This window comes from Ochotona curzoniae, unplaced genomic scaffold, assembly GCF_017591425.1.
Source record: "Ochotona curzoniae isolate NIBS_2020 unplaced genomic scaffold, NIBS_Ocur_1.0 contig_4105, whole genome shotgun sequence".
NCBI classification, from domain to species: Eukaryota; Metazoa; Chordata; class Mammalia; order Lagomorpha; family Ochotonidae; genus Ochotona; species Ochotona curzoniae.
The window spans coordinates 2,787,784-2,859,309 of NW_024466129.1; the positions used below are offsets into that span (position 1 = coordinate 2,787,784).

Here is a 71,526-nt window from a genome sequence, read left to right on the forward strand (position 1 = left end):
ACCTCAGCCCTGTTGGGAGACGCTCTACATGACTCGCTGTGTCTTGTTGGCAGCTCTGCATAGAGCTCGGGGTGCACGTGCCAACCACCCCTCACTTCCGCATGTCCTGTCCTGCTGGGCCTGACACCGGACAGTGGATGGATGGCAAGGGAAGGTCACTTGGGGAGTCACTGAGGTATTGAGGGCAGACCCTTCACACATCGCACACTCACCGGCAACCGCACTCATGAGTACCGACCGTGCTGAAGGCACTTGCCTGAGCTTTTGAATAAATAAATACTCTTGCTTCTGGTTCCGTCCTACCTTCCACTGCATTCCTTCTGTCTCCCACCCGCACACACCCTGCACTCATGGCAAATCCTTTCCAGTAGCTTCTGTGTGACTGTCCCAGCTTCCTCCCTGTGGAAACATCTGCCTACACAGGCGCTGCTCTGCTCAAATGCAGCAGTGCCTGCCCCCTCCCCTCCGTGATGCACTGCACAGGGTCACGACTACAAGTGTGCATGGGCGGCTTCCTAGCAGTCACTGCTAAGAATGCTTGGTTTGCACTTGGAAAAGGCACCTTGTGGGGTGACGGGGAGCAGGGCGAGAACACGGGCCACAGGAAGTGCCTCTCCGTGGGAACGAGAACCTTGTCACGAGTTGCAAGAAAAGAACTTTCTGAGAAGTTTGAGCCCTCCCTCTGCACTTTGCAGGCTACTCTGCAGGGGGAAGGGGAGGAGGGGTGTTGCATGAGGACACAGCACAGCGGGGACTGTACCAGGTTGCAGTGTCCACGTGTGAGCATTTCTAGCCACGGGCTTTGGAGGTACAGCACCACCAGCACAGCACATCCCTCCAACCCGAGTGGGATGCGTGGCGCGGAGGGGTTTCACCTGGTAACAGGATTGCCAGCATGTGCCTTAATCCGGCTAGGCCCTCCCACAAGACGTTTTTGCAGCAGTGCACAATGCGCGGTTTTGTAAGAAGGACACAGTCAGTGGGCATCTGAGGAACGGAGTGCACCTTCCCACGTACCTCTCACCTGGATAAGCGTGTGTGTGTGTGTGTGTACCCAGGCGCTGTATCAGGCTGGATGGATAAGTTTTCCTGTGTGTTTGTGCCCAGGGTAAGTCAGTAAAGGATGGAAAACATGCCCGGGTGTGCAGTAAAGTGCACTGCAATGGGCTGGCAGCTGCCAACAGTGGCCTGAGAGTCGCCCGCATGCTTCAGGAGAAGGTGCAGCTGGAGGCTCGCTCCTCGGGTCAGCAGTTCACTGTGGATGGGACTGTGTCCCTACAGGAACTCGGCTTCCCAGCCTCTGAGTGGTCCGAAAGAGGTTCAGCCCTGGAGGGAGGACTCAGAGGCTTCCTGCACACCTAGACAGGCAGGGACGGCCTCTTCTCCATCTGCAGGAGCTTGGGCTGTGCGGAGATCCAGAGGTCTTCTTCATCCTTCTTCTTTTTCTTCTTTTTCTTCTTGTTTGCCTCTGGCTGCCGGCTGCCCTGGCCCGGCCGGCTCCAGCAGCAATGGCAGCAGATGAAGATGAGCGTGAGGACCACCAACAGTGGCAGCCCCAGGAGGATGCCCAGGCAGATGGTGTTGAAGAGCCCCTCCTGGTGCTTGACTAAGATGGTGTTCCAGATGGAATTGAAGAAGGCGCTGATCTTCTCCATGCTGCTGGCTGTGCAGGGCCGGCTCGCTGGCGAGGTCTGGGCTCGACGGGGTGTGGCTTGGATCCCTTGTAATTTATTCCTCTTTCAGCTGGTGGTTTAGGCATGCCATGGATAGCACCTCAAGAGATGAAAACAGACAATTAAAAAAATGTGGTGGAGACGCCTATGATTTTCATAACATAAAATTTAGGCTTAGGGGAAGGGGGAAGAGGTTGGGGGATTAACAGAGTTCCTTGAAACTATACCGAGACTCGATATTGAGAATGCATGCATGCGCTAAGTCAACAAGCAATAATTAATGCTTGCCTTCTCCCCCACGACCTGGAGTTCAGCACACAGAAGTGAACAGCATATCAGTGTGGCCCACACCTGTGGTCAGAGCACCAAGGCAGCCAGTGTTCTAGGCACGGGCAGACTCAGGGAAGCCTCTACAGCTGCAGCTGCCCAGAACACACAGGTCATGTAGGCCAGGAACCTGGCTTACCATTTCCAGTGGCTGTGAGAGCTGAAGGGCCCGAGGCAGGGGGCTTAGAGCTCCCCAGGCGAGGTTGTCCCTGGTCCTTACCCAGCCGCTCCCAGCTTCCACATTGTCCGGCATGCCCCTTCCCCTGCTGCCCTCCCCTCCTGTGCCTCAGGCGCGCTCTCTCCCAAGGCTGGAGAACAGGGCATCATTCGTTGGTTCCTTCTGCTTTCCACCTTCCTGTCCCCATTGCTCATCTCTATTTCCTGTTGCTTCAGCAAATATTGTGTTCCATCTTGGCCTGGTCCTTTTCTTCTCAGTGGCAAAGATGCCATGACCGTCGGTCGTTGGCTGGGGTCCCTGGATGCTCCCCTGTGCCCATCCTGAGCTTGCTGGACAGCAAGGGCTATTCTCTTTCTTTGGCAGAGCAGCCCCCTTCTCACATCACCCTTTGCCTCTCCACACACATCTTCAGGATTAGCTGGGAGGAAGAAGTCTTGCAAAGTATCTTTGGTCTGGAATCCACAGGAGCTTGTGTCACAACAAAACCTTGAGGGTGCAACATGACCGAAGATTTAAGACACCTCTGATGCCAGACACTGCCATGGCCCTAACTGTGAACAAGCCACTGAGTTTTAGGCATTCCGCTGAAGGTAAAGAATCTGTGGGCCAGGGTAATAAAGTGATGCAGGCGAGGCTGCACAGAGATGCAGTGGACGCCTAGGCTCTTCCAGGATGCTGGGTGACAGGAGGCATTGGGGCTGACAACAATGGTACTAGGTTCTTGGGTTTCACTTGATACTTTTCTCATTGCTTATACATGTATTTTAACTTGAAAACAAGCTGCTGTCATGTCTACAGATCCAGGCCCCATGGAAGCCGAGTCCAGAGTTCAAGGTCAGCTCAGGTTTCCTTCTGTAGCTTTGCTCTAGAGCCATGCGTGGCCTTCCCGAGTAGTGGTAATTCCTGGGGTTGGAAGGATGGTTCAATTGGCTAATTCTTCACCTGCAAGTGTCATCCTGAATGGGCTCAGGTTCATGTTCCAGCTAGTCCACTTTCCATCCAGCTCCCTGCCTGTGGCCTAGGAAAGCAGTGAAGGATGGCCCAGAGCCTTGGGAACCTGCACTTATGTGAGAGACTCAGAAGAGGCTTCTGGATCCTCGCTTTGGATCAGCTCATTTCTGGCTGCTGTAGCCACTGGGGTGTGAACCAGTGGATAGAACATCTTTCTGTCTCTCTGTAAATCTGCCTCTCCAATAAAAATAAATCAATCTTAGGGGAAAAAAAGGACTAATTCCTGGAATACCATAATAAATGCCCCATAGACTCAGGGCCCACTGCCCATCAAAGCCCTACCTAATCTCAGTCCCAGTCTTGCAGCATCTGGTCCCTCCCCATGAAATTACATATAAAATGTGTGCAGTTGTATAAATTGGCACCTAGCACTGTGCCACTTGGCTCACACAGCCTGAAGTTTTGCTGTAGGATGACAATAATGATTCTGGATATCTTTTATGAAGCCGTTACCACATAGGCACTTGACACTGTTAGTTCATATATTCTTCATTACCATGGGCATTGATAATCTTGCAGCCTACAGCTGGAGAGATGGAGGCAGAGGTCACACGGGGATGAGTGATGGAGGCAGAGGTCACACGGGGATGAGTGAGTGATTCCTTGTTCATTCTGGGGAGCTTGGCTCCAGACAGGTGTCAGCTGTTCACAGGCACTGCCTTGTGGCTTCTTATTCCTTTGCAAGGAATTAACCCACTTTGGAAAGCAGCCCAGGATTTACAGAATCTTAGAATACTTGGCTACTTCCCAGGCTGACCTCAATGTTTATCCCAGTCTATTGTGGAAAAGACTGCAAGGGGATTTTCTTCCCATTGTCTGTTACTTCCTAAATACACAAACATTAAAAATCAATAACTGGCCAAGTGCAAGTTTATGGAAAGCGTATGGCTGCCCCAACAGAAATTTGACACGCCACAAAGGGAAGCATCATGAGAAGTCATGCCCTTCACAGAGGACTCTGGCTGAGCCTTCTGCAGGTCTGGCAAGACCCCATGACGTGAGTCTGCCCACACACCGCCAACACGCCAGGCTCCTGGCACACCTGAGACCCCTTTAGCATTCTCACTAGTTCCCTCTGTTTTAGACTCTCCCTTTCCTGTTTCAAGGGCCTTTGTATGGCCTGATCCAAAGGGATATCTCTGCTCTACTGCAGGAGCCCTTTGGATGCCTTCCTTTAACTGGATCCTGGCTTTCCTAAGGCCACGTGTTCTGTGAACAGTATTCTGGGATTCACATTGGAGGAAAACACAACCATGTTGTTGACAAATTATTTCATGCCAAGAGACCTGCCCATCCCTGTGGGGAACAGGGGGCATTGTGGGCCAGCTTTTGAATTCAGCCAGGAAGAGAGCAAGGATGTTGACAAGGCTTCCATGAAGGTGGAGCCACTCAGGAAGGACTTTGGAAGATGAACAGGATTTTGGCAGAGAAACATGGATGAAAAGAATGTTCAAACATTCCAGGCAGAGAGAGTTGTAGAAGGTGAGCAGGAGAACAGAGAGTCTTGTGAGCCTGGGACTCAGTGGGAAGGGGAAGGATTAGAAGAGAAGCTAGAACAGCTATGTTGTGGCTGGGTGTGGTTGTAGTTATTAGGGGAGGTAACGACTCTGAATGCTTAGGAAAAAGGAAAGATCTGAAAAAAAAAACCTTCAGGAAAAAGTCAGATCTGAAAAGCTGGAGAGGAGTGCTCACAAGATCTCTTCATCCATTGAGCACCTAATATGTACTATGCTGTTAGATCTTGGTGTTTTTATTTTATTTTCTTTTTAATATTTTAATATTATTTACATAGCTTAGAGGGGTGCACACCCATTTGGGGGAGGAAGGTGCATGGGACACGTTTCAGTTTTTTTCTGTGTCTACAGGGTCTGAGAGGAGGAGAGAGAGCTGTTCCTTGCTGTGAAACTACATCAGCACATGGGGATGGCGTCTTTTTCATTTGTTTTTTTAAAAAGGTATTTTTTAAATTGGAAAGTCAGATTTACAGAGATCAGAAGAGGCAGAGAAAGATCTTCCTTCTGCTGGTACACTCCTCAAGTGGCTGCAATGGGCAGAGCTGAGCTGATCCGAAGCCAGGAGCCAGGAGCTTCTTCCGGGTTCCCCATGTGGGTGCAGGGTCCCAGGGCTTTGGGCCGTCCTCTGCTGCATTCCCAGGCCACAAGCAGGGAGCTGGAAGGGAAGTAGAGCATCCAGGAGGTACCCATACAGGACCACAGTGGCATACAAGGAGAGGATTTATGCATTGAACCATAGTGCCAGGACCAGGGATGGTCCTTTGATGACGCCTTACAGACCCTGACATGGGGAAGAATGTTCTGAGGATGTTACTGGAGTGGTTTTGATAATTGTGAGAAGTTGTTGGTTTCATTGTTCCAGGGTTGAGAAAATCTCTCCAAAGTCTATTGGTTGACAAAGTGCATCCACAGACTCAGGAACATGCTGCAAAGCTTGGCTAGGAGAATTCTCCAACCTGTTCTGCTTTCCATCCTCTGATGAGGCAGTTGATAGCCCCTGCTGGCCTAGATCATCTGGCTGTCAGGGCCCCATGTGCATCTGGGTGTGCTGTCCATTGCACAGGCATCAGCAACTGAGGAGGCCCAGTCTTGATTCATGCTTTCCAAGGTCAGACTACACATCCTGTGATTTTCCCAGTGGCCAAAGTCTGAGTCCTGTGATGCAGTTGGGCAAACTTCACCTGGGCTGATTTCAAACTTGACTTGTGTGTACCAGCCAGTGCAGGGTCAGGTTTGGTCTGTCACCTGAACCAGCCAATGCACATTGATGCATCTGCCTGGTCAGTTCCTTCCAGCCCCATATCTCACACAAACCAACATGCTGCTGAGGCCCTGCCCAGCCAGCCCACCGCAGATCCGGTCCTCAAGCATACCAGTGTGTGCTGCTGCCTAGCTGGGGAGACTGTGCTGGGGTTTGTAAAGAATCACAGTGATAGGGTTTCTGGCATTGGGGAGCCTCACTTGTTCCTGAGCAGTTACTATCACCGAAGCATCACACCATAAAAGACAAAGCCAGAGAGTGAGTCCCGACTCAGGCTGCTCGAGGCTGGAACTGAAGCATGCTTTGAATCAAGCGCTTATCTCCATGTCCTGGGCCCTCTCACCCTTCCCAACCTTTGTTGTAAACTGGTCCATCCCTGGGCCCCTAAAATAGCCTTTGAATAAACAGATTTCTTTTCAAGCTTAAAGCTAAGTAAAAAATTCTCTTGTGCACTGGAGGTACTTATTGGAGTCTGCTCTCCTTACAGCCAGAGAGTATTCATTAACATTTGGGAACCTAGTTGGGGCAAAATTTGTTTAAAAGGTATTCTTTATATGAGCCAAAATTCTCTTCTAGGCCCTTAGGTTACTTGCTGAGCCCTGCTAATCTATAGTATTTCATTAGTATTTATGAGCCTCGTATTATTAGCAATTCTAGGAAACAATCACGTATCTCCTTGGTGGTATGAATTAAGAGTTAGTGCTTGTGCAGATTGTTGTGCAAAAGCGGCCACACTTTGGGTCCTAGAAATGCACTCTGGGAAACCTTTTCCTTGGGTTGGCATTCTGCAAGAACTGCTGACAGTGTCAAAAAGAAAGTACCCAGTCTTGGAAACCAGCAATAGGTGGCAACTAACCTCATTTGATTGTGGTTGAGATGATATGAGGAGAGAGACAAGGAGAATAGTTATTTTCCATTATTCTCTGTAGTGTCCAGCTAGGGAGAGCCATCCTTTATTCTCCCTTCCCTAGCTTCCACCCACCCATGTACAAGCACCTGCCTGTGTCTGAGGTGCTGATGTACAACAGTGATATGGGAGCCATCAGACCTGGGGTTTGAGCCGTGGGCTCACCGGCACAATCCTAGTAGATGACCAAATCTCAGCTATAAAGTGAAGCTTCCCTTGTGAAGAGATTTGAGGATTAAAAGAACTCAGTATCTTTCATGTATCTTGTAAACTGTAAAATGATATAGAAATGTAATCCATGAACTAGGGGTCATCCCCAAGCAACAATGGATGAACTCTGCTCTTGAACTCTTCTTCCACAGTGCTCACCTGTAAACCTCATCCTCATTGCCACAGGACCCAATCCAATTTGAATGGAAAGTGCATCCCAAAGAACCTTCTAGCTCATGGCTGGTGCACAGGTCCCTGGATATAACTGCAGACTCGGGCATCCAGCAACAGGATAAAGAGTCACTTGGGAATATGGCGGTGTCTGGAGGATTGCTGAACTCACACATGGGTAAGCCTCAAGAGGACAGGCTGTCTGCAGATCCCTGGCCTCTCTCCCAGGCTTTGGGAACCTGGCAGTGCACTTAGCCTGAGTCATTCCCTATGGAGGCCTGGCCCGGTTGCTGAGAGCCCGAAGCTGTGGCAGTGTGGCACCTGCTTTGCATTCTGCTTTGCTTATCACTGCCCCAGTTTATCGCATGAAATACGAATCCATGTAAAGTTCCACAGCAGTGTTGTCAGTCATTGCTCTCTAAAAATGTCAGTGGTAACAGGATGAGACCCGACTCTGCAGTGGAGGGTGGGCTGAGCTGGAAGCTCCAGTCTCCACCAGAACCTCAAGCGAGTCCTTGGCTGTGGCTGTGGATCCTGGGCACGTGTGTGAGACCACATTATCACTGAAAGTTATGGGTCTTTCCTCACATCCTGCACTATGCTTCCTGCCTCGTGCTGGGATCTGCATGGGTTTAGCTCTATCCCTTCTACTCAAGGATGCACAGTGGCAGCGGGATCGATTGTAGACCAGGGTGGAGTGAGTTAGAGAGAGAGAGATTTCTGACACATCCCAGGAGACCCTGACTCAGTAACTCAGGGGTGGGCCCAGGGATTTGTGTTTGCAGCAAACAGCCCAAATACTGGTGGATACTTGTCAGGCTCAAGAACCCCGGGATAAGGAAGCTAAGCAGATGACCCTCGTGTCTGAGCATGGAGCATCGTGATGAATGAGGGAATGTATGAATTATGGGCAGGAGGAGGCATGCCCAGTAGCACTTTGTCCAGCCTCCAGGAGCTTCCTGAGGTGGCACTTGTTGCTCTGTGTAGTCAGGGTCTCCAGGCCAGAACTGCTTTCCTGGAGGCCATATTTTATCAGGGTAATTAAAATCCACTGTGCTTTCATTACGGATCTGGCCCTGTGCATGATTCACAGCGCCTCTGTGTCTAGGAAGCAGGAAAAATACAAAAAGTAGAAATACAGGGAAGGCAAGAGTCATGTGGTTGAATTTTGTGCAGAGGATATGGGAGCAGCACAGCAGAGGGGTCAGCCCTGGAAAGCGATGGAGGGCAAACAGCGGCCAGGGCAGGGTCTACACAGGCACTGGACACTGATTCAGAAGTGCTGCTACACAGAGGGCCCAACACACCAGACCCCAGCCTCATAGCGCTCAGTCTAACGCAGCAGCCAAGTCATCAGAGAACTATACAGACACATGCACGTGCTATGAACAGATGCAGGAACATGGCTAACAGGCCACCATGACCCATTAGGGAGGCCAGGGAGGCTGCGGGCAGAGCTGAACACTGAACAACAAAACCAGCAAACACTTGTCTGGTAAATCTTGCAACACAGGATAAATTCATTTTAAAGCATTTCCAAACAAGGTGCTTGGCATATTTTCCCTCGACCTTTAGATGATTTCTCAAGTGAAGTGTCTCTAAAATTTAGAGTTGAGTTCAACTGTGAATGCACCACACATTGTCCCTCCTGGCCCTCTGAGAACCTGGGAACACAGGGGGATAGCACATGTCATGTGCTTTTTTATCAAACAGATAATCAGACTCCGAGCTTCTCCTGAAAAGAATCTGAGAGGACAGAGCAGTAGGAGGGCAGAGGCGGGTCTTGTGGTGTCCATGAGGCAGGTAGCCCGCCACCACTGCGCCTCGTTAAGACATGTTACAGGCTGGCATGTGGTGTGAGAAACCCCAGCATTTCAAGGCAAGACGGGAGAGATTCATAAAGAAACCTTCACTGGGTTTTGAGAAGCCAGAAGGGAGGAGATGACTTCCGTTGTTCAGGATGAGGGGGATGTGACGGTGGAGGGGATGTGTGGTGTGGCTCAGAGGTTCTCCAGTGGATAAGGGTGGGGAGGTCTCAGGCAGGACAGGAGGAGGGTCCCGAGCTGTGCGCTAGCCCCAGACCTCCTCTGATGTCGCTATGTCTGAAACAAACATGCACACAGACACACAAACACACATATCCATGCATGTATTTTTTTTCCTGCTTTCCTCTGATATGAATCCTATCTAATAGTTTGCCTGACTTCCTGCCACCTTTGCTAGGGGTTCAAGCATTGCTCTCAGGTCTCTCCACCTTGCCTGTCTAAACCTTACCCTGGCTCATAAATTGCCTTGCCTTGCAAAAATCCCTCTGGTTATGAAAATACTACAGCTACAACTGGGACCCCCAGGTCCTCTGGCAGGTAGGACAGGCAGTGGACCCTCAGTGAGTGTTTACTAACTCTACTGTCCCAGGCATACGTTTTCTTGGTGGTTTTCACCTTCTAACCTGGCCTGCTCAGGTGCCCTCTAAGACAGCTCAGCACCACATCTCTTAGAGTGAGCAAGTCACGGCAAATCCTTTGCTTGTAACCCATTACGTTATTTACTTACATCTGGCTCTAGGCATTCTATTTTCCCCAATTTAATTGCTTCAAATAACTATTCCTAATAAAGAGTTGGAGGTTCCCATGTCTCCTTAGAGTGTGCATTATATGGTGCGGAACTAGATAGTGAGCAGCAAAGGAAAATAGATAGCATTTTCCTTCTGAATCAATATTATAATTGCAGTTGCAATTTTGAACAAAAGCACACATAGATCAATTTAAAATGATTAGGGCACTGTAGGTTGTTACAAATAATAAATGATGCTTTATAATATAGATGGTCTGGATTAGAAGGCTTCTAAGATGGGCCATCTGGTTGGACTTTTCACTTTATTGATGAGGGGAAACATGGGGTCTCTTGTTCAGGGTCACCTGCTGATGGCTGGTAAGATCAAGACGAGATTCAAATTGGGCTGCTGACAGCTAGCTCACCCTTGGTCCAGGTAACCCCCACAACAGGCCTTAAAACAAACCCTGAGGCAGTGCTGTGGAAGATGTTCACCACCATGCTACCTTCCTGACCCTCCCAGAGCTCTGTGAGTCATGTGACCCAGTGTGGCAGAGGGTTCATGGCTCCTGAAGTCTCCCCCAGGCTCTCATGCACTCTCTCTCCTTGCTCCTCAGCCAGCCAGGTGCAGTAGGATTACCAATGGACTCCACAAGGCCTGGGGGCAGCAAGATGCAAGGCATCTCTGAGTGACTGTGTGAGCAGGGCTTCTGTGCTGACCTAGGGAACACTGCAACTTGTGAGCAATCGGTTTCTGTTGGGAGGAGGCCTTGGTTTAGTCTGTCATGACTGACACAAGTGGCCAAAAACTAAGGTGGTGATGCTCCTAACGGCAGGAGGAGGAGCCCCACCACCGCCCTGCAGTGCAGCTTCGCCAAGAAGGCCTGGGTGTCCTGCTCTGGGTCCTGACCTGCTGGGTTGGAATTCTGGCCCTGCCACTCCTGAGCCACACCCCATAGCAGGTTTCCCTCTCCAGGGCTCTGTTTTCTCATTTGTAAAATGGTGTTGCTAAGAACTGGGGGTTGTGAGGATTAAATGAACCGGCAGGAACTGAGAGCCTCAGAGCCTGGCGGGGCAATAAATGTGAATCTTGATTATTTGACCCTAAGCAGATTGGCTGGCCAAAATAAACATTTCTTGACTCCTTAGCTAATGATGATTTTGTTTGCCTTGCTGGCAGTTGGGGCAGTTTTGCAGTCATGACTTTTATTACCTAGGACTCCATTCAAAGACATCCCCCCTTCCCTGCTTTTCCTGTTATAAGGGTATTCTAACTCATTACAGTTATTGTTCTTTTTCAAAGTGACTTTCAGAATTAGAAGATGTACAGGCATCACAATTATTAAGGATTTCCTTACCCTTTTTCCATGGATCTCATATTACTGGGTAGAATGGGGTGCAAGCCTCATTTCTCATCCTGTCTTCTCTCCCTTCCTTCTTCCCGCCAGAGTATTTGATGAGCTCCCAGGAGCTGTCAGTTCCTGTTCTAGGCACTGTAGACACACCCAGCAAGATCCATGTGGTCTATAGGAAAAAACAACTGGGAAACAAGTGCACACAGAGCCCTGGCTCCTTCACCAGTGCTCCAGAGGAAGCTACTGCGGTGGCCTCTGCAGAGTGTAACTTGAAACTGAGATGGGAGCGATGATATGGATTCTGTTGTGCACACTGCTAAGGGCAGGGCCTCCCAGGATAAGAAACAGCCAACTGAAGGCTCTGAAATGAGAATGGGCCTGGCACATGCAGGAGAGAGGGTGGCAGAGCTGCTGACCACAGCAAACATCAATGGCAAGCCAGACCTAAGCGAGGGAACTCCGTGGGAATGGAGGGAGAAGGGTGGAAGGGTCCTGGGTTGCAGAGGTACCCTCCTCTTTCAAGCTGTTCTTGGGCTGGGTCTTGTGGCATGGTGGTTAAGCTGTGCCTTGGAACTCATGCAACTCACATGAAGTGCCAGTTCAGGTCCCAGCTGCTTCACTTCTCATCCAGTTTCCCACTGACAGGCAGCTGGTGATGCTGCGAGAACTTGAGTCCCTGTCGTACAGTTGCTAAAGTTGATGTCCGCAGTGCTGGCATCCCAAACGGGCACCAATTCATATCCAGCTGCTCAATCCAGCTCCTTGCTAATGGCCTGGGAAAAACAGTACAAGATGGTCCAGGTGCTTGGGCCTCTGCCGCCTTTGTGACAGACCTGGATGAAGCCTGGTTGATGGCTTCAGATTAGTCCTGGACATTGGGGTCATCTGGGGAGTGAACAAGCAATGGAAAATCTCTCTCTTTGTAACTCTTTCAAAATAAACAAATCTCTAAAAAAAATTTACTGCTACCATACTTGTCCATGCCTGCTAACGGTTTTTTGGCTTCCTTCCTTTAATTCATCTTTCTTTCTCTCTCTTTTTTTAAAGATTTATTTATTTATTTATTTTTTTACTGGAAAGGCAGATTTAAAAAGAGGAGAGAGACAGAGAAAGATTTTCCACCCACTGGTTCACTTCGCAAATGGCCATAATAATTAGAGATGAGCTGATTTGAAGCCAGGGGCTTAGAGCCTCTTCCAGGTCTCCCATGCAGGTTCAGGGTCCCAAGGCTTTGGGCCGTCCTCCACTGCTTTTCCAGGTGATAAGCAGGGAGCTGGATGGGAAGTAGAGCAGCTGGGGCATGAACCCGTGCCCATATGGGATGCTGGAGCTTGCTGGCGGAAGATCAACCAAATTAGCCATTGTGCCACCTCTTCAATTAATCTTTCTAAAATCCCAGTATGATCACACACTGCCTGCTTCTCCCCCAACTTGCTGTTTGTCATGATAATTGCGACTCCTTGGCAAGGACAGGTTTGCCCTTCAGCTCACCCACATGGGGCATTCCCCTCATGTTCTTGAGCTCTGGCCCATAGTCCACTTGCTGCGACAGTTGTCACCTCCCTCCTCGTGGGCTCCTGTGTTCCCCAAGCCTCCTCCTCTGTGAGGTCTTCTGTGACTCCTGACTCCCTACTACACACTCTGACTCGATTTCTTCCTCTTTCGAGCTACTACAGAGCCGATTACCTACCTTAGGGCTGATCTCATGTAAGAATTCACTGTCTGCTGCTCTGGAAAGTTACAAGAACACAGACACGCACAGCAGGTGATGGATCATTCAAACATTCCGTCCTTGCACACTGAGTTTTCACACTCCCCTCCAGCTCTTGAACAGCTGTGGTCCTCACTGCTCTGTATATAACTGAAGACCAGGGCTCTGTGCTGGTCACACAATAAGTGCTGTCATTATGACATCAGGCCGGTGCAAGACCGACTGGGCATCCCCAGCCCTCATACCCACCCCGGAAGTTGGCCTGCTGGCTCCACCACTAACATGCACCCAGAATCCACCTGCTTTTTTCTATGTCTGTGGCTCAGTCATCACTGTCTCTTACCTGAGGCTCTGCCCTGGCTTCCTATCCAGTCCTTCTGGTTTCACCCTTCCCTGAATGTAGCTTGTCTTCCTCACATGAGCTAGCTCATGTCACCTCCACTCACTTTATACTCATGGAGGAGAGGGGAGGGGAGGAGAGGGGAGTAGAGGGGAGGGGAGGGGAGGGGAGGGGAGGGGAGGGGATCCTTGGGAAAGAGCCACAGCAGGGGATGGTGCTGGCCCTGGCCAGGTAGTGTCCTGTGCAGGCAGTCCCTGCAGCCTGAAACTCTGCTGAAGAGGAAATAAGAACCAACCAAGTCCCCTATCCCTGAGAGCAGCAGCTAGTAGGGTGTGTGTCTTATCAGCTCTGAAATAATCTCTTCCCTTGCTTTTGCTGGGTTACAAAGAGCCCATTGTGCCTGGGACTTCCAGATAACCAAGGATCCCTTCTTAATTACTATATGCTCTATTTCAGGGTCAACAAAAAAGAAAATTAAAAAGCCTCATTTTACTCAAGGTTCAAATGAGTCAATCTTTCAATCAATCAGGTATTAATTAAGCCATGCTAGGAAATACAGATGAGGTAAAAAAAAATTCTCTCCCCTTTCAAAGGTGATACTAGGGAAATAATTAGAGAATACTTTAAGAACAATGCTCTGTTAGACCTATCTTCAGACCATAGAAGGTCTCCCCAAGAGGCCACTGAACTTATCTGGACAATAAGACGCTGAACTTTATGCTAGGCATGTGTTTGCAAGCAATGAATCTCAACTGAACTTGAACTATGGTTATGCAACAAGGTGGAGGAATCCACCATGGGGGGAGGGGTATGGGAGGGATGGGGGGAATCCCCAGCGCCTATAAAACTGTACTACATAATACAATGTAAGCAACAAAAAAAAAAAAAAAAAAAAGAACAATGCAAAGAAACTTAAGAGGTTTTTAGTTGGATTTTCTTTATTTTTATGATTATGGAAGGTCCAGAACTGTTCATCCTTTGCTTTCCCTGTCTCTCCTCTTTTCTCATCCCTGATACACTGCAAAGCAGTCCATGCCACAGACTCTATGCACAACTGGCCCATCTTATTAACATCCCTGGGTCTGGTCACTTGTGGCCATGTCTCTCTGCCTCCCTGAAGCTTCCAGCTGTGCTAAATGTGATCGTCAGTGACATCATAGGCCATCAGCAAATCGCTAGGCTCCCTCTGTTTCCCCCCAAGAGCATCAAGGAACACTCTTCCTCATACACCACAAAATCAGTAGTCAAGAATGTTGTCTGCACCACTAAGGCAGTGTGGAGTCTGGGGTTACTCACTGAAGCCTCTGGAGCTTGTCTTTCATAAGCAGAGACATCAGTGTTCCTGGAGGGTGAGGTACTCAGCCCGCCTGCCTCCCTCCTGCCTCCCCCCACCTTCTTGCTGTTGCCATCCATTCCCAGTTGCTTCTCCCCTCTGCAGCCCTCCCGTCCTCCAGGCTCTTATTTCTGCAGGAAGCCTTTCAACGTTCCTCTCATCCTTTGGGCTATAAGGCTCACTCGCTTCCCTCAGCCTTGAGGAAGCCTCAACAGAGGGGCTTGGCCACCAAACATCATACGGGCACAGGGAGGGACTGAGTCGAAAGTCTAAAGGGGTGACTGTGTGTGTGTGAGCAGTTTTCCAGATAGGGTCTCACTCAACAATTCAAGAGGTAGTCCTGCCACCTTTCTGTCCCCATGACTCAGATGAGAAACCAGAGGCTGTCAGCGATGAATGACTTGCCCAAGACTACGGAGCTCCCACAGTGCAGAGTGAGGCTTGGACCGAGCCTGCTCTAGATCCTCAGACCCTGTGGCTTTGTAGGTGACAGAGTCTTTGTAGGTGACAGGTCTTCTAGAATGGTGGGGAGTTCAATCATCATCCATCAGTATTAGAAAGCCTGCCTCTGCTCCACACCCTGGAGATGTCCCCTGGGTTAAAGTGTCTTCTGTGACCGAGGGAGCTCACACCTTTCTGGGGCCAATGCAGCATCACACAGGAGGGCACACCAGAGTTTGTGGGAAATGTGTGTGATGAAAAACCATGCATCCGTTTAATATTTTCGCACCAAAATCATCTCATTTTTCAATTCAATCTTCCACAAACTTCTTGGAAGAACCCCTCTGGGCCAGCACAGGGCTCGCCAGCAATGCAGCAGCCATGCCCAACTCAGAGGCACTTATGTTTTTACACTTCTCCTGCCTCCTCCAATTTCACATAAAATCCCAGTCTGTAGCTGGACCTAAGAGCTGACCATGCTGACTTCCCATGTGGCTGCAGGTTCTGGAGCTCTGCAGAAGCCTCTGCTCTCGCTCCATCACCCTACCCGACATCTGCTTCATCCAATTCTGCTCCTCCACCTGCTCCCTGCAGGCCTTTCAGGCTCGCAGCCTCTGGAGTATGCACAGTTCTTCAGGAGTAGGGGCTACCCAACCTAGTTTCTGTGCTGCAGGAGACAGCCATTGCAGAGGGCTTGGAAAACACACACGAGGACAAAAGGCAAGCTTACTTAGTGACTGCAAGCTCAGTTTGATTTAACTTGGTCTGTGGTTAATTGGGTAAATGATGAGGGATGGTCACAGGACAAATTTTGGTCATATCAAAACATCCCTAGAAAGAAGACCACAGGCAGAGAAGCAGGTGTGCTGTGGAGGAACACTAACTGAACATGGAGTTGGGAGATGCACTCTGGCTCTCTCTTTCATCCTGGAAAACATCAGTGAAGCTTTTTAAAATTTGGGTTTTTAAAAAAAGATTTATTTATTACTTGAAAGACCAAATTATAGGAGAGAGAGAAAGAGAGAGGATTTTCATCCATTGATTCATTCCCCAAATGGCCACAGTGGCCAGAACTGAGCTGGTCTAAAGCAGGGAGCCTGGAACTGTTTTCTCAGGCCACAAGCAGGGAGCTGGATTGGAAGTGCAGCATCCAGGACTAGAACTGGCACCTACGTGGGATGTGGCCCTGCAAGCGGAGGATTGGCTTGTTGTGCCAGCCCCAGGTTGGCTTTTGGAACTCTTTCCTCACCTCAACAGGGAGGTTTTGCCCTGTCCTGGATCTCTCTCATGATTGCTGCGAAGAGTGGAGGGCATGTAGCCTAGTGGTTAGGATGCCCACATTCCACACTGCAATACCTGGGTTCTAGTCCTGGCTCTGGCTCCAGGCTCTGGCTCCAGGCTCTGGCTCTCTGCTAATGCAGACAGTTTGTGAGCGTAGTAACTGTATCCCTGAAACTCATGTGAGTGACCCACGCTGCATTCTTGGCTCGTGGCTCTCAACTTTGGCTAGCCCCATCCAAGTCCTGACTGCTACAGGCATTTAGGGAGTAAACCAGCAACTGGGAGCTCTCTCTGGTTCTCCAATACAATTTGCATATGTTTTGTATATTTGTATATATATATATATATATATATAGGTAAATATGGGTATGTATTTATATATGTGCATGAGTATGTAAAGAAGAAATGTGAAGACATGTGAAATAACATAGAGAAGGAAAAAACATAACATACATGCAAAGCAGTGATATTTGTAGGGATTTACAGCAAAAAGTTGCATTGAAGCTAAACAGAAAGCATCGAGCTTCTGTTGCTGACTTGATGCTCCACCTTCCCACCCCTCCCTTCCCTTTCTCCTTGGTCTTTAATGGACCGTCGTTATTAGGAGCCACATTTCTAACATGCAGAATTCGTGGGTGCTCACGCTGACGCCTTGCACACTTGCATTTGTCCATATGTATTCATCTGACCACATCCTGGTTTTAGTGCTAATAAAACCCGTAGCCATGGTGACCGTGAACCACCTTGGTTACAATGCTCTCCTTTTCATGCCTCAAGACTGTGTGGTGGAAGATTCTGGAGCCAGCCATGGAGGGTGTGGTGCCCATCGAGGTGCAGGTTTATTTCTGGAAAGCCGGGGCCTCTGAGGTCACCCATGTGTGAGGAGTGCTGGGATAGGGTGGTGCCTGTACTGGTCAGCTACTGGCCGACTGCAGTGACCCACACTTAGGTTTGCAAATGTCACAGCCTCTCAGAGGCCAAGAGTGTGTTTTCAAAAAGCAAGAAGACAAGCGAGCCCTTGTGCAATGCAGGTTCTCCCACACAGGCAGTGATTAAAACATAGACCTGAAATTAAAAGCTGCACAATTTTCTTTAATGCTAGAGAAGGGAACTCGAGTTGTGTAAGCTCTGCAGCATGCAAAGAAGGACTGACTGATTATTTTCCTTGGTGGTGGGGGAGAGATTTACTGGAAGAAATAACTGAAAACTAATGGGGTGACAAAGATACACAATTATGGAACTCAAATGCAGTACAGATACAGTTCTATTTTCCTTTCCATTTCCTCCCCTCATTTAATGTTAACAAAAAGTTCAAGGCAATTAAAATCCAAAGCTACCTAGCTGCAATGGTAAGGCTTAAAATGCAAAGGCCAAGTCACAGAGGCAGTGAACTGCAACATTCTCGCTCCAACAGCAGCTCATCTCTGCGGAATGTCCAGTGTGGCATATTCCCTAGTCGCCAGGTTAAGGGCTGTCCTTTGTCTCAGCGGCTGGATTGCACAGCAGAGCTCATGTTTCCTGGAGATGAGCCTTTATGTCCTCTCTGCTTGGCTTTGTGTCTGCATTCCTAGCATTGTATGTGACTTATTACAATTTCAATGAGTAAGAATTGATGAACGCAGAGGAGCTAGCATATTTATTGGTCATCATCTGGTTCCAGCTGCTCCTCCTCCGCCCGCCCCCTTCAGCCCTCTTTTGGACTTGGATAATGATCACACGTTCTCAGACTCACTGATGCAGTTTCTGCTGCCTCTGCCCACAAGATTGCTGAAGGGACAGGTTGTGGGGTGGGATGCCTTTGCAGAGCAGTCATCTGAACGCGAAGCCTTGATGCTTGCCTTGTCTCTCCCCTGAATCCTTCAGTGCACCCCAACAGCCACCCCTGCATCCCTGGAGTGTCCCTCCCACAGGGGCCTGCAGGCTCAGTTGTCCTTTCTGATCCTCAGGTTCACCTTCTGAGATTTCAGTTATCCACCACCAACTGTGGTAGAAAAATACTGAATGGAAAATTCTACAAGTAAACAGTTAGGCTTTAAATTGCATGCTCTTATGAGCTGATGAAATCTTGCATGGCCTGTTCCATCCTGCCCTGGACGTGACTCATGCCGCTGCCCAGTACATTTGCACTGGACACTACCGGCTGGTTAGTCGCTTAGTAACTGTCTTGGTTACCAATCAACTGTTTGGGGTCTCAGTGCTTGTGTTTAAGGAACCCCTATTTTACTTAACAATAGCCTCAAAGAGTAGTGATGTTGGCAATTCTATTACAGTGTATTACTTTTCATTGTTTTACTTTATTACTTTTAGTATATTGTTATAAACTATTACATTGTATTGTTAGTTATTGTTGTTGATTTCTTCCCATGTGCATACTTTATATGTTAAATTTTATCATATGTATGCATATAGAGTCCGTATTGTCTACAGGTTCAGACACTTGCTGGGGGATCCCAGGACATAGTCCCCGGCGGAAGGAGAGATGTGTGCTGCAAATGCATGATTTGGAAGGATGGATGAAAGAAACTGATTAAACTCGGAATTTCAAGGGAGTGTTGCACAGACACTACACACATACTACACACAAATACACACACTACACAAATACACATACACACATTATACATACTACACACTACACACATACACACTACATACATTACACACACTACACACTACGCACATATATACATCACACACGTATACACTACACACACACATCCTTCCCTTGCTTTTACCCCTTGCTTCCTCCTGACCCGTGACCTCTGCTCCATCCACACCTGGACACCTGAAGACTTTCTGGAAAGCACTGTGCCCATTGGGGTAAGGTGAGATGGGAGCAGAAGCCAGAGCTCAGTCTAGTCCCTGGGCTCTCCCCAGCACGGTCACAGGGCTGTCCCCAGACTGAGGCTGCCTTCAGAGTTTATCTCTCCTTAGCAGCCCAGAAGGCACGCTTTCTCCCTCAGATCACCTCAAAGGTATCAGGGTCTTGAAGGAGTAGGTGACTGGGTGGGATGCTCTGATAAAACAATCTCAATGTGGGGGCCCTGACCCAGCCAGTTAGAAGGCAGGAGAGGGTTCTGGGGATGGGAGTGGCCAGAGCAGCCAGAAAAAGAGCAGACAGCCCTATGTGACCTAACAGGGCAAGCGGTTATGATCCCAGTGGGGACTGCATGGGGCTCTGCTCCTCACTTCCCTGCTTTGGCTTTTTTCTGCTTTTGTCAGTTTTATGAGTCAATTAGCAGAAGGGCAATTGGAGCCCTGAGTGGAGGAGACACCCAGATTGTATGTGTTTGGGGCACAGGGGCGTCTAACAGTGTGTGTCCCTGGGGAAACCACTCAGCTGCCGTTGGCTTCAGCTTTCCTTCATCTCCAAAGCGTGGACACGTCTCGGATATACAAGAAGACTTCGGCACGTGCTGCCTCTGCGCACAGGAACAGGGGACAGTGCTAGAAGGCAGGGCGGCTTCTCTCTCAGTGCTTTGGTACAGTTCTTCCCACAGTAAACAAGTAACAACCACAAGTGAATGCCTCCCTCACAGATAAGGCATGAGAATGTGTACCAGGGCTGCCTGTATACCAAACCGAGTGTACAACTGGTGTTATTCCACAAGGAGGTCAGGGCTATGGCAAAAAAAAAAAAAAAAAAAAAAAGACTCCTCAGTGCTGTCAAGGACTCAGAGGTCCACAAGTCTTAAGAAACTTGACTGCAATGCGAGGGAGTCTTCCTGCTTCCTGCCCAGGATGGATCGCTGGATACCGCACCATCCCCACAGCCAGCCGATAGCCCTTGCACCTGACAGCTTCAGGCTCAGCACTGGGTGGCCTGGGTCTTCCCAAGGGCCAGTGGAGTCCTCCCTGCTGAGCAAGTCCTTGCAAGCACATTCCATCCTACACCACAAAGCAGTGGGACTCGGCTCACTTGTGTGAGCAGAAGCGTTACCTGGCTCTGAGGCTGCCCTTGACTGACCCCTTGACTGGAATGTGTGTGTGCCCTCTGGGTTGTTTATTGAGTTACTCTAATAAAAAGAATGCTGCAAGCATGTAGTTCCTTTATAGAAAAGAGGCTAAGAGCACTGGTAATGATTATTTACATTAATCAAACACGCCATTTGTGTTATTCCCCCATCTCAAAGAAGGGTTTTAGCTAAGCAGCTACTATGCGATCAGTGTGCTGCTGAAGGGGAGAACAAGAAGAGCCTGACCTAGTTCCCATCTCAAGGGTTTCTTCCTGGCATCGGCTTCACTGGGGGTACACAGCAAGGCTCACAGATCACAGACTCCACTCTCACACAGGAAGGTGGTAACAGCACCGACATCGTTCCCCAGCCAGTGTTGTGACGTCAATGAGACACACGCGGGTTCTCCATAAGCAGAGAATGCCTGCTGTGAAGTGTAGAAGCCACAATAGCAATTAAACGCTAAGTGTCGCCAAGTCAGAGAGGAGACAGATCAATGCTGGCTTTGGTTTTGAGCAGGCAGGGGCCAGCACAGAAGTGGTGGATGTTTTGTGGGCCCCTGTGCTATGTATCCTCTCAGGGAGGGCTGGACATGGGGGGACAGCACAGCCAGAGCCGGGACGCGCAGCTGCTGTGTGCAGGGGTGGGCCTGGGATGGCAGGCAACAGACCCTCTGAGGAAGAGCAGGAGAGGAGGCAAGGAATGGCAGATAATCTGGTGAGATAACAGAGGGCCAGCCCAGTGGGCCCCAGGGAAGCTCCCAAATTGTGAGCAAGGACACCTATCAGCTCCACATGTCCGTGCTGCCTTCTGGCACCGCATCTCATCCATAAAGTCGCACCTCAGGCCCCTGCAGGATGAAGCCCTACCCCAGCCTCAACAGCAGGCTGCCCTCACCAGCCTGGCAGTCATTGCACATTAGTGCAATAAGAACACTTTCTCCGTTGGACAAAATCAGATTACAAACCAAAAATGAAATATTGCCAAGCTCATCAGAAAGAAACAACCGTTTACCTCCCAGTCCTTAAGGATGGCGAATGGAGACAGTCACATCTCCGATCTTCCCACTGATGCCTGAACGGATGTGTGCTTATTTGTAATTGCAGAAAACCCTATCAAGAGCTGAAATTTCTAATTCATTGTAATTATTTCAAACCTCCTGCAAACATTCATTTCTTCAGTGCCCTGTTACATTGGGGAGGGACAGAGGTAAAAACAAACAAACAAACAAAAAAAACCCCACCTAAACAAAAGAGTTTGTCCAGCATCACGGGCTGGCTGGTGCTCTAGTGTCCCAGTTCCCAGTATGAGGCTCTCTGTACGACATTTTTGCCCAAAGAACATCAAAAGTAGGAGCAAGCAATTACAACCAGCCTCTTTCAGAGCTCACAAAGGGCTCCTCCTTCTAAACTGAGTTTCGTGGTTCCTCTCTTGATTTCAGACTTCCCACAACTTCTCTGTCTAGAACTCACAACTGCACCCCAAGCTCACCCCAATCACCACCACCAGGGCTTCAGTCTGACTTGACCTCATGAAAGCTCAGAACCCTGCTTGCAGCTACGCTGTGCCTACAGGCTCACCACCTACACTGGGACAACGGCTTATTTGATCAACTCCCTTCTTGCCCAGTTGGAATCTGTCCCCATCGTAGCATCTCTGACATCTGGGACATATTTCACCCTTGGGAAATATGTGCTGGAGGAATGAATGAACATTTTTATAGTTAAGGAAACCTTGAGGTTCACTGACATTAAATGACTTGTCCAAGGTCTCAAAGCCAATGAAAGATGATGTGGCAATTCTTTTATCTTTAAGTATCTGAGCCTGGACCAACACTAACTTAGTGGAAGAAGCCACTGGCTGCCACACTGGCATATCATATGGTCACTGGCTCATGTCCTGGCTGCTCCACTTCCATTCTAAATTCCTGCTCATGGCTTGGGAAAGAGCAGTGATGCAGGCATAATTGCTTGGGCTTCTGCCACCCACTCATGTGGAAGATCTAGAAGAAGCTCCTGGCTCAGTCCTGACTTTGGCCTAGCTCAGTCCTGGCTGTAGCAGTTATTCATGGAAGGAAGTAAGTTCAAGTAAGGAAAGTTTTTCTCCCTCTTTCTTGCTCTGTAATTCTTTAAAATAAATGAAGCTTAAAGACCATTCAGGGCTTCTTGCACTGTTTCCCACTAGTTTCTAGGTTCAGACATAACGGTGTGGTCAGATACAAGAGCATGCTCAGGCAAAACCACCTGTTGATGGGAATCCCAGTATCCCAGGATTCTTAGCCAGATAACGGTGGGGCGTTTTGGCTTAAGCACACTCCGCACATTCTTTTGGTGACTGGTTTCTTTGGAATCTCTGACGAGACTGTCAGGTCCGGGACATGGAGAAGAAAGCAGTTAAGGGAGCAGAGATGAAAGCTGACTTCCCAAAGATCACTGGTCCCCAGGGAGGTCAGCCTTATTCTCATGGGATGCTACTTTGATATCACTCAGAACTGACACGGTCCCTGTGGTGCTGGAAACCCTGAAGAGCTGTGTTCTTGGCTTTTCAGTGTGCCTGAACCAAGCAGTTTCATCTGGTCATTTCCAGCTGCCAAGCCAACTGAGAAGCATGCGTACGTGTGGATGACTAGGCAGTTTGCTATCGCGCGGCCATTACTGCACAAAGCCCTCCCTGCTTCTGTGTTGTCATTTTTCTTCCTGCCCTGAGTGAATGCTCTTGGTGTCAGGTGCAAGTCCTGCAGCCCTGCACCTGGTGTCTCTGTTGTTCACATTAGTTGGGCCCCTATTCTGCACGTGAGGACCTCCTCTCTTTGCTAAGACTTCCCCAGACAATGCTGCCTAATGAGAAGTAGACATCGCCTTACCCGCCTGGGATTTAAAATGTAACTTAAAATGGAGCCTGAAAACTCAAGGAATCTTTTTTTTTTTTTTTTGGAGGATATGGTCCACCCAGAAGAACCACAAAGCATCACTAGTTAAAACATCTCAGTAGCTGGTAAGGGAAAGTTTCTTGGACATGCAATTTGAATGGGACCCCACACTGTGAACAGGCTATTGAAAGTAGGATGGAGAAAGTTGCTTAAGAAAACACAGCATGCTCAGATAAAGAACCCGAACAAGGTGGCTCCGGCTCCAGCCCAGGTGTGGAGGACCTTTCTCTGCTAGCTCGGCGATCCACTGTTCTTCCTTCTCCAACCAGCTGCCCTCATTGCCATGGTGTTCCAGCAAGTGATCCAGCTATGCCTGGCACTCCTCAAGGAAGAAGGCTGCTTCTCCATGAAACAAACATCACAACCACTCCAGTAACAGAACACTCCTTCCCACATCAAGAAGACATCAAATGACTGTCCCCCAGCCCCGGGTGCTGCTGTAGTTTGACAGCTAGGAGTGGCCTCCCCCTCTTCCCTCCCTGCAACCACAGGAGAAAAGAAAACATTAGAAACATTCCTCCATACCTTGACCCTCCCCACTCTAATCAGTGGTCCACAGGGGCATTTGTCCTTCTCAACTGTGTAAACAACATTAAAAATCAAAAAGAAGAAGAAAAGAGGCTGCTTCTGGAAGACTTTTCTCTTCCTCCAAACCACATGATGTGCTTGGCCTGGAACTTGAATGGTGGTGGCTTTCTACACGCTGGGCCCCAAGAACCTTCAGGGAATTATACTGATATTTGACCATAAGACAGATTATTGTGTTCAAGAAACTTTAGTGAATTATGTGGTTTTGGTCTCCTTTACCTTAATCACACTTTCTTTGTATATGTTTAAACGGGGTGATCATCCTGATCTCATATTTGGTATGAGGCTCTGGATAACCAAGGCTGGTTGTACTTGGCTCAAGTTCAAAGGTCTCTCTCTCTCTCATACATACACACAGCTCGCCCATTTAGCAACACTACCCACATTTAGCATAAGGTTTGTGGAAAAGAAATGAGACTTTTGGCTCAGGTGAGGTCAGTCTAGCTTTGGCAGTGGCTCAGAGGTTGGAAAGCAGGTGCCTGTAGGGTAGAAGCCTGTAGGGTACATCCCACAGGGCAGATGTCCACAGGGTGGTTGCCTGTAGGGTAGATCCCCACAGGGTAGATGTGACATTCTCTTTGACCTGAAGCTCTCCCTCTTTCCTTACAGCATCATCATGCTCTTTTCTATCGTTTGTCTTTCTCACTTTTTTTGCGAGAGAAGAGAGAGAAACAGAACCTCCACCTGCTGGTTCACTCCCCAGATGCTCACAACAACCAGGATGAGGCCACCTTCAGGTCTCCCTGTTGGGTGGCAGGAATCTGACCCCCTGAGCCATCACCACTGCTTCTTTGCGGTTGGGCCAAATGGTAACTGCAGCATAGACCAAGGCCCTGACACTCCTTGTCGTCTGAGTGGGGAAGGCCCTTGCCTCTCTGTTCCTCAGCTTCTTCAACTCAGAGATGAAAAGAATCTGCATCACAGCACTGCTGAGGGAATCAGATGAGCTAAATAATGTTTCATGTGGTGAAGATGGTGCCTGTACAGAGCGAATGCTCAATGAACACTTTGTCGGCTTTCCCTGCAAACATCTGAGCTGGCGATTGCTGCTGTGGCTTGAGGGGGTCCAGTATGCCAAACGGGCCATGGTGATGACTCCTCGGCACAGCACAGAAAGATGACTGTCATTGTTTCAGTCAGTGAGGAATGCTCCAACTTTGACACTAAAGCAACCACTGACCCGTGCACAGCTCCACCAGATACAAGTGAGATAAAGCAGGATGTGGTAGCCTAAGGCTTTCTCTGGAATCCTATGTTACATAGAAAGCAATACACTAGAAAGTTCCTCTCCCTTTCTGCCACCTTACATTCTGACAACAAGGGAGATTACGATAGTCCAGGTGCTGTTCACATCTGCTTTCTTACCCCACGTGGAAATGTTTGGCAGCTTTTTCTTCTGGGAGCCTGCAGTGTCTGGTTTGATCTTGGCCCACATTAGGTGCCCAAGGAATGTTAATGTTGATTAACAGGCTGGCCTCTGGGGATGAAAATCGGAGTGAAGAGTGCTCTGTGACGGCCGCATGTTACCTCCACAGGGCTAGGATGGCCATACTGAGCCCTTGTATCTATCCAGGGTTTTGTAGGCCTCTCAAGTGCCATCCCTCGGGGTGGACGAGCACAGGAGAGTCACAGCAGGACAAGAGGGCCAGGACAGAGGCCTGAGCAGAACAGACGGCTGGGCCTTCTCAGTTGGCACTGTAGCCAACAACTGCAGCTGCCAGCTCAGGGAAGTTGGTCAGACGTCTGGGGAGCCAGCCGGGCAGGGACGAAGCAGATGTTAGGGATTTCAGAACAGCGCAGTCTGGAGTTTGGGTGGTGGGAGAAAAGATGATGGCTCTTGGGGACAGGGACTCAGGGTGGACTCCTACCTGGCAGGAGCTGCTTCTCACAGCTCTAGGTGGGGGACAGGAATGCAGACTCTGGGCGTAGGTGGTGGGCCCTGGAGGGTGGGATCTGTGCCTGCTTTTGTTTTCAAAAAATTCCCCAGGGCCTCAGTCACAGAGTTGGGCACACATGGAGGTGATAAAGAAACAAGGAGGGGAAAAAAATGTGGCCAGAGTGTTGTCAGGACAGCTCCTGCCAACAGAAGCAAGGCTCTTGGGTCCTAAGAGTTCTGAAAGTTCTCTGAAAGTTAGTGACCACTGGAGGCAAGTGACCAAGCGGGGGGATTCTGGGTTTCCCGTTCCTGCTGCCTAAGGCAAATGGCTTCCAGGCCTGCATGGACATATGCTAGGAGTCTTTGAAAGCAACATTAAGCCTTGAGATGAACTTGCAGCTTTAGAAAGAGGCTCATCAGCTCCCTTCTTCCATGTGACCCTTCAGTTTCTTCCCAGGGTGTGAGAAGGCCTCCACACGGCGCCATCTGACAGCCTCCTGAATCGCTCCGCCCCTTCCTCCCCACCTGTCCTCTCTGAGTTGCAGAGGACAACCAGACCCACTGCAGACCCTTCCCTGTGTCTTTCCCCTCACTCCTAGGTTGGACTGCTTGGAGGAAAGTGATGAAGTGAGATGTTAACAGCAAACATGAGTCTTGCAACATGGCGATGAAGGCTAGATGCTCCATCTACACAAGAGCCTGTGTTTAAATGGGTTTTTTTTTTTTTCTGTTTTAAAGGCAGAACATAGGGTGCAAGAGTACAAGCCAGAGAGAGAGAAATTGGGAAATCTTCCATTTACCGTTTCATTCTCCAAACATTTTCATCAGCCAAGACTGGGCCAGGGTGAGGCCAGGAACCGGAAGTGCCTTCAAAACCTGTTGTGTGGGAGCAGGGGCCCAAATACTAGAGGCATTGTCTTATGTCTCCCAGGCACATTAGCAGAAATCCGAGTGAAAGCAGAGTGGCTAGTGCTCACACTGGCACTTTGATGCAGGGTGTGGGTGTTGCAAGCGGTGGTTTAACCTATAGCACCCTAATACCTAGCCTTGGTAGTAGATGTTAAATGAGTGACAGACACTGTGCCCCATAAACACGATGGTGGAGGAGTGACGTCAAAGGGTGGCGGGGAGGCCCAGACCTTACCAAAGGTCCCAGACTGTCTCACCACAACTGGGCCACGTGCTCTTCTGAGTGCTGTGTGTCTTCCTAACAACACCGATCACAGCAGCTCTTACACTGTGCTCTTACCGCCTCGGTACCTAGCTGTCTGACAAAAGAGACATAAGCTCCTGATTCTTCTGTCATAGCTAGGAGCTTCCGTTCCTGCACTAAGAATGCTGAGTTCTTGGTAGGGGCCTCAGACTGCTCATCTTTTTTTTTTTTTTTAAGATTTATTTATTTTTATTGGAAAGTCAGATATATAGAGAGGAGAGACGGATCTTTCGTTCGTTGATTTACTCCTCAAGCGGCCGCAACAGCTGGGGCTGAGCTGATCCGAAGCTAGGACCCAGGAGCCTCTACTGGGTCTCCCATGCAGGTACAGGGTCCCAAGGCTTTGGGCCGTCCTCGACTGCTTTCCCAGGCTGCAAGCAGGGAGCTGGATGGGAAGTGGCACTGCCGGGATTAGAACCAGTGCCCATATGGGATCCTGGCGCATGCAAGGTGGGGACTTTCACCGCTAGGCTACCACGCTGGGCCCCAGTTTCCTCCTCTTTAAACAGTGTGCCTGTTTTGTTGAGTTGTCACAAGGGAGCAAGAGGAAGAAAAGAGGTAGCGTGACCCACGCCACGCCTGGCATGTACACAGCGCCGCGTGAACACGGGGAACTGCCGCTTCCTACTCAGCTCTGCCAAACGGGTTTTCATTTACTATATATTTTCTATCCCAAGCCTCCCAAAAACTCTGCATCTTCAGGAAGAGAGGCAGGACTTAGCAGTTCTTATCAAAGCATCAGATCAACACATCAAAGAAGAGACCAGCATGCACACGATCCCCAAGCAGGGGAAAGGGATTTGGAAGCTATGTTGATAACAACGCGGAGGAAAGCGGTCTGGAATGCCTCAACAGGTTCAAGGCAGAATCACTGAATCCAGCAGCTCCATTCCTGCCTATATGATCCAAAGAACAAGAAGAACAGTATTCAACCAAACCCTTGACACACGTGTTCATAGCATATTCACAACAGCCAAGAAATAGAAACAACTCAAATGCCAAATAACAGACAGAAGGGTAAAAACCCCTGTGACCTGTCCATCCAATAGAATGTCATCCAACCATAAAAATGATACATATGCGAAAACATTGATGGACATGAAGATTTAATGCTCAACGAAAAAAAAAAAAAAAAACAACACAACCCAGTCTCCAAAGTCACATATACGAAATGTGTGGCTCGGGTCAATCTGCACCAGCAGAAGGCAGACTGGCTGCTGCGAACTGGGGAAGAGAGCCCAGCGGGGAGAAACGGCAGAATGTCGTGGGGATGGTAAGCGTTTCAGAGCCAAATACAGTTCCAGACAGGAGAGCTAGACGCCATGGCTGCACAACGTTATCTATGTGCTAAACGGCACAGGGGTTCCCACCCGGGTTAATATTATGTGAGTTTCATTCAGTTATACAAAGGCGAGAGCAGATAACACAAACGTCTCTCAGGAGCTAACCAATAGTACATGGAAAAGAACGCTATTGCTACTTGGGAAACATCACATGCCATTAGTGAGATTCTCTGTGCATTTATTCATTTGCTCCAATACCAAATATTGAATGGCCACAGACCCAGTGGTTTATGATTTTTTCCCCTTATTCTCAGGCCCCACCCTGAAGGAATAATATTTTTTTTTTAAACTGGCATAGTCTTATTCCTGGAAAATGCCAGTCAGGAGTACTCGCTATCCTCCCCACGTGGCACACGCCCTGTGACTGTGTGTCTCCTTCCTGGCCCCAGCCTGCGTGAAGCTGTGAGGCTCTGTCTGGCAGCGAGGTGCTTTTCCAGGACCAGCTGAGGAGACAGCCAACCACCTACTGGACAGAGGACATCACGGCTGTTTCCTCAGAAGGGTCAACCACCACCTCCCACTAAAGTGATACAAGCAGAAGTTCTGGGGCCCAGCGTGGAAATTTAGTGGCTAGAGTCCTCACCTTGAACATGCCAGGATCCCATATGGGCACGAGTTCTAATCCCGGCAGTGCCACTTCCCATCCAGCTCCCTGCCTGTGGCCTGGGAAAGCAGTCAAGAACGGCCCAAAGCCTTGGGACCCTGCACCAGCATGGAAAATCCAGAAGAGGCTCCTGGCTTCAGATCAGCTCAGCTTCGGCCATTTCAGCTGCTTGGGGAGTGAACCAGTTGATGGAAAATCTTTCTCTCTGTCTCCTCTTCTCTGTATATCTGCCTTCCCAATAAAAAAATAAAAGAAATCTCTTAAAAAAAAAAAAAAAAAAGAATGGAAGTTCTGACAGCACAAATCCTGAAGCCCGAGCCAAATGGAGCTTTTCCTGCGATCCAGCCAAGGCTGTGGTTCCGATGTCCTTCAAGGCAGGATCCAGGGGCCTGATTTGGAATCTAGGAGGCTTCAGCTAACACGTGGGGCCTGAGACTCTGCTCTGCTCCCCAGCCAAAGCGGGCATGTGGGAAGGTGTGGTCACCAGGTAATGAGTCTGCAGGCTTTAATCTGGGCTTTAATCCAGGCTGTGCTGTGCTAGCACCTGGGTACATTGGGGCTCTGGGCTGAAGGAAACGTTTCAGGTCAGCAGTAGAGCGAGGAGGGAGGGCAGTGGCCCCCATCACTTATAGGAGAGGGGCCTGACAGGTGGTGAGTGTGGAGGGCTGGCCTTCAGCGAGCTGTACTCTTTTTCAGTTCTGCTGTTTCTCCCCAGGGTCATGTTGAATACCCAGCAGACGTGCCAGCAACCTTGTGGGTAAGTGGTGGCAATGGTTGTCCTCTAATTCTTAGCATCACCATTCAACAACAAGCTACTAAGAATGCAAACAAAATCTGTGGGAGCCAAGACAAATGGTCTGACCTTTGCCACTGGGAAGGTCAGTTTCACCCCAGGGTTAGCTCCTGCTGGTTGCACGCCAGCAGGACTGAGTAGCTGCCTAGAGTCTGCAGACTCTGGCCAGGGCTCTGGATGTCTGGTGACCACAGAGCAGGGCTTCTGAAAGCCGGCAGCTGGGCCTGCTGGGGGAGTTACTGAAGAATCTAACAGGAGAAGCCACAAGCAGAAAGATGCAGGCTCAGTATCTTATTTGGTTGAAAAGTGACTAAGGAGGCTCCTGATTCAGGGTATAGCACAGTGGCCACTGTCACATGTTGCTTAGGTTAACACATAGTACATCTAAGGTGGTGACTGTTCCCATAACGCTAAAGTGAACAGAACTTGCCACTTCCCATGGGTCCTCTCTGCCCACCCCCAGCCTCTACCCTCATCCCTCAATATGAGACCCTAACTCTTTAGGCTATTAAGACAAGCTGAACACTCACAGTACTCCAACAGGCAGCTCTCTTGATTGTTGTTGAGTCAGATGTTTCTCCCTCCCTTCCACCAATTTCCTTTTTTACTTTCTCAGAAAACAACAAAATTATCATATGGTTTTCTTCGAGTCTCTGCAGCTTGAAATGAGACTGGTATCTAAGCGAGAAATAAAACTCAACAGAAAGCCTCATGGTGGGAGACAGCGACACAGGGTTACGGTCCAGGGCAAGGCTTCGGTAGCCGAGCCACACGACACTCAGATCTCTCAGTTTCTGAGTGACAAACTCACAAAGCGGCTTGCTTATGACCGTGGGAGCAAGACTCTTCCCAGAGGCGGGGACTGAATCTGGACGTGCTCACAGCCCTTTGGGAGTTGCCCAAGAAAGGCTTGTTTCTTTCTGCAAAGTCGGTTTTGGAACTTAGCTACCTCTGCTGGTCTCTGCTGAAGGTCCACCCACGTCCCCTGTGGATGATCTGTTCAGATGGCTCCGCCTGATGTGGGGGCGAGGCCTGACACCTGAGCGGACTGCTACCTGGGGACTGCCTTTCAGAGAACTTGCTGGATGTCTCCTTTTCACTGGTTGGAGAGGTTTAAAAAGCCTGTTTTGCCACAGCATTTGTCTCTCTCACTGCTCCTGTGATGTGTGTCAAGAGCAGCACTGGGTCACCTGAGGCTTCACATTGCATGGTAAGTCACTTATTGATATCGGGCATGCAATGGCAGCTCACCTGCTCTTCTGCAGCACATTCTTATCCCTGAGCTGAAACAATTGCCATGACACCTGACACAACCTGAAGTGGTTTCCCTTCTAGAGGGATCTTCGGGCTATCTTGGGGAAAGGACAGAAGTTGAGGAGGCCGGGAGGATGTGGGTTGGTGTAGCGACCCTTAAGGCATGAAGCCGTCTGCTTCTCTCAGCATAGGCCCCTGCTTGTCCCAGTGCATCACTTGTCCTCCAAGCACAGTGGGCCGCCCTTGTGTCTCTTCAGTCGTGGAGTGCCTGCGTGTGTTCCCATGCGTGAGGCACAGAGAGCCTAGGCCACAGAGATCCTAGAGTCCTGGGTATCCCTGAACATACAGACCTGGTCGTACTCTGCTCACTCCTTTAACCAGCAGTGGGACCTGGCCACACCCTTTACTCCCTGAGCCCTGAGGTGCCTGCTGGTGAAGTCAGGGGGTAGAGCTGGCTCACGGGACCATGGTTTTCACCGCGTCTTAGGTTACTTCCTCTTCTTCATCAACAGCTAGCCCCCTGAGAATCCTGTGTACTTGAACGTTTGATGTTGGTATTAAACTCGAAAACTATGGACTTCTGTGGTTAGAACATGAGAAAACAGGAAAGCATCAACCAGGGCCACCACTGGTTTAACCAACATCTCAGTGAGGATTAGGAAAAAGGGGTCCTCCCTTGTCCCATGCAAGTGAGGCCAGTTCATCCCCTCCCAAGAGGACTCCCGGTTGCTTCCAGCCACACACACCCCCAGCAGTCCTCTTAAAGTGGGCGACCTACATGGTTATTAGCAGGAGTGAAATAGCATAGATGCCCATCGTTGGAGACTTTCATAGTAACAGCTTTGAAACATTTGGTGCAATTCAAAAGCTGAAAGTCCAGGCCTAGGAGGATGCCAAGATGCTACACCAACACGGTGCATCTGATTGAGACAGGTTCAAAAGGCGTGAGCAGCAGTAATAATAAAACCCCTCACACTTTCACAGAGCCTTACAATTTATGTAGCACAGTAAATGTACTTGCTTTTTCAATTTTATTCTGATTCTAACCATTGCTCTGTGGAGTGATAATTATCCCCATTTCAAATTGAAGGCAAACGAAGCTGAGAGCTTCAAAGACTTGTTCAAGGGCAGCTAATAAGTGGTCAAGCTTGGGATTGAATCCACGTCTAACTCTGAGTCAGAGGTGTTTTTCTAGCATGTAAGTGATTCAAGATCCTGACGTGGGCCTTGGCAGGCAGACTTAGAGGGTCTGGAATTATTCTGAGCAAGTCACCCTTCTTGTTTGCACCAAGGCAGGCCTCACCCACCTGGATGCTGTGATGGGAGACTTGAGGTCTGATCTCTGGACAGGTCCTAGCAGATCTTACAAATAAAGTGGGGTTTTTCACATGGGGAGTGACTCCTAGGGATTCATTCACATAGGCAAATGCACCTGGACTTACTGACCCCCAAATTCTCTCCACCATTTTAGGAACTGCCCTGCCAGAAACCCCTGCGAGTCTGGACAGTCACCTGCAAGTTACCACACCACGTGATAGAAACATCTAGAGGCCACTACTTCCAAGTCCAAGACCCTTCATCCCTGAAGAGTTCTCACTGATGGTGCCATCACCGACCCGCCATCTGCCTCCACACTGCTTCTGGGCACATCTGGGTGGCAGCAGCCTCCACCTCTCTCCTACCACTAGCCCTGTATGCCAACCGCCTGCCACAGATGTTGACCTGGACAATCTCCGTGTGACCTTCTCATACAGTCCGCTCCTCTCCTTCATACCATCTCCAGGCCTGACATCGCACACAGCACACCTCCCCCTTCCTCCAGCTCAGCCCTAGGATACACACACTCCTCCCTTAACAGACTCACTTAGAGTGATTCTGCTCCCTAAATTCCACTGCAATCCAGGCCCTCCCTCATCTTGCCATTGAGGTCCCCATGAACTCTGCTTCGCATACCCCCAAGCTCCCTTCCATCTAGCCAATGGTTCTCCCTCCAGATGCAAATGTGACTACACTCTTCCTCTCCTGAAAACCAAAACAGCTTCCCAGCGCTACAGGACACTTCATTCTTTGTACCCAAGAGGCACAGCCCCCACTCCAGACTGCTCCCAGACGTTGTCACTGACTTTGTTCTCACTTCTGACCACAGCATGACTTTCCATCGCTTCTTCAGCGCTGACTTTCCAGATGGTTTCTAAGGAAAACATTGTTGTTCCCTCCATCGGGGTATTCCAGTGGCCCATGGCTGGCATGGATTTTACTCTGAGCTGTAGTGTGTCTGTACCTGTCTTGTGTACCAGGCCAGGTTCCCTGAAAGCCGTGATGCCCTCTGAGTGGATGGGCAGACGCACCGCCCTCTCCCAGATCAGGAATTCAGCTGCTGGAGTGCTCATTATGGTCTTGAGTTTCGTCTGGAGGGAGAAGAAACCCTCTTTCCATTCCACAGGCTAGTAGTGATCAAGGAAGGAACCCAGAGAAACGTGTGTTGCAATGTGTCTCTACATTTTCTATGCAGTGAGGATGAGGAGGCAGAATTTCAGACAAAGCAAAAGACTGGACCAGACATTTCTGTATAATGTGTCCGCAGTCCAGCACTGGGCAAGGCTAGACCATCAGATTACGTGGCTGATGGATGTGAGTCAGCTTAAACATTGGAAAGACCCTGGAAACATTCTTTAGGTAGAATTTGCAAATCTTTTATGAAAGAGAAAAGATGGAACAATGCAATTTTAACGTCTAGCTTTTTGTAAAGTAAGACTTTCTGGTTATCCAGCAGGATTTAGGAGTGGAAGTTTCTTAAAATTGGCCTCAGGTTCTCATGCTTTTCCCCCCCTTCTCCCTCGAGTGAACCAAGTGCAACAGCTTTAGATGAGAGGCGCTTCTGAGGCACTCAGGTGTACGTTCTAGGAGGATCCACAGGGCAGCCTGCGAGGAACCGGCACCCTGGCTGCGTGTTTTCTGCTAAATTAGGGCAAGAGCTGGCCTCCTCTGAGTTTCCCTGCAGCACCAGCCCAGGCAGGACTGGGGCTCCCGCTGGCTGATCTCTATCACTGAGTTAACTCTACCATTGCCCAATAACCGCGCGCGCGCGCGCGCGCGCGCACACACACACCTCCGTAAAACACATCCTCTTGGCGTCTCCCATTCCACCTTCAGGGATCGGAGTGAGTCTGCGGTGGGACCGCAGCCGGAGTGCAAGAGGTTAGGAAGATAATCTGTGTTAGGGCCAACTTCCTGGAGGCCTGGGACTGGCAGACAGGTACCCACGTTGCTCCTGGCTCTGGGCCATATTTTCGGTTTTTTGGCTAACTTCAGGACCCCGTTGAAATTAGGGGCTTCACTTAGCATGGGGAGGAAACATCTACGCTCCACACGCTCTCAGGAGGCTCCCAGGCCTTGACTTTGTCCGAGGCACACAGAAAAGTACAGCTGTCCCTGTCCAACTACTCCCCGTGGCCGCCCCGTGCGGACTCCGCCGAGGAGCGCGCCGGAATGGGCTCCAGACAGGGGGGCGCGGTCCAGGACCCTCGCCGAGGAGGGCGCAGAGCCACCCCAGGAGGCGAGCTGGAGGCAACTCCTCCGTCCCGCGCGTCCCCGGAGCCGGCCGGTCCCATCCTTCTCAACTGACACAAGAGTGGAAGTCCCTTGTCAAACGAGGGCGGCGTCGCGTCGCAGTACTTTAGAAAACACAAACACCACACACACCCCAACGCCAACAAGTCTGGAAACTCACCTTCCCGTCCGTAGTCGGGCTTCCTGGAGCAGCGGTGGCCTAGGAACGTGTCTGGTGGCGTCCCGTGGGACCGCAAGGCAGGCAGCAGTGCCAGCGAGGGCTCGGTCCGCCCCAGCCGCCGGATCCCCGCCCCGCGCCCGCCCGCCGCCGGGGCTCGGAGGGAGCCGCCCCGTCCCGCCCCGCGCTTACCTGCCGCCGCGCCCGGAATGCGCCCTCGTCGCTCCCGCCCGCCAACCGCGGCCGCCCGGCGCACTTGGAGGTTGCGCTCCCGTCCGGTCCTGCCCCTGGATGCCAAGCGCCCAACTTCCTGCATTGGGCTCGCGGGCGTTCGCCCTGCCTGTCTCGGCCCAGGCTTTGCACCCGGCGCTGATCGAGTCCTGGTGCGTCTGGGTAGGGGCGCCCACGCCCCAGACCGCCCTCCCCGCGTGCCCTGCAGCCAGCTCCCCCTCCGCCCCGCCATGACGTGTTCCTGCCCCCGAGGCCCGGCCCGGGTGGCACCTCCTCCAGGACGCTGAGCGCTCGCGTTGACCGGCTCACCGGGATTCCCTGGGACCTGAGACACAAACTTGGGGATACAAACTGTGCAGAGTTCTCCGAGAGGGCGGGAGGAGTGTGGAGGGGTACCGTGGGGCCAACGTATGCGGGTGGACCAGAACCATAACGCCTCTTTCCACACTGAGGGATCCCAGAGGCAAGGGCCGTACCTGGGGAAGTCTTGCAGGTTCTCGCTGAAGGAATTGGGGAAACCAAGAACCAGTAGGTGCTGTCAGCCTAGCTGCCTCTCATCTCTTTCGTGTTTTATCCACTTTTTATTTGAAGTTTGGGGTCCAGCTCTGAGCAGCCAGACTGCTGGGCAATGTTGGACACAGATCTCTCTGATGGCCTGGGGCAGGGGGCATGCCATGCGTTTCCAAGCTCGCTGTGGGTGGATGGAGATGATGTCAGGTTCTGGCTGGGGTAGCGGACTCTCCCAGAAATATCTTTGGAGAGCCTTCCATGACACAGACTCGAGTTTCTGCTTTTTGGCCGAGTCTGCCAGGTGCACCGGTACCAGATGCTGAGCTGGGACTTGCTCTCAACTGACTGTGTCAACACTGGCATCCTTTGTGTGAGAGCATGAAAATGATGGGGGCAGCCAAAGTGTTACAATTAAGAAGGGAGAGCTCCCTCTGTTTATGCTGGAGGAACCAAATGGCTTTGAGCTGAAAGGCCAAAGAGAAAACCCAGCACTCCAGCCAGAAATGCCACGGATGGAATGGGACAAAACAAGAAGATGTTTTCTTTCAAAGGAGGGTTAGAGGAGCACTTCCTTCCCCGGAATCCAGGTGTAGTGCAGGAAGTCTGGAAATGAATGGGAGCAAGGGGAAGAGGAGTCCCACTATCAGGTCGGTGAGCACAGAGTCGGACAGGGCTGGCACAGCGGAGGAGTAAGGCTCAGCTTTGAGACAAGATATGGTGTTCTTAGACATGGACCAGAGCAATTACTTGGCCATGTGATGTGTTTACCACGCTGGAAAAGCCCCATCTCTAACGACGTTTTGAGCCAAAAACTATTTACCTGTGTAGACTTGGTCCCCTTACGACTAGAGCCGGAAGCAAGAGGTTGTGTGGAGTCTGTTAGAGCTTGGGGTAGACAGGCTGATGGGGTACCTGCGTGGGGTTTAGTGCCAGCTGGAGGCTTTGCGATTGAGGGCCCTGTCTGCAGCATTATGCATGTCATTCAGTCTTTCACAACAGCTTCTCAAGATACAGCATTGCCCTCATCTTAGACATGGGGAGACCTAGGTTTGGAGGAAGTGGGAGCTGGGTGGGGCTCCAAGTATTCCTGACCTCCCAGTCTGGCTTCTTCCATAGCCTCACCTGTTGGGCATAAAGTAGCTTTGTATAAAGGAATCCCACCCTTGAGCAGTGGCAATGTGCAAACTTCCGGAAACACCAGTAAGGAATTGTGCTGTGAAAAACACTTTGCTGAAAATCTGGAGCAACCAGCTGAAAATCTGGCTGACCTGACAGTCATGTAGGGTTGCTATTGGAGAACACAGGAAGAATTGGAGAATTCTCAGGAAATGACCAAGGCAAAGAGCCGAAGCCCAGAGCTTCCCAGGCGTGGCTGAGAAGATAGAAAGAAAAGCAGAGGCCACACATAAGGTGTGTGACTCTCTAAGCTCTCCCCCTTAACAAGCAGGCAAGCCTTGTGCTCACAGCTAATAACTCCTGGGGCAAAGAGATGGGGATTTTGAGATGTATTTGTCTGTACTGGGTTGCTAGGGCTGCAGATTTGTCGAGACTAACAGCATCAGGCACATGTAAAGGTGGCAGAGGAGAAGGCGTGCGGGAATTCTCACTCTGGGGCGGGGGGTTGGTGCCCCTGTAAATGTGAAAGCAGCTCAGAGCACCAGCCTACTGTATCATTCTCCTGGCTTTGGAGTCCCACTTCCCAGGAACTGCTGAATGGCCCTGGACAGCCACAGTGCGATGACACTGTGCATCATCTTGGTTATTTTTCTTGTTTTCAGTAAGGGTATTTGAAGGTGGTCTAGAAGTCGGTGTACTCTTACCAGAGTGAAAAGGGATATTCACATCTCATTTTAGAAAAGAAACCCAAGTAAGCCAGTTTGTGAACTGAGAGCGGAACTTGGAGCCCTTTTTTTGGTGGCCCCTTTCCTCCTATCTACGGTAGCACCTGCTGAATTCTGGTTTCACATCAATATATTACTAGCTGAAAAGAAAAAGGGGCGGCTACTGCCTTCCTCTCACATGCTGTAAAAATCAGTGGCACATTGAGTATTCAACCTGAGCCTATTTTGAAAGCTCCAACAGTCTGCTTGCTTTTCTTTCTTGGTGAAACCCTGTTTCAGACAGGCTGACTTGCGCTATTGGACAGAACTGACCCACTGGTGCCGCCTGTAGACAGCCTTCCTTCTGGTTTGCAAATCAGGCCAAAGGTAGACTCTGTGTCTACTGTAATAGGGTAGCGCTCAGGACAATGTTGCACAAAATAGGTCTGTTCTTTGGCGTGGGGAAATATTAAACCAAGAACATGACCTTGCTCTCGCCTGAAACTGGCATGTTCTCACTTGCAACACTGTGTTTTAGAGGAAGTCCCTGAACAGCAACCTGGATGTTTTGAGGAACTGACTGGAACTTAGAAGGCCAGCTGCCAAGGCAAGAGTGCTCGGGAGGAAATGATTAGGCTGCGAATGATGTGGATAAGATGAGTACCGACTTGTCGGTCGCATCCTGAACTACAGCAGTGTTTTGGAACCATCAGGGAGGCAAGTTCGGGACAAGTCAGCGGAAATACTACTGTACACAGCAGGTAATGGATTTGTGGAATGCATTATTATCCGGAGGTGGCGCAAGCTGGCAACAAAAATGGATTCCATAGGGGTTTGGACGGCTATGAGAATGCAAGGGCCGCGATAGAGAGCTGATGGAAGCTGAGATGTACACCATGTGGCTGGAAGCAGAGCAAGGCCCACTTGTCCTTTACACAGTGCCTTCCCCGGGGGTCTTGGTGGACAAAAGACTCCTGGATTCCACAGAGCTTTGATCTGAACCAGTGGGCGATATTAAAGCCACTTCTTCATTCTATGACCTTTGCCCTTTGCATAAGCCTTTTTGCCTAAGTCTCACAGCACATTTAAAAGGCATTGCCTTTTCATTTTGGCTCTTGATTTCTAAACAGATTTGAATGTCTGCCTTCACACTGGCTATTATATTTATCTCTTGCAATTAGATTTATGTTTAGGTCTCGTACCCTAAATTGGCTATTTCTGACATGAATTGCCGATCGTGACAGCTCCTCTAAAAACAGTTGCAACAACATACTTTTCTGGGAACATTTTTTTCTATGTAGTGTCCAAAGTGTCTCCAGTATTGTACCCAGGATGACAGAAAAAAAAATGTTACTCTTATGGCCACAGCTTCATTATTGGCAGTGGGGCAAGTTCAAGAGATTCTTAGAAGTCTCCTCTGATTGTCCACCTGTCTTCCCATTCTGCTCCATTCATGCTGTGCCTTCTTTAGCTCTCCTGTAAGTTGCAGCGAGTGGAGTGGCAGCTGGGAGGCCCTTCCTTTGCACCTCTAGGGCTCTAAAGGGTTCAGTTTTCATTTTCTGTTTCTGGTTGACAGTCCCCCAGGGCTGTGTCTTTAAAGCTATTTTTACAGCACTCTCACTGGCTGTTGTAAAGTGACCAGGCACTGCTGCTCAGAGCTCCTTGTGGGGATTCAGCAGGCTTTGTTCAGATGGAAACAGCAGGTCTCTGGATTGTTTTTTGTGGCAGGCCTCTCAGGGAAGGAGGGGAGCCCCGACAGGGTTCTCACTGCACCTCTCTTCGCAGTTTCTCTTCTCTCAGGGATGGGTTTACTTATCTACTGAGCCGGTTTCATATAGCATTTACGTGGCCCAGGTAGAATCATTCTCGTTACTTGGTCAGAGAGATCCTTGGGAAATCCCTACCTGCCCAGCCCAGAACGTTCATTTTGGCAGAAATTTTTGTGAAGGCTGAAATTGCTCGTTCCTCTTGCCTGAGGGCCCACAAAGTGACTGTGGCTTTGCAATTTGCTTCCTTAACTACCTCAGTGACTCAGAACATGGGGGTTACGGTGAACAAATTTCCTCTCCATCTGCTGAGCTAGCTCTTTTTAAGACAAGTTTAAAAGGAAGGGATTACAAAACCTTCATGAAACAATGGGTTTGCCTTCAGTGACCAGAACTGCGTTCATTTTCTGCCCATTTTAACTACTATTGACTTTTTGCTGTCTATGTGCCGAAGTGTTGGACTAGCAGCTAATTCATGTTGTGTTTGGATTTCTAACAATCCTGTGAGGTTCCGCTGTCATGCCCATCTAACAGATGAGAGGTGGGAGATTTAGCAAAGTTAAGGATGTATCAAAGGTTAAATGGCAGACAGGATTTAATAAATAGTTAGACATGCATCTATTCAGGCCAAAAATGTCCCTAGTAACAATGTGGAGTTTCAGATAGGGCCTGGGCTTGTGGCATTGCAGCCTAAGTACTTGCTCCCACCCGATACCTGCATCCCATATTGAATGTAGAAGGGAGATTCTCCTGTCTCTCTCTCTTTACCTTTCACGTAAACAAATCTTTAAAAAACAACCCATTCGATGTAAGAACTGAGTAAGACTCTAATCTGGTAGAGCTGATAGTAAGTTTGAGTTTTAAATTCAGGGTGCACTGCTGCCCATTTTAATCACCTGGACAGGCTTGGGAAGTCTACAGGATGGAATCAAATGAGCTGATCTGGAGTGATAACACCAACACCTTGAGCTTTGTGAATTGTCAGTTTATAGACAGTGCACATAGGTATGTGAGAGAGATAGGACTAATGAGCAGGTGGGACTTGAAGAGGCTGGTTGCCTATTATGGCTGCATGAGTGGACCGGACTACCTTGATGCCTAGGCCCACGCTCTCCATTTGCAGTGTGCAGGATGAATGACATATTCCATCAACATCTCTTAGTGGGTCCTGAAATGAGGAAGCAAAAAGCAAATCCATAGACTCTAACAGAATGTGTCTGTCAGCCTTGGGGGGAATTGCTGCGCTCGGGAACGGATGGATTGGTTACGAAACCTCTTCTCAATACCTCCCACCAAATATCCCTAGAGCTCAAGAGATGGATGCTTTATAAAGACAACGTGTAAAAGTTTGTGGCTTCGTATACACTCAACACACACTTTCACATGCGTGCAGGGATGTGCGTACCGCAGTATGACAGGCACAGCGTCAGATGATCTGATCCATACTGGAACTGTGCTTTCACCAACGGTGCTAATAAATCCATCTCAAGGAATTTCACTCACCCTTTCACTCACTCAGCTAGGTGTGAGCAAATACGCATAAAGAATCTAGAATAACCCCTGCACTGTGCTAGGCGGGTACTCTGATATGAGATGCTATGGCTTTTACGGAAAATATGATTCAATGAGGGCTTGACCCCTGGCCTCATTAGCAGGTAGCAGAAAATTGCTACCTTTCTTTCTTAAAACTAGGAAAATCTTTGTTTTACACCTTTGTTAAATCAGTGGGTTAAGAATGTTAACTACTATAGATTGAATGATCTGTGATTACTTTAAAATTTATTGTTAAAAGGAAAAAACTACAGAGACACTCAAAACTGTGAAGGAGAAGAAGAAAGTATCACTCATAATCCTGGTAGCATTTTGGTAAGGGTTATTCTAGTCTTAAGGTTTTTTTATTTTTAAGGAGGAGAGAGAGAGAGAGAGAGAGACTGAAGCAGAGAGAATCTTCCATCTGCTGGTTCAGTCCCTACATGGTAGCCCTGGCTGGACCCAGGAATCTGGATCTCCATCTGGCCTCTGATTTGGACAGTAGGAACCCAAGGCAACTTGAGCAGTTCCACTGCCTTCCCAAGAACATCAGTGGGAGGCCAGATAGGAAGTAAGTCAACTGGGACTCCAATCGGTGCTCTGATGATGGGGAGCTAATGTTGCATCAGTGTCTTAGCTCACTCAGCTACACTAGTCTGTTTTCTAGTATTGTAGAAGATTATTAGAATTTGTACATTGGTAGTTAGGGATCACTGAAAAATTTGATAATGGACTAATCATTTCCAAAATTTAATAATCTGGGACTCAGCACAGTAGCTTATTGGCTAAATTTTCATCTTGCATGTGCTAAGATCCCATATGAGTTCTGGTTTGTGTCACAGTTGCTTCACTTCCCATCCAGCTCCCTGCTCATGGCCTGCAAACGCAGTAGAGGATGGCCCAAGTCCTTGGACCCCTGGACTTGTGTGGGAGACCTGGAAGAGGCTGCTGCCCCCTGGCTTTGGATTGACTCAGTTCTGGCTGGTGAGGCCACATGGGGAATGAACCAGTGGATAGAAGATCTTTCTGTCTGTCCTTCTCTGTGAATCTAAAAATAAATAAATCTTTGAAAAAAAACAACAACACTTCATCTGATGGCTTTTTCTGGAATCCCTAGAATGAGGAGACACTGGGAGTCAGAAAGGCCAAGATGCTGGAAGGCTGCTCTGTACTCTAGCCCCTGCCTTGACAGCTCGCTAACACTACCCAGCTGACCCCAGCAGTCATGCGTGCGGCAGGATGCAAGCCTGACTGGGCTGCTGAGCCAGGGCTCGCTGTCCAGAGAGGATTTAGCAGCCTGGATGACCTCTTCCAACCCCAGCACTCTAGAGCTTAGCATTGTGAGTTGTGGAGACTCACATTCGCCTAATTATGGCTCTTTCTTCTTCTCTTCTTAAATGAGTTATTTACTTCTTTCTTTGAAAGGCAGAGAGACAAGGTAAGAGACAGAGATGTTGTCTCAAGTTGGTTTGCTCCCCAGATGGCTACTGCAGGGGCCAGGAAGTGCAGCCGGGTCTCCCACAGGAGTGGTGGCGGCCTAAGCGCTTGGGCGGCCACCTGCAGCCTTCTCAGGCTTGTTCTCAGGACGCTGGGTCTGATATGGAAGACCGGTGGGGCTCACCACAGTTCCCCATGGTACGAGCCTCCTTTTTGCTCCTATGAGTTGACTGTGTTTGGGTTGCTGTGACGTTATTGGTAACAGGGTAATGCTACTGAAGAGTAAAAGTCCAGGGAATCAGCTGAGAACGGCTTTGCTTGTGGTTGAGCCCAGCCAGATTACTGAGAGCTGCGCTTCCACCCGGAGCACTGGAGGGGGATCTCGCTCGAGCGGCTTCCAGCTCGGTCTCCATCTCTTCAGGAAGGAGGCAGAAGCACGCCGCGTGTACTCCCAGAGGAGCTTGTGTATTACCCAGTAATGGCATTTCCTGCTTCTCTGTCCCCCACACGGCTCTGTGAGCTCTCACAAGCCGGCGGGTCTGGCAAACAGGACGCTGCCTGGCAGGCCTTTATCAGTGAATGAAGATTCCCGACTACAGGCCAGATCTGGGGAGTTCTGAAAATGTTTGCTCTGAGCCCGGAGGAGCATGGCGCCCTTCCCTGGGTACTTATCTCCTTGTAAGCCCCCAGGACCAGGGACTCTCTCCTTCCTCAGCACGGCTTTGTGGGCTGTCCTTCCGGCCTCCTGTCTGACTGCACCAGGGAAGGGGCAGAAGGACGAAATGGATGCACCCACGTGGGGCCAGGGCATGGGGGAGTGAGGCCAGGGGCAGTTCTGAAATCAGGTCAAGTGTGCTTTCCACAGCGGGGACCTTGGCACTCCCTCTATATGACAATTAGTCCTGTTCCAGGCCAACAAAAGCTAGCAGTCCAGCTCCGAGGGAGGATGAGTCTCCACCTCCAATGTCGCAGTATCCTCTCCAGTTCCTCAGGCTGCTAGCTTTCTGTGTGGGCTGGGCGGGAAAAGGTGCTGCATGCTCATCAGGAATGCTGGACACGGTGTCCGGCAGAGAGGTCTTGAAGCTCCACAGTCTTCAGTGGCTCTGGTCAGCATGTGGGTGAGACTGTTTGTGTCTATATATGGCCTGAAAATAGCCCAATCACAGGCCTGGCTGTCCTGGTGTGGCCCAGCCCAACTGGACACCGCTTTCCGCAGCCTGCCTGTCCCTTGGCTCAGCAACGGAAAGATCTGCCTCCCAGGGCGGCTGGCCGGCTTTCCCCGCGCCTCGAGTCCTCCACCCTCTGTTTCCTTGGAATGCTGGAGCTGAAAACCAAAGAATGGAACTCGCAGCTGCAGCCCTGCTAAAAATAGAAAGTTTGTTTATTCTCTGTGTTCGTGAAGCCCTTTCCTGCTGCTGCTGTTGCTACCATTGTCACTCCCAGGCAGGAAGGGGAGGGACTCCCTGCTGGTCCCCGGGGACTGGAGAATGCCTTCCAAAGCTGAGGGCTCCAACGAGCCCAGAAGGACCCAGAAGACTCAGCGGATCCACTTTCTCTTATTGCATCTGCCTCTCCTCTGATAGCTGCTGTCTCCCTCCGGAACTTGGGGTGCGCGTTTCTTGGTTTTCATAGCGTCTGCTTGAGTGTCCGCTCTCTGATGCATTCTTCGCTTTTGTCATGGTCGCATGGCCAGAGACGGACACTGAGCCAAGAGGCAACAAACTCCAGATTTTCTTTTGTGTTGGCTATCTGCTTTGATGGTTCTGAACGCCGGGCTCCTCACACATACAACAAGAATATCGGCAGATGCGTAAAAGTCAAGAAGTATAACTGGCAGAAGGCAACTTTAAGTTCAAGAGATCTAAAAAAAGGAATTATCTATGCTTTTGTTCAACAGGTTTCTCAAGTGTATCAAAAGAGTCATTTCCTTTGCCCCAGAGGGTTTTTTTTTTTTCCCCATAGAGAGAAGGAATGACAGAGCGAGAGAGATCTTTCATTTGCTAGTTCAGTCCCTAAATGTCTGCAACAGTCAGAGCTGAGCTGATCTGATGCGAGTAGTCGGGAGCCAGTGACTCACACAAGGATGCAGGCTCCCAAAGCTTTAGGCCATCCTATGCTGCTTTCCCAGCCTGTAAACAGGGAGCTGGATCAGAAGTGGAGCAGCTGGGGTATGAACTAATGCCCATATGGGATGCTGGCGCTTGCAGGAGGAGGTTTAGCTCACTGAGCCGCAGTGCTGGGGCTGTCTGTCCCAGCACTGCTCTTGAATCCCTCTCTCCTCAAAAAAGTGGATAGAAAAGAGGTTAGTCATGGAAGTGTGCTTTGATCTGAGTCCTTTTGATATGCAAAAATAAAATTCTCAAAATACATGAGGAGAGAGCTAGGTTAACATAAAGAATTCAGGGTTGGGCCCGGCGCGGTGGTTAAGGTCCTTGCCTTGCACGCCCGGGATCCCATATGGGCACCGGTTCTAATCCCGGCAGCCCCGCTTCCCATCCAGCTCCCTGCCTGTGGCCTGGGAAAGCAGTCGAGAATGGCCCAAAGCCTTGGGACCCTGCACCTGCGTGGGTGACCCGGAAAAGGCTCCTGGCTTCGGATCGGCATCGCCGTTGCGCTCACTTGGGGAGTGAAACATCGGACGGAAGATCTTCCTCTCTGTCTCTCCTCTCTGTATATCCGCCTTTCCAATAAAAAATAAAAAAAAAAATAAATCTTTAAAAAAAAAAAAAGAATTCAGGGTTAGGATTTGGCAATGCCCAGCATCCTGTTAGCTTTCTTTGGGATTTGGAGTGATGGTGCCTGGGTGTGTTTGGGGATAACAGGCAGTCCAGCTGCAGGGAGCTCAGCTATTCAGCTGTGGAGATCTCTCCAGGGCTTGTCACCTGCTTTGCAGACGGGGACCTGGGGAATCACTGCCCTGCCTCGTTCTGTGGTGAGGTGTTGTAGCTACTCTCAATGGAGTGGCCACCGAGGCTCTAGCAGGAAGTAGGATTTATTTGTGCTGGCGTAAGGCCCAGGGACTTCATATCCAAAAATGTGGGCCATGATCCAAAAGGGAGTATTTCCTGTTTTTTTTTTTTTTTAAGTTTCTTTTTCTCCTTACATGATTACTTACTTTCTGATTTATTGTGCCAGTACAATATGACAGCTATAGGGATTGTTGCACACACACACATATATATATGTTTCTTTGTTTTTTCTGTTTAAATTTTTGTTTGTTCCAGAAAGAACTCTACCATAGGAATTGTGAAGGATACATTTTTGAAACACCCGGAGGAGCCACTGTGACTGTTGTATTTGCTCGTTTTCTGTGGAGAATCATGGCATACTCAGCGAATTCCGGCTCCTTGTTTACCAGGGGTAACTATCCAGCAGGGCCTGGGGTTGTGAGCCACAAATTGACCCATTGACTGATACAAATTGAAAAAAATTTTATTTAGATCCCAGATCTTTTCTATAAAATTTAGGAACTCTGACTTGGATGGGTTCCTTTTTTCTGCTGGACTGTCCTAGACTGAATTTGGCGTATTTTGAAGTTGTGAACGTACACAACAAACTAGGTACTTGTGACATTATCATCTTTGTGAATCACAGATATTTTCAAGATGTATTGTCTTGCAGACATTCTAAATGTTGTTTATGCTCACTATTGCTTCTGAGGAACAGAAGAGATTAGAACTGCCACTAGATTTGTTAGATGCACCAACGTGGAAAAGGCATATGTGTTTGGGATCACAAATTTGAGCTGTATTTAACTACAGGTATTTTGCACATTGGAAGCATTGCACTCGGGTTTCATGGATTTCAACAGACTATCAAAAGTCAAGAAATCCTTGCCCAAAAGCAGTTAGTTTTCTCATGCATGACTAGATACAAAATTTGCAGGGCACAGAAAAAAAAAATGAAAGGATGAGATTGCTTGTTCAAGAAATTTTAGGAATTGTAAGCAGCAATAGCAGAGAGGTGAAGCTGGCATAGAAGCCTTGTGAAAGTGGAACCCCGGTGGCTGCATGGACTGCATACCTATGAAGCCAGTCCTGGTTTCAGAAAGATCAACGGAACAGTACCCAAAATTGTGCTGGAAAAATGACCTGCTCAAAATGCAAATAGTGGAACCTGTTCCTGTGTCACACTAGCAGTAAAAGCTAGCAACTGCCCTTGAATCTCCTGCAGGTCTGTCAGCAAGCTGGGGGCTGAACTATCCACGTGGCCTGGACTCTGTGTGATTCCTGGTTTTTCATCACTAGCTTTTGACTTGAATGTGGGTTAGTTAAATGTGCATGTCTTTGGTGAAGTACGGTCCGTGGGTAGTCCTCTAATAGGAGCCCACTAAAACTGAGAGCTGTTCACGACTGGCTTCCAGAGAGGAAGGTCAGCTGTGTTCTACAGTCAGAGGGGCGCCCCTAACAGAACCTGCATCCCCAGGGGTGTCGTGATCACTTCTGAAAAGGCCTGGTGGCTAGCCCGGGAAATGTGGCTACCGATAGGGAGAAGGCACTGTCCAGGAAGCAGTATTGTATACACTGAGCTATGTCCACTTTTGGGAACACTGGAGTAGGTACTGTGGACAATAAGTCAGATGATTTGGAACAGGGATTATTCAAGAAAATTCATAACTATCAAGGTAGGACATAAAAATCAGCCTTTTTAAAAGACTTTTTTTTTATTGGAAAGGCAGAGTTACAGAGAGAAGGACAGACAGATAGTTCTTCTATGAAGCAGCCAGGACATGAACAAACATTTTGGCACAAACATAAACTTGTTCATTAATTTCATTTTCATAAACTTTGAAGTGTCCTATACTATTAAACAAAATTAGGAGTCTTTCTGAATTTCATGCATTTCTTCTTCAAAGTTTTTCTTTCCCCCCTCATCTTGTAGGATCTGATTTAGAATAACACAAATAACGCATCACTTTGGGGAAATCTTGAATTGTAAAAGGGCTTTCAGCTTGCCAATGGAGTGTTTGACTCCAGGTGAAAATAGGGTTTTACCTATAATCTTGTCTCATTTGTCTTACCAAAGCGGTTTGAACACTAGGAGCTCTTTAAAGCATTGTGGCCTCTGTGAGCTGCTTCCCTGGAATGCTAATGTCACACAAGGTCAAATGGTTGGAAGATTTCAGACCAACGAGACCTGAACAATGCAAAATGTTGGAATGTTGGTTGGAAATTTGGGATACTCTGTTTCTTCCCCACCAGGTTTTGACTCTTAAGAAACAGAATATCTTGTACACAAGCTCCTGCCACCAAGCTCCAGTGAGGTCATGGACTTCTGAGCTGAGAGTCTTGCTTTCTGCTCAGAGCAAAAGAGAAGAAAAGCAGGTGAGGTGTTGTTGAACTTGATTGTGCGGTTGTTTTCTCTGAGTTACTTGCTGCCTCGTGCTCCAAGCACGAAGCTGGTGTTGGCAGCATTCCAAGTCATGTAGTGTCTTACTGCATTTGCCTGAGCTTCTGCTTATCGATTGGGCACCCTTGATAATATAGTTTGTTTTCTCTTGAAATGGATCTAAAAATGGAATTCTAGTGAAGTATTCTAGAGTATGTGACACGTCCCTCTTTAGAGTCTCCTGCGCTGGAGTTTGGAGCTTTGGGAGATCTATAAAACTCCAGGAGCCAGGTTGCTGGGGGTCTCTGTCATGATTATACGGATGGAGACCCTGCAGAATAATTCCAATAAGATTTACTTATGACGCTTAGTAGAATAAGTAGAGCATAACCTCAGGTGCTCGACTTGGAATTTAGCTCTTCTTTCCCAATCTTTATCTACCATGATATGCAAAACTGTGATTTTACATACACGTCTGTACCTCTGTCCTTTAGTCTACCTAACACATAAGACTTCTTTTTAGAACAGTGAACACTGCTAATATTAATTAGCATTTGCTATGGGCTAGGCAGTCTTCTATAATCTTTACAAGCTTGGTTTTTAATGCTTTTTCATAACCTCTCAGGTAGACAGCATTATTACATTCATGATCTGGATGAGGAGAGTTAAATTAAAAAATTAATTTTATCCACAGTCACAAACTGGGAAACGTTGGAACCGGTCTTGAATTTCAAATCTAGCATTCTCTTACCTGCTTGTTGCACTGAACCAGAAAATGTGGATAGTTGGTGCACATGTGAAGGCAGGAAAAAGTTTGCAGGAAAGTGGAACTAAAAGGTAAGTTTATGTTGGTGCAAAAGAATTAAAATCCACGCATAGAAGGCTCTTCAAGGAAGTTTGTGGAGGATGTGTAGTATGAAAAACTGTGCATGGGTTTCATTTATTTTCCTGTCAAAATCAATGTTTTAATTTTATTCTTGATAAACTTTTGTACACTAGTATACATTTCCAATGATTTTTTTTATGCCTCCTTGAAGCAAAGATTATGCAATTCCCCAAAATCAGTGATCTGCATCATTTATTGACTTTTTCCTACCTGTAGAATCCTGTGCTTGACACTGAGGGGGAATGGAGAGATAAAAGAAAAATCAACAAAGTGCTAGTGGGGAAAGCACCTGGCTCCATCACTGATTGGTTTGGTCAGATCACGACCCTCTTGGACATCAGATAATGTATGTGGAAGGTATGCAGGTGGGATTAGATGAAAATCAAAGGACCATCAGTACGAGCACCAAGGACAACATCCCAACTGCCAAGGAGGCCACAGGGAGTTGGAGTGTCTTCAGAGGCCATCCACTCCCGCTTGGGTCTACCACATGGGATGAAAGAAGTCCAAATCCTTCCTTGCAGGATCCAAGGGTGTCAGAACAACAACCAGGAGCCCTGAGCAGTCTGCAGAAACAGAAGAACAATAAACTTCCTTGGGGACTAAGGAGAGGAGCTTTCTCTGGTCTTTGCTTGGTTCCAACCTTGGATCCCCACCCTCTCTTGCAATGACCATCAGGATCACTCCAGAAACCCCTCAAACAAACAAACAAACAAACAAAACTCTAGAATAAATAGAGAACAACAAGGAAAGCTTGGAATCACAGGAAATGGTCAGTGTGGATTCATTTATACCTTACTAGGTGGGACACAAAGATTGGTTACTCCTCACAAGGGTATTGAGGATTTCTCTGCACACCCCTCCTAAAACTGTTCTGCACCTAAACTGTTGACATATGTCTTGTTAGATTTATAAGCCAGTCTAGACTACCCTGGAAAGAAAAAATAAAGCCAAATTCAGCAAAATTATGCTTCAATGCTATATAATGCTAAATACTATAATGAAAATAGACATGAGACAGCCAAATAGTAATCTATAGCCATTTTAAGGTGTTTAGAACCTGGTTGAGTATAAACCAAGATTGAAATGTCAACGAAGGAGTCACAGGATGTGGTAAAGAACTTGCATTTTTTTTTTTAACATGTTGGTTACTCAGTACTATGTCAATTAATTCCATAACGTTATAAATTGTTGCTGATGTTATGTTGGGGCTTTTAATTGATCGGGATGATACTCTGTCAGCTCTACCTTCAGACCAGACATGGTCTCTCTAAGAAGCCGTTGAATTTGTCTGGACAATAAAATGCTGGACTCTATGCTTGGTATATGCTTGCAATGAAAGAATGTCATGTGAACTTGAACTGTGGTAATGCAACAAGGTGGAGGAATCCACCATAGGGGGAGGGCTTGGGGAAGGGTGGGGGGAATAAAACCTATGAAACTGTGTCACATAATGCAATGTAATTAACAAAAAAAAAAAAAAAAAAAGAAAGAAAGAAAAGAAATCCAAGATCCTCACCAGTTCTTTGATTCTGTGCCTCTAGCTTTGTGTCAGACATGGCAAAGGACAGATGCCAGATGTCATCCCTGCCGCAAAGGAGTCTCTAAAAGGCCTTTAAACCCATGAAGCAATTAGACTGCTGTAGAGTGGTAAATTGCCTACCCCAGGCTGTAAGCAATCAGTGGATAAGTTCTTGCTTGATCCTCTTCTGTACTCAGCAACATTAGAGATAAAAGACATGTCATAATCTGTGCCCTTAGTAAATGTACAAATTAATTGGGAGAACAAGACACAAGTACATGGAACAACGACTAATGTAATACATCAGATAATTAAATGTCAAATTGTGTTGGGTAGGCGCTTGTGATGATAAGATGGTAGCAGTGAACATTTCTGGAGTTCTTAGGCGAGTGTGCAAAGTTTAAGGGCTGCAAAAATTCCTCAGATAATCAAAAGAAGTCATATGTAATCATTCAAGAATTTGGAATTAGTGTAAACAATTCTTAAACAATATACCAATGTTTTCAATAAGGACTGGTCATTGTGGCTTTTCGTTTTATCTCAGACCCCAGCTGGAGTCAGCACATCACTGTGTGTCCAATCGCTTCACATCGTCCGATATAACCCTGTAGTGACCTGTGTGCTCACAATCCTTTATCTGTGTGATTTTGTGGATGAGCAATTAACATCTGGTGACAAAACTTGAATCCAGTGTTTGGCTTTATAATCTATGCTTTTAAAAAGTGATTTATCTGAAAGACAGTTTCAGAGAGGGGGAGAGACACGGAGGAGAGAGCTCTTCCATCTACTGGTTCACTCTGTCGGCACCTGCGATGGTAGGGCTGTGCCAGGACAAAGTCTGAGTCTGCCATTTGCGTGCAGGGGCCCAAAGACTCGGATGACCTTCTGCTGCTTTTGCTGAGCTTTTAGCAGGGAGCTGGATCTGAAGAAGAACAGGCAGAACTGGAATCAGCATCCATGTGGATGGCAGCATTCTAGGCTGTAGCCTAAGGACCTGTGTTGCAACACTGCCCCCTATAATCCAGGCTTTTAAACATGGCCCTAGCTGTTCTCACATACATACAGAAGGGACTCCCTGATCCAGTAGAGAGTAGTGTGTCCCAGTGCTGCTGAGCTGAAGTGGGCTTTGCCTAGGGCAATTTCAGGGCCTTCCCCAACAAAGATCTCTGCTACACTCCCGCACCTGACACCTACCAGCTGAAACACTTGACGGGCACTTCTCTTCCCCACCCAGTGGGTTCCACAAGGCTGCAGCCACCTGGGCCGCACCCTACACCACAGCTCCGCGGTACGCTTAACATTCCAGGGCGTACTTCACCTTCGCTTTCATCAGCAAGTGGACATGCAAGGGGAAGTCCATTCCAACTGAGCGTTCTGCCTGACCACACCCGGAGAAGAGGCTCTGTCATGTTTATCAATTTCTCCCAGCAAGGAAGTCATGCTGAACACAGGCAGGTCCTGTCTTAGAAGTGTTTATAGTCTCAGAAGCCCTCTGCAGCCCTGAGCCCCATTTCCGAGCAGGAAATGAAACCACAGAGGGCAAGTGAGATCTTGATCTTCAAGTCGTTGTTTTTGCAAAGTCGTTGCAAGGCTTTGTTTTGGCAGCTACGCAGGCGGCACGAGCCTGCCCAGGGTAGAGGGCAAAGATGCTGACCAACAGAACCCACCTGGTGCTTCAGCTGACTTCTGTTGTGCGGGCCACACATAGCACCTAATCCCTGTGTCTCTGGGACTGGGCGCTAGGTTTCTACTCACGGTGTGGAGGCCTGAGGTCACCAGATGTGCTGCGGAAAAGCAAAGTCAGAATTCTGAGCTGTCAGAATGCGAGTCGACCTTGAGGGTCATCTGGTACATTTCTGCACTTCATAGAAGCCCCGGGGGAATGATGTGGCTTTGGGAATGGTCACTAACCGCTTTGTGGTGGGCACGGGGTACGCAGTTGGCGAACTGATATGGTGACGTCGTGATTTGAACTAACCACAGGGCCATTCTGATGATGTCTCCAAAGTGCTATTTTTAAGAACACAATGAAAACATTCACTCTCTTCTTCGATCCTGTGATTATCCCTTTTTTCAAGTTCAGAAGGAAAATCATATGGGCTTCCTTTGTGATGTCTGCATCGCACACCAACACGCAACATACTTTCCTTCTATAACAGAACTTGTTGTGTTATGGGTCCACATATAAATTGGTGAATATTGTGTTTCTTTCTTTTTTTTTCTTTTAAATCCCTTATCTGGATAGAAGGACTTCCATGTTTATGTTGTGGAATAAAGAACCCATGTTTTAGATTTCACAGTGTGTCCAGCTGATTTGTGTGTTACTTAGAGTTCTAATGTATTTTGCAAGTTTCTCACAGGATGTTGGGTTATTTTGTTGGGTCATTGAGATGACCCCAGAGGAAGTTGTGTCCCTCGTCCCTCAGCTGCTCCTCCATCCCAGTCCATCATTGTGAGTGGCCTGTTTCATAAGAGTCTAAGAACCTGTGAGTAACAGGTGGTTGAGAAGCAGGGCCATTTAATGACCTGTGACCAGCCGTGACTTCAGGTGTTTAATTTAAAAATGTTAAATGAGCCTGATGACTTCACAGATCGGGGAATGAAAGTTTATGGTGCATAAGTCAGCAAGATGGGAATACCCATTAGCTGCCAGTTGCACAAGGATATTAAGATGTGTTTACACCACACATGTACAATGCTATATGCACACACTTCTGTATGCTGTATAAGTGACTCATTTCTTGGGCAGCTATCCACAATTCCTGCTTTTGCTTCATTGCTTGAGCCCTTATCCAAAGAACTCCACCTGTGTGAACCACTCCTGCCTTTTGTTAGCATGGTGAGCTTCTTATCTTTAAGGTCTCTGGTGACTGCCTCAGACCGCTCCTTTCTTTGTACCACATGGCCATTTGCCTCCCTCTGGCACCGCCCGCTGCTCTCGGTGGGCAGCTGTGTGATTGCCTGAGTGTCCTCTACCTGAGGTCAGGGGTCATGGCTCGTCCACCTTGAGGTCCCAGAGCCAAGCACAGTGCTTGGAAGCTTAGTTAACATCCAGTAGGATGATGGTGCTACAGGCTTCACGCTCATGGGGCAGAGGGCAGCTGGGGATCTTGCTCCCTAAATCACTTGGAAAGAGGAGTCGCAGATGTCACACACATATTTCCTTTGATACTGGAAATGCTTTTGCTTCAGTCCAGCCATTTTCCCAATAAAGTGCATTTTGGATTCTGTGCCTATGGGCATTCATATAAACTTGTGGCTGTAAAAGAAAATCTGATGTTTTTTTCCGAATGTTTTCCAGTTCACTATCACTTTTAAAATATAAAATACTTATTATAACATGATCATTATTCTGTATGGATTTCAAATTACCTTTTTACGCTGTTATCTTTTTCCGTCTATGTGATTTTATGCTTCAGCCATGCATTTGTCAGTCAACAAGCATTTACGGTGAGCCATGTAGGTGTTCCGCCTAACGGTTTCTGTGTATCACACTGCTACTGAGTATTCCCCTGAAACTGTAACTTTGGCTCCTAACACTGTTGAAATGAGAAAAATATTTCATGTGAAGATGGTTGGAAGCTCATAACCCACAGATTGATGCGTTTGATAGGGAAAGGGGTAGTTACAGTTGATGGACCTACTGTGTGCATTTTGCTCCAGTTTACACCTGTTACCTTATTTCCTTCCCAACGGAGGATGTGAATTCAGAGACGACAGGCTCCTGTAAGCACAAACCCTGGCGGGACCTCAGGCTCCCCTGAAACTAAAGCCCCTATTCTTCGCCGTGTGTCGCTCTATTATTACACTTAACAATTCACATTTCATTGAAGGAACATGTTTGGAATGATTACAATTGCAAGCGGAGTGTAAGTTCCTCAAGGCTGGAACTGTGTGTAAAACTGAACGTGCTTGATAAATTTGACACATGCTTGTGTTTGTTTTTTCCACTCTATGTGAAAGGTGGGAGTCACACTGGGATTCCTTGCTAGGCAGAGCTTTCACACCCTCCTCCTCCCATCTATGCCTCATTCAGCATCTAAACCCAAGTTCAGAAGCCCAACAGTGGCATTCCGGATGCGGACCACGTAGCCGTCCTGTTTGTGTTCCTGCTCCTGTCGATGGCTCTTCCATCGTCCAGCTACGTCGTTTCTCTCTCACTCTCTTTTTCTCCCCTCTCTCAAAGGCCCTGGAAGAAAAAGAGAAAAAAAAAATAGTCTCCCTAGTGAAGTACAGGAGATGTTATAGAGCATTTGTTTGTTCACTCACCAGTCAATTTGTAGCTCCTTCATGTGACTGAAGAGTGTCTATGTTGTGCTCAGGTTTTGCAATTCCTAGGAGTCTGAAGTCAGTGCAAATGCATAAAGGCGGTTTATTCCAACTAACCGAGGCTCCCAGCCCAGCAGGACGGGGGAGCAGGAGCAGCCGCTGCAGTGGCAGCCCAGGCAGGAGATGCTGCAGCAGAAGGGGCAGAACAAGGTCCAGAAAAGAAGGCCTGAGGTTCCACAGCACAGGGCTTCTATACATTTCAGGCCAATTCCATATAATTATACAATCACGATTGGTCAGTTTAACCGTTAACTTTTAAAAAGAGCAACATGGCAGGCTTCTATTGGTGGATTTGAAGCAAGCAACGTTCAAAAAGTACACACCAATGGAATCTAGGGCAGTGGGTCTTCTCTGACACCAGGGGCCTCCTTCCTGAGGGGTGCCCTGCCTACATGAGCTGCCAGGTGTAGACTGTCAGGCCTGGAGCTCACACAGCCCCCAGCCAAGCAAGTAAGGCAGAAACCACAAAAGCAGAAACACTTGGGTTCCTCAGCTACAATGTGCGTGCTGCCCACCCTTGAGGGCTTGTTGTGGGCGATTACTGACTTGAGACTTTTTCTCTTCTAATGTGCATACTTCATGTTACACGTTTACCTCTCATTGCTCTGTCCATATTCCACAGGTTTTAAAAAATATATTTAGTTTATTTCTCTTTTTAAAAGATTTATCCATTTTCATCGGAAAGTCAGCTATACAGAGAGGAGGAGTGATGGAGAGGAAGATGTTCTGTCTGCTGGTTCACTCCCCAAGTGGTCACAACAGCTGGAGCTGAGCCAATCTGAAGCCAGGAGCAGGAGCCTCTTCCAGGTCTCCCACGCAGGTGCAGGGTCCCAAGGCTTTGGGCCGTCCTCAGCTGCTTTTGCAGGACACAAGCAGGGAGCTGGATGGGAAGTGGGGTGCCAGGATTACAACCAGTGACTATATGGGATTCCGGTGCGTTCAAGGCGAGGGCTTTAGCTACTAGGCTCTTGTGCTAGGTCCTTCGTTTATTTTCAATGTGTTTAAAACAATCCTAGCAGGGTTCTTCCTTGACCCACTGATTGGTCAGAAGTTTGTTGATTAGTTTCCAAGTGTTCAGAGAATTTCCAAATCCTTCTGCTATTGGTTTCTGGTGTGCCTGAATTACGGTCATAAACATGCTCTGTATGATTTCAGTTCTTCTAAATTCATTAAGGTTTGTTTTATGCCACAGGAATGTATGTTCTTCAGGCACTTGATATACATTTATACTCTGCTGTTGTTGGGTGAAGTAATTTACTATTACAAGTTAGATTTTACTATTACAAGTTGCTATTAATGCTGATTAGTTTTTCTACATCCTTGATGGCTTTCTGTTTGGTTATTCTGAGAGTTAAGTCTGCATCCTTGTGGACTTGTTTGTTTTTTCAGTTCTATCCGGTTAGCTCTTTTTTGGTCTAGTGCATGTACATGTAGCATTGCTTATTACCACATGAAATCCCCTGCTGGGTCTGGCAGATGTCTGTGCTTTGAAATCGCCTTTCTCTGATATTAATATAGTCAGTCCCAATTCTACTTGGTTAATGTTTGGAACACATACCTCCTTCCATTATTTACATTCGAACTGATGATATTGTTGGATAAGAAGGACTTGAGAAAGGGGGAGACAGAATTAAAGTATAATGTGTGTTTTCCATGAGCATTTTCAAGGCCCCTTGTATTTGAAATGAGTTTCATATCATGATACATATACGGGATCTTCAAAAGTTCATGGACACACTGGCCTGCAGGGGTAGCAGTGTGATCCTGTGCGGCGCTAGCATCTCACATGGCTGTGAGTTCCTGCCAAGTCCTGAGACCCCCACTTCTGATCCAGCTCCCGGAGAACGCAGTGGGGCATGGTTCAAGCCCCTGGGTTTCCCTATCCACATGAGAGACTCAGAGGAAGCTCCTGGCTCCTGGCTTTGGACCAGCTCAAGTCTGGCCGTTGCAGTTATTTGGGGAGTGAATCAGCAGATGGAAGATCTCTCTCTCTCTCTGCAAATCTGCCTTTCAAATGGAAAATCTTTTTGTTGTTGTTGTTGTTTGTTTAAATGTTCATAAACCAGGTATGAAAAACTTCTCTGTGGACTTCAAAACTTTTTATACCAATATAAACTAACTTAATTTTTCTAAAACTTTACTGAAGTAACTTTCTAGCTGGGTAGGATTTTTAAATTTTCTATCTCAATACATATTTGACCTTTTGCATTTAATACAAATATTGATTGAACTTACATATGCTATTTTGCCTTTTGTTTTGTGCCTTGACTTTTCATTTTTTTTCTTTGCCTTTTTAGAATTCGACTTTGGTCTATCTACAGTGATTAAAAATTCAAAGAAATCATTTGTAAGTGTTGAACTGTGGGCTGTTCTGAGTTGTGCGATACAATCTCACAACACCCCACTCTGAGGGCGAGAATCGCCTCTTTGTCTAGCACTGCCGTGCAGTCTTCTCCACCTGCCCGTAGGCACTCAGTGACCATCACTGTCATCAGAGGAACCGTGACAGAATTGCAGTGCTGATAATCCAGTCAGCCTCTTCTTACTTAATAAGGGCCCTCAAGCGCAAGGCTAGTAATGACAGCAATTTGGATATAGCAAAAAAAGGAAGTTGTAAAGTGCTTCTTTGAAGTAAAAAGAGAAAGATTCTCAGTAAGAAAAGAAAAATCATATGCCGAGGTTGCTAAGATTCATGGGCAGACTTTTACTTCCATCTGTGAAACTGTGAAGAAGGAAAGAAGAACTTTGCACAATTTTTTTTTGTTACACCTTAAACTGCAAAATTACAGCCACAGTGTGTGCTGACTGCTTGGTTAAGATGGAAGAGGCATTAAGTTTGTGGGTAGAAGACATGGACAGAAAATGTGTTGCAAGTGTTGGCAATCTGTTGCTCCAGAATGCATTAGGTTCTATGCAAGGATGAGAGAAAAAGAGAGAGAGAAGGGAGATTTTGTAAAATGGGTAAAGTTAAGCTATTTGTTGCGAGGGTTAGTTACACAGATTCAGGAAGAGGTTTGCAGAGAAACAAAGAAAACACTGGAGTTCCTGTATCGGCTGACAAACTCCTCCCTGCGAACAGCACGAGGAAAGGTAGCAGTCAGAGCAGGTGTCAGCGATGGGACCAGGGGCTCTTCGGTAAGAAGATGCTAGGGTCACAGAAGTGCAGAAGTCACACAGAAGACAGCGAGGGATTAACTCGGACACTTGTGGCAGTGCTGGAGGGCATGTCATCGTAATGCCAGGTGTCATGAACCGCACACTCTCAGGAACTTCACCACAAGTGACCTGCTTGTGTTCTGGCCACACATCCAGAAAGTGTGCGCGACAACCTTTGTTTAAGGAATGGTTTCATGGGTGCTTCACTGTAGAAGAGAAAAAGTACTCGGAAGAGGAAGGGTTGGAATTCAGTCCGTTAACGAAAAACAATGCATCTGGCTGCCTCTAATTTGTTTGCAAGGAAAATGAAAGTTGAGGCTGTATTTTTTGCCTCCACATACGATGTTGCAGCATTAGTCTCTTGAACAGGACAGGATGTGATTTGGCTTGCCAAGGCCACACACACACACACACACACACACACACACACACACACACACACACACTTGGCATTTGATTAAATTTGATCAGCAACTGATGCAGACCAGATTGGACTTTAACCTGGTGGCGCTTTATCACTGCGAGGTGGAGGTGGACGTCAAGAGTCTGCCTTTGTCCTCACTGACAGCTGACACCTGAGCGAGCTATTGCCCAACACTCACTGTGCAGGCTGCTCGCCACTGACTGCAGTCAGAATGCCTTGTTGCTGCTGGGTGACAGCAGTGGGAGAGGATGGATGGAGGGAGGCACGTTACTGCTGCCTGGTGGTGGACATCAGGCTCTTGGTGTCAGGGGCTTCTGGGGAAGACCAGTTGTCAGCTAGGGAGGACAGAAGTCCAGACCCCTGAGTGGATCTCCCCTGACACCATGCCAGCAGGTGCGTGGGGCACCTAGTTGCCATTTCTCAAGGTTTCCAGTTATTTTTGATGCTATGGGTGAGAATGGAGTCATAGCTTTGCTTTGGGGTGGAAATAGAGTGGCCAATATGCAAAAAAAAAAAAAAAAATCCATCCTGCCAGGCTGCTCAATTCCTGGTCCTTTGTTTTGTGAGAGAGACCTTTTGTCGAAGTCTCTTCTGGTCTATATCTGAGGCTGTTAAGAAGTTGCTTCTTCAAGTCTAAGTCTGGGAGGCAAAAAAAAAAAAAAAATTGGGGGAGGGCCTGGCACAGTAGCCTAGCGGCTAAAGTCCTCACCTTGCATGCGCTGGGATCCCATATGGGCACTAGTTCTAATCACGGTGACCCTGCTTCCCATCCAGCTCCCTGCTTGTGGCCTGGGAAAGCAGTTGAAGGCGGCCCAAATCCTTGGGACCCTACACCCACGTGGGAGACCCAGAAGAGCTCCTGGCTCCTGGCTTTGGATCGGTGCAGCACCTACTGTTGTGACCATTTGAGGGGTGAATCAAGAGATGAAAGATTTTCCTCTCTGTCCCTTCTCCTCTCTGTATAGCTGACTTTGCAATAAAAAATAAAATGAATCTTAAAAAAAAAAAAAGAAAATTGGGGAAAAGTATCACTTTTTCATGCCTTTTTAAAAGATTTATTTATTTTTATTGGAAAGGCAGATATACAGAGAGGAGGAGAGACAGAGAGGAAGATCTTCCATCTGATGATTCACTCCCCAAGTGACCACAAAAGCCAGAACTGAACCAATCTGAAACCAGGAACCAGGAGGTCTTCTGGGTCTCCCACACGGGTGCAGGGTCCCAAGGCTTTGGGCTGTCCTCAACTGCTTTCCCAGGCCACAAGCAGGGAGCTGGATGGGAAGCAGGGCTGCCGGGATTAGAACCGGTGCCCATAAGGGATCCCCACAAGTTCAAGGTGAGGACATTAACCACTAGGCCACCGTGCCAAGCCCCATGCTTTGCGTTTTTGAATATCCGATCTGCCGTCTCCTTTCTGTCTTTCAGTATCTTTTATACATAATTCTCAGGACTTTTAATTGCATATAAAGGCAGGAATCATCACATCTGAGTCCACCGTCCCTCTGGAAGCAGAAGCGTTGACTACAAAGATTTTACATGAAGACTTTATATGAATCTATTTTTAACTTAAATGTTTGAGAATTTCAATTGTACAATTCAACGTTATTCTAGTGAAAACATTGGTACCATGCTTCACTCATATAAACAATATGATTTGTTTAATGGCACAAAATGTTTTTCTGCTACTACCTTTATCTGTTGAAAATACTGTGATGATTTATAAATATTTCTGGAAGTTCAAATGAAAATATAAAGCGAAAGAATTGACACCTGGCACTTACAGCAAACAATAATTCAGTATTGTAAGAAGTATTGCAGTTTTGCTGAAGGGAAGGACTTGACAAGTTAATTTGTCTTTCTCTTACTCCTAAGTGCTTCTGTTGCTCAAACCTTCCTGGTGGCCCCATGTCTGCAGGACAAAACCCACGAGCCTTCACAGCCTTCAGATGCAGCTGGCTTCCGTCAAGGATGTGGACGAAAGACAAGGGGGGGCAGTTCCTTGGCTTGAGGAGTGCCTGAAATACCAGCAGATGTGTGAAACTGGGGGTTGTCACCGAGGATCAAGTGGTCAGTTTTTATAATGTCTTCACAAGTGTATGGGTTTGTATTGATGCGAGGCATGGAATACCTTCCAACGCAGATTAAGGATGCTGACCCCACTGGCCAGAGCCCAGGGTGGTGTTGCTTATACTGAATAGTTTTGGCTATGGTTACTTGCCATATTTTCAGCTTCTTCTTTCTCATCTGTTTCTTGTAATCTAGTGTAAGATTATTAGCAATGTAAATGAGGCAAAACTAAACAGTACCACAATCAATCGAGAATTAATATGAGGTAAACACAGATCAGGAGCCGGGCGAGTTGGTTCTGCGTAATTGATGGTGTCGTTCCAATGGCACTGCAGCACTGTGTGTCTGTGGAGACTGTGTGGGCAGGGAGGGGTTGCTCTCCCGGTTGAATTATTGGGGAAAAGGCCGAATTTCTTTTTATGGTCAATTTCATTTTTCTAACTAAAGTCAAATGCTTGATATGATAATTAAAAATACCTCAAGTCATCCATAGCATTAGCAGTGTGTGTTTGGGTGGATGACAGCATAATTGCAAGCCCTTATCTTCAATTTTGAGACTTAAATCTCTTTCCCATTTAGTGTTAATTGGCTCTGGACTTCCATGCATTCTTAACTTCAGGTTCATTTGCTGTAATATATTTTGTTATATGAGCTAAAGCCTTCTCTAGTGGATACAATAAATCTATGCATCTGATTCATCTTTGTTATTATGATTAATATTTTTGCATTGGGAACCCTGATTCCTCAGAATGTGACATATAGGCGTGAGCATCTTTCAGAATTACTGTGTCAAGTCTGTGAAAAGATACTCACAGGCATTATCTTACTAGATCACAATCTAAAAAGCTGCCTGAAAAATAAAAGACTTCGCGTTTTTGTTTTTCCTGCTCTTAACTCCTGTCAATTTCTCACAACTCTCATGGCAGGCACATTTGAAAATTTAGGTCTTTGCATGACTACTTCTTTTTTCCCAAATTGCCAATGAAACTGACCTGGCCTCCGGCTGCCGTACCACCTTATGCTATGTGCACAGACAGACAGTGTTGCTCTCCTGGTCCCTGGCTACCTGACCATGGCGTTTGGCTTTCTGGAGTGAGGAGGGAGGCTGCAGATGTTCGTTGGTGTTAGATTGAAGTTACAAGCCATTGTCTAAGAAAAATGGCCATAGATGCAACCGGTTTTAGGAGGTCAGCAGCCACTGAGCAGCCTCCTTATGGACTCCGTGCCTGGGATGAAGCGCTTTGGTCTGCAGCTCTCAGCGCTCAGGGCACCTGCAGCATCCACAGTGCTGTGCATTGCTTGCAAGAGCGGTGTGCAGGCGCGGCCGGTGGCACTGAGAGCAGGTTGGGTAGAGATTTCATTGTGTCAGCCAAGGACATAATTAAATGTTTATAGCCCAAAAGACAAGAGGGTAGACCGTGTTATAGATCAGAGAGTCAGTTTATGAAGTGAAGTTAAAGACTTCCTCTGCGTTCTAATGAATTCGAGTTAACGTTATAATTATTTTGGCAAAAACAAAAGAAAAGGATTATAATTTAAAGAGGCTGTCACCGCAAACTGGTTTCACCAAAGGAGTCAAAGGATTTTTGGCTCTGTAACACACGTAGATGGGTTTCAGATATGCAAATCAGGGAGCAAGAAGTGGGAAGAATTCCTAGGAGAGACAGGAAGGGCATAGCCCTGGTGTTTAAAGCTGGACTATAGAGAACTTTCTCTCTAGAGAACGTTCAAGAAATGGGACAGCCAGTATCAGGTGTCAGCTTGTTTGCTGTGTGGTGAGATAATATCACCCATGCTCCATGACCTACAAACTGGCAATACAGATCCTGTTAACATGCAATGTTTGTAAAATGATTGCTTTTTGCTGAGAGGATAGTGTTGGGTGAAGAAACTGCAAAATTATGGAGAGCAATGAATAAGAATTTCGCAAGACAGGGATTTGCAGCCACAGGTCAGAGCCTCTACTGAGGTCCCTTTGCAATCTGCACAGAGCTCGGAGCAGGTATTAGATTTGTCCCTAGGACAGAAAATTGGGATTTGAGCCAAACAATTGCATCCCTTAAGGAGCCTGATGACTCCTGCCGACCTCCAGGGAACACTGGTCCGAAGCAGTTGAACTCATTTCTACCGCTTGCTCTCCTGACTGACACACAGACATCGTGTCCTCGACAGGGTGCCAGCAGCTTTCCAAGGCAGATGTGTCTGAGGGAGGAGGCAAGAACGTTTCTAGTAACCTCGAGGAAGGCCCAGGGGCATCCAACTGTGAGAGTCAAAAACAGGTTTTGGTGGCGTCAGATAATTTGAAAAGCATTTGCCAAGCTTCCTCACCAACTCTAATTCCTGGCTGTGACAGCCCTGAGGCCTGGGGTGCTGCTCAGAGAAAGTTGTGCTCAGAGAAAGTTCTGGCAGAGAAAGTTGAGAACTAATCTCTGCCTTCCACAGGAAAGTGGGGCCTTTAAATTCAGGGTGTGTGAGGCAGAGACCTGCTGGGGGTGGGTAGGGTAGGGCAGTGGTCAAGACCGTGAGAACCCCTTCCTTCTTTCAATGATTGGTTAGCAGTGGTAGACCCCGGGACACGTTGGGTATGCCTTCTCAGTTGAAAATGGAACCAACCCACCCACCTTGCTGGCGTGGCTTCTGCATTGTGTGGATTCTGCACGGGAATTCCTGCCTGAGGAAGTCTTTGGCGCTCAGAGAACGGACTGCAGTGCGAAGCAGAGGCAGTCGCACAGCCCTCCAGTGCACTCAGGAACGCCAGCACTCAAGAGAAGTGACCTGGCTGACTTCTTGTGGTCACACCGACCTGCATTCCTGGCATTTTTCTTGAAAACTGTGACAGAAAATTAGTCCCTAGGATCAACTTCAGGGGGATGAGGATACCTCTTTGAAGGGTGAGCCTGAAGTGAAGGACCTTCAAAAAGTTGGTAGCAAATGCATCTTATTAAAAAAAATAAAAGCAGATTTCATAGTTTACACAAAAATAAGCTATCTTTTACATTCATTTTCCCATGAGTGTTTTGAAGTCCCCTCCTATTGTACCCAGGGATCCTTAAGGGAATGTAAACAACATGTGGATGGGAGGGAGAGAGGGGAACAGAGGCCTGTGTTGCAGACTCAGCGCTTGCATGCATCTCAGGACATTGAGCTTCACCTGCAGCAATTCGCTGGGTACCCTCAGATGAACAGGTGCTGGGGATATAGTCTCCTTGGTGATGGAGCTTAGTGTGTTACAGGTACTGAAGTGGCCTCCAAGGCTCTAGGTGACTTGGTCTCTGTTGCCTCTTCACTGTTCATTTCCTGCTATTTTATCCTGTAGTCTCTCTGACAACCCCAGACACAGTGTTCTTGAAATACACATTTCCACCTTAAAGCCTTTGCAACGGCTGTTCCCTCTGCCAAGAATGCTCTTTCTTTCAGTCTTGACCCAGATGTCAATTTACTCCAACTTTAAAGTACAGTGCAGAATAGGTGTTTGGGCTAATGGTGAAGACTCCCATTGAGATCCCACAACAGATTGTCCAGGCTTTATTCCTGGCTTTGATTTTTAATTCCAGTTTTCTGTTAATGCAGACCGGGGAGGCAGTGGCGAGAGCTGATATACGAGGCTCCTGCCATCCTCCTGTGAGGCCTGGATTCCGTTTCTGGCTCTTGGCTTCGGGCTGGCTCAGTCCCATTGATTGTGGGAACCTGGGGATGAACCAGGAATGGGAACTCTCTGACTTTCTCTTTCTGCTTCTCAAAAACAAACAAGCAATTAAATGCATCACTTGTCTTTTCTCGCATACAGCGGATCTCCATGCTCGCGTTCTGCACGTCCTTTTTGAAGCGTTTATCCTCTCCTACTGTATCACATACTTCATTTGCTTGTTGGGGTTTATTTATTATCTGTGGCTGCCTGCTGTTTCTACACGAGGGTCAGGGATTGCTGACACACTCCGAGCAGCTGCAGTAGGACCACTGCATAGTGGATAGTCTTCAGAGGGGTTGGAAAGTCAGCCTGCCCCTCCCTTTTCTAGGCCAGCACTTGCCTGGAGCTGAGCACTTGACGCATTCTTGGCATTGTTTCAAGGAAGCCTTGTCAAGTTCTCTAGGCAACATTGGCCAAAGGAGGACCTTCCTTCCTATGGCGCTCCAGAGAGAACAATGTTGCTAACAGGAAGAGGAGGCACACGGCTATTCTGGTCAGTGTCCAGGCTCTTAATTTTCACAGCTTTGGACAGCTTAGAGAGGGAAGTTCTCGAAAGGTTTTGTCTTTTGTGGAGAGACCCATTTCTACTTCTTAAAAAAAGATTGATTTTATTTTTTATTGCAAAGTCAGCTGTATAGAGAGGAGGAGAGACAGAGAGGAAGATCTTCTGCCTGATGATTCACTCCCCAAGTGACCGCAACTGTTGAGCTGATCCAAAGCCAGGAACCAGGAACCTCTTCCAGGTCTCAAGGCTGTGGCTTTCCCAGGCCACAGGCAGGGAGCTGGATGGGAAGCAGGGCCTCCAGGATTAGAACTGGCGCCCATATGGGATCCCGGCACGTTCAAGGTGAGGACTTTAACCACTAGGCTACAGTGCCAGGCCCCAATTCTACTTTTCTAAATATGATCTCAGGTTTTCCCTTCCATCCCGTTTGATTTCCCGTGCAAGAGGCTCTCCAGACATCAGTGGTGCTGTCCCATCTCAGGAATCCATCACCTTCCTGGTGTTTCTGAAAGTCTCCAGGAGTGCTTACATGTGCTGTACACCATCTGTGCTCTCCCCAGTGGAGTAGCACTCAGCGGGTACCACCAACTCTGACCTTGTTCTAACCACTTCTTTCAGATACTTCAAGCAAGACTGGAGGGGGTGGATTTTATCTGCTTCAAACAGCTAACTCAAGGCTGGACAAGAACTGAGGACGTACTGCTATCATAAGCAGCTTCTAAGTCAGGAAAGGGAAGCTTAGTCCTACGGATAACCGTCAGTGCTCTTGGTTGTCTAGTTGCCATTCTCCATGGTGGACAGTGCCTGCAGTTGGACACTCTTTCTCCTTAGCCTCTGGCCAGCTGCATTGTCTTACTCATCTCTGCAGGACCATTTTCTTGAGTCTCCCTTTCTCCTCAGGTGTGAATCTGAAGCTAGCTCCATGGTCCCACTGACCATTTGTCTGTTAGTCCTGGAAGGCAAGTTTATAACCATATTGGGGCTTTGTCCTTTTTTTTTTTTTTTGCCTGGAAAGCTCCTCCACAGGTCTTCCTGTGCTGGGCCCTTTGTCAGTCACGTCTTAGCTCCAAGGACACCTCTACAGAGCAGCTTCTCTGAACTCTCCAACTCATCTCCTTCGTCTGCCCAGGTATGTTTTCTTCTTGGTTCTCATCACCACATGAAAGGATCTTATCTATTGTTTCATTATTTTATTACTGACACTCCCCTCTCCCCAACCCTCAGATGAGTGTTTTTATATGTCCCTAACATGTAACGGAACTCAACCTCCAGAAAAGCTTGGACCTTTGCCTCAACATGGTTCTAGGAACTAGTGGAGGAATACTTGGCTCAAAAAATGTTTTCTGAATGAATAGATAGCTCAGTTCCCACCCAACAGGCCTAGTGCTCTGTTTTCTCCAGTGTTTCAAGGATAACTCTTATTCGTTCACCCAGCTGCCACTTTAGGGTCACTGCCCTAAACTCATTGTAACATAATTCCAAGTATCTGGAGGAAGGAGGAGGCGGGCTAGACTTTCTGAAGGAACATAGGTGAAGCAGGAGATAGGGGAGATTCCTTTGCTGAGTCCTGAAGGGGAAAGGGCACCTAGGAAGGCAGGGCTGCAGGCTGCAGGGGCACAGGGGCTCTTGGCATCCCTTTAAGTTGGCATGAAAGTCATGCAGAGGTGAGATTTAGAGGGACCATATGATGGATTTGCTACAGAAGCCAGCTCTGTGGAAGGCGCTGGGAGGTGGAGGGGAGGCACGTATTTGTACAGGGCTGCATCCCTCAGAAATGAGCTTGCAGCAACAACTGGCTTGGATTGGTCTTGGAGTCAGATTGAGAGTTTCAAAAGCACCAATGCAATTTTTAGACAAGCAAGTCTGTGGACTCGTATCCATTCCCATTACATGACCTTCTGCTTTAGTCAAAGTGGAAAAGACAGCAGCTGGCAAGAGTGTTGGGAGAAAGAACAACACCAGGATCTTTGCAGTGTAGACTTCTCAGCCTAGAATGTCCTCAAACTCTCATGGACACCTTGCACTCCCTCCATTTCTCCCTGCTTGCTCCTGAGCTGTGCACCTCAGAAGCCAGCCCTCCCAGCACTGGACACGGGAGTTCCGGCAGTAGGGAGAGGCTAAGGCAGCAGAGGCCTCTGAAGGTCCAGACGGCAGACAGCCAGTGTCAAGGTTATCATCTCCCTCACTATGTTATATCTCACCGGCTTGCAGTCATGGCAGTCACGGTATCATTTTTTCTCTCAACACCCTCTTCACCTGCTTATCCACTTCAGGTAAAACAGAAAGTTAACTTGGTTGTCTAAGAAATACACTGGCGTTTCTTTTTTTCTTTTTCTTTTTTTTTTTCATTTCAATCTGACTCCAAGACCTACTCCCCACAGGATACTGGGAAATCCCTGGGCTCTGCTGGCTTGGTCCTTTTTTTGGGAAGAGAGCACAGCCCTTTGTGACCTTTTTCGTACTTCAAAGCCCCTTTTCCTTTCCGGTCTTCCTCCCTCATGCCCTCCCCAGAGAACTAGCTGGGGAGAAGGAAGCCATCTGACTCATGCTGGCAGACAGGGTAAAACTTTTCCACCAAGTGGCAGCCAGAGACGAGGGAGAGGGTTGCTGCTGCTACGGAAGGAGCCGCTTCCCTCTGCTGAGAGCTTGAAAGACCTGTGCAGATGTACCTGCTACCCTGCCTGTTCTTCCCCTCCTGACCTAGAGATTTCCACTGCCTGTGATCTACCATGGGGCTGTGGCCACCCTGCGTTGGAATGCTCCCTTCTTCCCAAGGCAGGTGAACACACACAAACACAGGACAAACCTCAAAACTCAGAGCATTCTCTAAGGGTCAGCGCAACACCTATACGAAAAATACAGATTCTTACCTATGTCACCTGCTACATCTCATCTCTCCTCCTCCTCCTCTTGGAGAAACAGAGCAGGGAGTGAAAGAGAGGGGAAGAGGATGGAAGGGGAGGCCTGAGGTCACTTTGGAAGTGGGCTGGACAGGTGACGAGTACAAATGAGAGGGTTCCATTTATTGCAGGCACCAGTGTGTGTGCCACAGGGACTAACACCTGGTCCTGCAATCACTATTAATAACATGGGCACACTCTTTCCACTTGTCTGAGCATCCAGTGAGCCAGGCAAGGCCTCAGGGGCCCCTAGAAGATGCCTCTTTCCATGGAAGCGGGGACTAAGCCCCACCTTCTTAGCCTGGTAGCAGGCCTTGGATTTCAGAGAGGAGGAATGATGGTATGAGCCCAGTGTTTGTCCGTTGTACGTGTCCAATCCTTCCCCCAAGCCCTAGGAGAGTAAGGACTACCTGTAGGAGATGCTGGGCTATATGATCTCTGCTTCAGTGGTCCTAGATATTTGCTCAAACCCCAAGGAGAAGAGAGGCATTCCTCTCCACATCTGATCTTTGATGGGAGGTGTTGTGGGGGAATGCTTTGTGGGCATACCATGGCAGAAGATCCTAATGTTGGGGTTACGTGTAAGATAGCTCTCAGAAATACTTGGGTGGGTCTTGGCAGGACGGGCAGCTGTGTCTTACATGAACAGGATTCCGACAGCCATGGAAGAGTTCCAACTTGCATTGACAACCTGGGATGGGCGTCACAGAAATCCTCACACAATGCTCACATAAGAGCATTCTCTTCCTATAAGAGAACAGCCAGTGTGAAAATCATCAGGGCCTACGTTGTGGCATAGCACATTAGGCTGCCTCTTGTGAGGCTGATATCTCATGTGAGCATTGCTTTGGGTCCTGCCTGCTCCACTTTCTGATCCAGTTCTCTGCTAATGCACCTGGAAAAGCAGTGGAGGACGGCCCAAGTACTTGGGCCCCTGCTACCTCTGTGGGAAACAGAGATGGAATTCCAGGCTCCTGCCAGCAGAACATTGTGCCCATGTGAGGAGCGAACCAGCAGTTGAAATACCTCTCTCTCTCTCTTCCTATCCCATGTCCGTCTCTGTCTTCCTCTCTCTCTGTTGTTGTTTTCCAAATAATAAATGATGTTTAAAAAACAATTCAAGGGAGATTGTTTTGGCTCTGTTAGGACTGACTCAGCCCTGTCTCTTCAGGGCTGCCCATGGGTGCCCTGGGCTTGTCGTTCAGAAGCTGTGAGGTCAGTAAGGCCCGCATCACCCCAGGTACTGACCAGGAGAAAAAAATGACCTTTCTGCTTGCTAAGGCTGCATTGCGAAATTCCGTTTATGATGAGAAACAAATGGAACTGCCACCCTGGATAGACCTGGGCACACCAGCTCACCTGTTACAGCACAGTGGAGTGCTCTCCAGGTAAGAAAGACATAGAATAAACAGGCAGAAGGACGAAGAGGAAGGGACCAGGTGACTGTCATAGCCATGCATCTAATTCACCAAGCAGGTGGAAAAGGGGTGACAGGGTTGGAAGTGTCACACTAATAGATGTCGTCCTCCATGTGAAGGAAACCTCAGCTTTGGAAAATGTGTTCCTGTGTGAACAGCTGGACTGTGTCCACACGCAACATCCTTTGGGGTCTGGCCTGCTCTGGCAACGGTTGCTGAGTTTTCTGGATTGCTAAGCGTTCATGGCTGCTTTAGGCGGACTTCTCAGGAAAACAGAACCTATTGGCTATAGAGGATGCAAGCAGTAGCCTTTTCTTGTTCACAGTTTGCTTTTCATAGTTTCAATGACTTAGTCAACTGAAAACAACACATGGAAAAAAAGCAAAAGCAAGCAATTCATGAGTTTCAAATGTGCAGAAAAAAAAATCCTAGCGCGTAGAGGGCACTATTCATAGTTTCAGCATTTATGGGTCTGTGGATAAGGAACTCTCGTACATTTTCATGCATGAGTATGCCAAAGAAGTCAGTGTAAGAATACTCACTGAAAAGAATACACAGGCTTGTGTCAAGACAGCAGATACCAGTGCTTGAATCTACTAGTATCTCACAGTCATCTGGAACCTGTGGCTCCCTCTCTGAGCCGTCATGCTTCCAAGCATCTCTGGTATTGAAGCCAAGGCAAGGGACCTTGGCTCCTTGATCAAGTGAGGAACGAAGCAGCATCTGCCGTGTGCCACACCCTGTGTTGAAGGAAGCAAACGGGGATGGCATTGCACTTGTTTCTGGGAGCTCAGAGTTAAACTGAGCCCCCTAAGACGAGCATGCTTCAGGAAGCATGTGCAAAGTGTGGTTGTGGGCTGTCTTGAAATCTGAAGAAGTTTCTGTTTTAGTCATTCTTCCAGGTAGTTTAAATATTTTGAAAAGTGAACTGAATCTTGACATTCAAGATTGAAAAGGGCTATTCCAGGTGGTGCTGTATCTGAGGAATGTTGGAGAGCCTTGGGGTGTGTGTGTGTGTCTGAGAGAGGGCAGTGAGGAGTGGCATATGGGCTATACGGCCTGTCTCCGGACTGGGGTTCAGGAAAGGAAAAGACAGCTAAATAGGAAAGGTTATGGTTACACTGGGAAGGCACGGATCCCATTAGAGAGATGAGACTTTCAGAAGCTCTTGGGGAGCTATTGATTGTATTTAAGAAAGGGGAGGAAATTGTTCTTTTATTTTAGATTTATTTAATTAGTTGAAAGGCAGAATAACAGAGGGAGGGAGGAAAAGAGAAAGAGGGAGAGGAACATGAAGAGGGAGGGGGACAGAAAGAGCAGAAGTGAGCAGTGGCTTAACCAGCTGTGCCACAGTGCCAGCCTGTGGTGGGTCCTCGTGCTGTAGCCTAGCAGCTAAAGTCCTCACCTTGCACACATTGGGATCCCATATGGGCACCGGTTCTAATCCTGGCAGCTCTACTTCCCATCTAGCACCCTGCTTGTAGCCTGGGAAAGCAGTTGAGGATGGCCCAAAGCCTTGGGATCCTGCACCCATATGGGAGACCCGAAGAAACTCCTGGCTCCTGGCTTCAGATTGGGTCAGCTCTGGCCATTGCAGCCACTTGGGGAGTGAATCATCGGACAGAAGATCACCTTCTCTGTCTTTCCTCCTCTCTGTATATCTGACTTTCCAATAAAAATAAATCTTTAAAGAGTCATTACGTAGATTAAAGGGTGGTCAGAATGCAGAGTAAGGGCGTTGGTAAGAGCTGGATGAGGACTGAATCATTGCCAAGGTGGAGGAAATGCTGTGAGACACTCACGTGAGAGCAGCTCTAGAAGTAGAAGCTGTTGTCTGAGAGCAGGAGGAAGTCAGCGTTCCTCCACTTGTCTCTTTCAGCTCTTTCAGACTGCCCGACGTCTCCTGGGTCCCCTCCAGCTCAGAGAGAGAAACTTAGAGCTCTCGATTTTACGTGACCCTCAGCAGGATATGTTTGTACCCTTGAAGTGAGAACAGAAGGCTGTGGCATGCAAATCTTCTGTGGGTGGCTGGGCATCCTGCTTGGTGCCAGAAGTGAAACCCTATGCAGAGGCCAGTGTTGGGCCTGTGGTATATGTAGAGAATTCCACGGTAGCCTGCCGCCTGAGTGGCAGAGGGAGCCCTCACCAGTCCCTCCAGGTCAGGGATGGCCCTGCCTCTTGCCTTCTTCTGGCCGGGGAAGCTTGCTGTAGGTGAGAAGGTGGGCTGCCCAGGTTTCCTGCTGATGGAGCCCTGCTCGCCTGGGACTCCCCACAGGAAGCCCTCAAGAGCCATGGAGTCATGTGAAAACCATTGGTGTCTGTGGGTTCTGGGTGTCGCTTCTGGGGGCATTTGTTTAGTAGGGTGATGGGGGGGTGAGTGGGCTAAATCTCATCTGTCAGTTCATTTACTTTTTTTCTTTCTTTTTTTGCGGGGGGGGATGAGTAATGTACATAGAAAATGTGTAGAATTGTGAAAATCTTTACAACTAAAAACATAAGTAAAATAAACCTATAATCCTACTAATAAAAGTAGTGGGTGGCAAGCCTTCCTGATGAAGGCAGGATACCCTTTCCATGGGTGTAAGATTTGCACCATTTTCTATGCCTATGACCCATCCTATGCCAACCAGCGTATAGCCATTGCCAAGGGCATGGTGTCTTGTATTTCTCCAATTCATCACCAGGATCCTCACGGGTCCTTTCTTACGAGAAGCCCAGGATGCCATGTGAGGCTGTTCCCTTTTCTGATATCTTGTGATCATCAGGAGTCACGCAGCCCAAAGCGAGCCAGGCTTGTTGCCAAAAGTCCAGCTGTTTATTCTTCTTGCTTCCATCTGTCATCATTGTTAACTGCCCATCAGCCCGTGGAGTCTCCCAGAGTGCCCACCAGTCCCGCGGTGTCTCCTGGAGTGCTCACCAGCCCGTGGTGTCTCCCAGAGTGCCCACCAGCCCCGCGGTGTCTCCCGGAGTGCCCACCAGGTGTTACTCAGGGTCTTGAGTCTTCTCATGCCTCACCACTTACTGTTCTGGAACTGGTCTTTCCTAGCAACCTCAGGTTCCAGCAGAGTGTGTGACTCTGTCTCCTTTGGCCTTTCTTGTCTTTGGGGTCTTAAGAATCTCTTTCTGCCAATAAAACATGGCCAGGCCATTTCTGCTTTCCTCATTTTAAATGTTGGCGGGAAAGATGTGGAAATCCAGGTGTAGAAATACTTTCTTTCCTGAAGACCCTGGACTCCCTCCATCTCTGGAAATCAGCTGTGCACATGAAGGAATACCCTACATGAATATAATTACGTGGTCTCGCAAAGGGCATTTCAGAAAACTAAATTTTCCTCCAAGAAGACAAAGAACTCAAGTATGATGGATTGCTGAAGGACTGGCAGAAAAGCCAGAGACAGTGCTGGCGCAGTGTCTCATGGAGGTTTCTTTTGGATCACATGAAACGCACATCCTTACCTGA

At 48.2% G+C, this 71,526-nt stretch overlaps 1 protein-coding gene across 1 annotated transcript; it reads right to left on the reverse strand.

Moving 5' to 3' along the window:
• Window positions 1-674: 674 nt before the first annotated feature.
• Window positions 675-34,683, reverse strand: KIAA0040 (KIAA0040 ortholog). The gene is made up of 2 exons (XM_040984304.1): window positions 34,553-34,683; window positions 675-1,773 (listed from the first exon to the last, which is right to left on the reverse strand). Exon 2 carries the CDS (start codon window positions 1,653-1,655, stop codon window positions 1,359-1,361), a length of 297 nt encoding a protein of 98 aa, XP_040840238.1. The 5' UTR covers window positions 1,656-1,773; window positions 34,553-34,683; the 3' UTR covers window positions 675-1,358.
• Between the last annotated feature and the right edge of the window lie 36,843 nt (window positions 34,684-71,526).

What these genes read in the sequence shown, in the direction of transcription:
- KIAA0040 (XM_040984304.1), bottom strand. Translation starts at nt 1,655, where the DNA reads ATGGAGAAGATCAGCGCCTTCTTCAATTCCATCTGGAACACCATCTTA.